The sequence below is a fragment of the Hemitrygon akajei genome, chromosome 6 (assembly GCF_048418815.1).
Source record: "Hemitrygon akajei chromosome 6, sHemAka1.3, whole genome shotgun sequence".
Lineage (NCBI taxonomy): Eukaryota > Metazoa > Chordata > Chondrichthyes > Myliobatiformes > Dasyatidae > Hemitrygon > Hemitrygon akajei.
Window position 1 is genome coordinate 38,526,699 of NC_133129.1, and position 72,089 is coordinate 38,598,787.

The 72,089-nt window shown below is 42.1% G+C and overlaps 1 pseudogene; it reads left to right on the forward strand.

Annotated features, from left to right (window-relative positions):
* Positions 1-9,183: 9,183 nt before the first annotated feature.
* On the forward strand, positions 9,184-49,414 carry LOC140728978 (neurolysin, mitochondrial-like; annotated as a pseudogene).
* The last annotated feature ends 22,675 nt before the right edge of the window (positions 49,415-72,089 follow it).

Genomic DNA, 72,089 nt, shown 5'->3' on the forward strand with positions numbered 1-72,089 from the left:
GAGATGGGAGGTGTGAGTTATATAAAAAAAAGCACAGTCAGGGTATTGATGGAGCTTGTTCTTCTCAAGAAAGATCTGTTTATGTGCACGATGCCTCAGTCAAAACAACGTTCAGAGGACCTTAAAAAAAATTGTAGAGATTCCTGAAGCTGGAAAAGGCTATAAAAGCATTTCTAAAGATCTGGGTGTTCATCAGTCCACAGTAAGTAAACATCCACAAATGGAGAAACTCAGTATTGTTGCTACTGACATTTGTAGTGAAACTTGTTGATTTGTGGTAGCAGTTACAGTGCAATACATAAAAAAAACTATAAATTACAATAAGAAATGTGTGGTTGTGTATTTAATATGTCAGTAATATTTGAGTAACATTGTAAATATATTGTTTGGTTAAGCATTCTTTGCTGCTTGCATAATACACTGCAAGTTACATGTGAAAGTACGTAAATGGCATACGTCATCATATCATACGTGCCTTGCCTGAATAAAAAAGTTAGTCTCGCATTCCCAGTCCCATGTCATTCTTTTAATTAGTTTTATGTTTGGAGTTACAAAACATAATAAATATAGACTGGAAGTATAAGTAGCATGCAAAGAGAGAGCAAAAATAGTGATGTAGTGTTCAACGTATGTTCAGAAAAATGGTCATGCTTAGAAACTCTGACCGTTTATTTTAGTACTATATTTTCTCAAAATCAATTTTCTCCCTTTTATGAGGCTTTCAATGCTGGATCCTCCTAATCTGGTCGACAAATCATTATCCTTCAGCTACTTAGTTAGCCATATATTATGATACTTTGTCGCAGAGATCTCTTTCTAGTTGAGATAAGTTCCTGTTGAGTGTCTTGGGTCAACCGTTTGAATATCTGCCTGTTCATGTACTGACCTGTCTTTTAGTTTATTCCCTGGCACATCTTGTAAACTCCACCTTCATCATATTATAATTGCCCTTATTTCAGTTGAAGACTGTGGTTTTGGTCCTGTGGCATTCACTCTCAACCTGTATCTGGAATTCTTTCACTTTGTGGTCACTCCCCTTCTCGGAGGATCTTTAACCATAACACTTACTAATCTTACCTCTATGTGCATGGCCAACTCTAAAATAATCTGTTTCATAACATCATGCTGTATGGAGCAATCCCTGACACGCTCCAAAAATTCTTTTATGACAACCTTGCTATTTTTGTTCATCAAATCAATTATATAGTTTCAGAGCAATACCACAAGATGCTGGAGGAGCTCAGCAGGTCAGGCATCTGTGGAAGGGAATAAACAGTCAACGTTTCAGGCCAAAACCTTTCATCAGGGCAGGAAAGAAAGGAAGAGGAAGCCAGAATAAGAAGGAGGAGGGAAGGGGAGGAAACCAGCAGGTGGTGGGTGAAGCCAGGTGAGGGGAAATGTGGGTAGGAGGGGGAAGGGGATGAAGTGAGAAGCTGGGAGGTGACTGGTGGAAGGGCTAAAGAAGGAGGAATCTAATAGGTGGGTAACAGTGGACCATGGGAGTAGGGGAAGAGGAAGGGCACTAGAGGGAGATAATGAGCAGGTGAGATTATATAGATTAAGGTATCTCTTGATATTTGCAGTTCCCTTCAAACCTACCCTAGCTCAGTGTTTCCCAAACTTTTTTAGCCCAACGCCCCGTCTAAAGCATCTTTATACCTGCCAACGCCCCTTTTAGGCACAATGTACTTTCCAGTGACCCCACAGTGTAAAAACATGTCTACCATATACTAACATGAGAAAAATGATTCTGCTTTAAACATTTTATTTGTCTTTAACCTAGCTTACACAGTATAATCAATGTGATCCTTGAGTTTGATGGTTTTAGCAAGAGTTGAAATATCCATTTCAAGTTGTGACAGCAAAAGCCTTAAGTCCACACGTGTAACAATGTCCATGCGGTTTCTATTTTTTTGGGTATGTGGTTCAGAGCACTGAAGCCTCTTTCAACAAGGTAGGAAGATGGAAATGCAATGAAGATCAGTTTGGCTCTTCCTCAAAGACCAGAAAACTTCATATGACAGTGTAGCCACATACCACAAAAGCCGACATTTTCGAAAAGCATTTTTGCTTCTTTGTCATTCTGAATTTTGATAATCACTTCTTGCAAGCTCTCTTCCTTTTCTTCCACCTTGCGAAGAAAAGGGTTAATTACCCAGTCCAGAATTTCCAGATCTTTCAAATCCTTGAATAAATTCTAAAAATCCTTTTTCAGTGACTGCAGGTGTAAGCAGTACTTTTGAAAATCACTGTCTTTGAAAGAGAATGCCATACTCCCATGCAGGGAAACTGTGAGGACATTTTGCTCCCAATGTTTTGCTTACATATTTCCAATTTTCTGATAAAAGTGGATATTGCACTTTCTCCCTGGATTAAATTCAAATTATCACCCTACAGTTTCATATTTAGAATGTTCATTTTGTAAAACAGATTGGCTTGGTATGCCCCATCTCCACATAGAAGTTCAATCTTGTTTCCCAAACTCTTGTCGACTTTGAACAAAAATTCAACCACAGTGTCAAAAAGATCAAAGAATGTTTTAAGCAGCAGCCTTTTGAGAGCCAACACATACTGTAAGTGAGAAGAAGCAGCTGTTTAAACTCTTCATCATTATCTTGGCATAACTGGCGAGATGTAGACCACAAGATATAGGAGCAGAAGTAGGCCATTCAGTCTATCGAGTCTGCTCCTCCATTCAGTCATGGGCTGATCCAATTCTTCCGGTTATCCCCTCTCCCCTGCCTTCTCCCCATACCCTTTGATGCCCTGGCTAATCAAGAACCTATCTATCTCTGCCTTAAATACACCCAATGACTTGGCCTCTACAGCCGTTTGTGGCAACAAGTTCCACAGATTTACCACCTTCTGACTAAAGTAATTTCTCTATATCTCTGTTCTAAATGGATGTCCTTCAATCCTGAAGTCATGCCCTCTTGTCCTAGACTACCCTACTATGGGAAATAACTTTGCTATATCTAATCTGTTCAGGCCTTTTAACATTCTCCTGAACTCCAGGGAATACAGTCCAAGAGCTGCCAGACGTTCCTCATACAGTAACCCTTTCATTCCTGGAATCATTCTCGTGAATCTTCTCTGAACCCTCTCCAATGTCAGTATACCCTTTCTAAAATAAGGAGCCCAAAACTGCACACAATATTCCAGGTGCTGTCTCACGAGTGCCTTATATCACACCCCTGCTCTTTTTTTCTATAACTCTAGAAATGAATGCCAACGTTGCAGTCGCCTTCTTCACCACTGACTCAACCTGGAGGTTAACCTTTATGGTGTCCTGCACAAGGACTCCAAGTCCCTTTGCATCTCTGCATTTTGAATTCTCTCCCCATCTAAATAATAGTCTGCCTGTTTATTTCTTCCACCAAGGTGCATGACCATACACTTTCCGACATTGTATTTCATTTGCCACTTCTTTGTCCATTCTCCTAAACTATCTAAGTCTCTCTGCAGGTTCTCTGCTTCCTCAACACCACCTGCTCCTCCACCTATCTTTGTATCATCGGCAAATTTAGCCACAAATCCATTAATCCCATAGTCCAAATCATTGACATACATCATAAAAAGCAGCGGTCCCAACACCGACCCCTGTGGAACTCCACTGGTAACCAGCAACCAGCCAGAATAGGATCCGTTTATTCTCACTCTCTGTTTTTTGCCAATCAGCCAATGCTCTATCCATGCTAGTAACTTACCTGTAATTCCATGGGCTTTTATCTTGCTAAGCAGCCTCCTGTGTAGCACCTTGTCAAAGGCCTTCTGAAAATCCAAGTACACCATGTCTACTGCATCTCCTTTCTCTACCCTGCTTGTAATTTCCTCAAAAAAATACAGAAGGTTTGTACCATGCTGGCTTTAGCCTATCTTGTCATGTGCCTCCAGATACTCCGTAACCTCATCCCTAACAATCGATTCCAACAACTTCCCAATCACTGATGTCAGGCTAACAGGTCTATAGTTTCCTTTCTGCTGCCTCCCACCCTTCTTAAATAGTAGAGTAACATTTGCAATTTTCCAGTCATCTGGTACAATGCCAGAATCTATTGTTTCCTGAAAGATCATTTTTAATGCCTCTGCAATCTCTCCAGCTACTTCCTTCAGAACCCGAGGGTGCATTCCATCAGGTCCAGGAGATTTATCCACCCTCAGACCATTAAAATTGGAACACCTTCTCAGTCATAATTTTCACTGCACAAATTTCACTTCCCTGATATTCTTGAATGTCTGGTACACTGCAGATGTATTCCACTGTGAAGACTGATGCAAAAGACGCATTCAGTTCCTCTGCCATCTCTGCGTCTTTCATTACAATATCTCCAGTGTCATTTTCTATTGGTCCTATATCTATCCTCAACTCTCTTTTACCCTTTATATACTTAAAGAAGCTTCTCGTATCTTCTTTGATATTAGTAATCAGCTTCCTTTCACAATTCATCTTTTTCTTCCGAATTACCTTCTTAGTTTCCTTCTGCAAGTTTTTAAAAGCTCCCCAATCCTCTATCTTCCCGGTAGCTTTGGCTTCCTTGTATGCCCTCTCTTTTGCTTTAACTTTTACTTTGCCTCTGACTTCACCTGTCAGCCACGGTAGTGTTCTTCTTCCATTTGAAAATTTCTTCTTATTTGGAATATGCCTGTCTTGCACTTCCCTCATTTTTCACAGAAACTCCAGCCATTGATGCTCTGTTGTCCTTCCTGCTCGTGTCCCTTTCCAGTCAACCTTGGCCAGTTCCCCTCTCATGCCATTGTAATTTCCTTTATTCCACTGAAATACTGACACATTGGATTTTAGTTTCTCCTTCTCAAATTTCAAAGTGAACTCTATCATATTGTGATCACTGTTCCCTAAGGGTTCCTTAACCTTAAGCTCTCTTATCACCTCCGGATCATTGCACAACACCCAATCCAGCACACCCAATCCCCTAGTGGAACAAGCTGTTCTGAAAAGCCAGCCCTCAATCATTCTACAAATTCTCTCTCTTGTGGTCCACTACTGGCCTGGTTTTCCCAATCCACTTTCATGTTAAAATCTCCAAAGATTATCATGACATTGCCCCTCTGATATGCCTTTTCTTCGCCTTCTGTAATCTGTAATCCACATCCCGGCTGCTGTTTGGAGGCCTGTATACAACTGCCATTAGGGTATTTTACACTTGCCATTTCTTAACTCAACCCAGAGAGACTCTACACCTTCCAATCCTATGTCTTCCTTGTCTAATGATTTATTATTATTTCTTGTACACAGAGCCACACCACCCCCTCTGCCTACTAACCTATCTTTCCAATACACCGTATATTCTTGAATGTTCAACGCCCAATGGCAGCCATCCTTTAGCCAAGTTTCAGAGATGGCCATCACATCATACTTGCCAATCTGTAGCTGAACTTCAAGATCGTCCATTTTATTTCCTATGCTGAGTGCATTCAAATGTAACACTTTCAGTCAAGTATTTGTTGTGTTCTGTTTTAAATGCACCATGCTATTTAATGGATGAGCTTCAGTTTTGTTGATAGCAGATATTATAAGATCCATGCTTGAAAAAAGTCGCTGGCTGAAGTTTTTGGCTGCAAGGTGTCAATGATGAATTACACAATAGATTGCAAACAGACTTGGAATTTCTTTTTTCATAAATGCCACTAAACCAGCATGGTGATCTGTCATATATGGTGCTCCATCTGTTGTACAAGAAATCATGTATACATTTTGAGCTCTTCATAGATTAATTCTCCATTCATGTTTGTTTTTAGCTTTTTACAAAGGAGAATCTCTTCATTATTTTTGCCATTTTTGATAAACCGTACATATGCCATTAGCAATGCCTCATTGTCTCACTCAATTGACTCATCCAGTTGTATCCCAAATTCTGATTTTTGTAGCTCTGTACATAGTTGACACTCAATATCTTCACTCATTTCATCAATACGATGAGCTACAGAGTTACTACTCAGAAATTGATTTTAAAATACTGGTATCCATCTTGAGAACAGTGGTGAGCACTTCTGGTGCAGCAGGCATTATTAATCTTTCACCAATTGTATGAGATTTTTTACACTTTGCTATCATTTTGAAAATGTTATAAGAAGCAATGAGACTGCTATCAAGGTCTTTTTCAGGGTTTTTTGGCAAATGACTTGAGTGTGCAACATTTTTTAAATGCTTCTTTCATCTTCTGGAACTGAGTAATACCATAAGTAGCCTTTTCAGGGTGTCATTTCTGGAAATGTTCCTGCAATGTTGATGGTTTCATGGCTTCATTAGACAGTACAGTATTACAAATAAGACACATGAGGTGTCGCTGATCTGACAGGAATGGATACTCAGGTATGTAACATTGTTTTGACGCACTTTCTGTAGGATTAGAATTCAAGGCTTCACTGCCTTCAGACTCAACGAGATCACACCAGGCATATCTATCCATCATTATTAAAATAAAAAATTAAGACAAACTGGGAATGTCTATCGGATGTTGACGACAGCAGTGAGTTGACATGGATGGAAGTGATGGTAGCAGCACACAAAGGAACGCCAAAGTGAAGATGAAGACAATCACAACAGTGAAAATTATGTTGACAGTCGGGGTAGACCAAAGAGTGTGGTCCCCTAGAAGTACTACCCTTAAAGGCTGATTTATACCTGTGTGAGTGTAGCCCTCATTTTCACTTCTGTGTAGCTCTACGCCATAGCGAGCATGTGTTGGTGTGCGCCAAGACGCTAGTTGGCGGTGGGGTTTCTATGCCACTGTGTTGAGTTTCCTCGTGAGAGACATGGACAAGGAAATGCATTTCAAACATTTTCGCGTGTTGGCAGGTAGATTTGACGATTTGGTTAATCTATTTCACATCAGTGTACAGGCATGGCAGAGAAGATGCTACCAGAAATGCGATGCACCAAGCGGACCAGTCACAGTTGTTGTGGTCTGCGTCGTCATGACGCGTGAGTTACTTTTTTGGGGAGGTGCATGTCACCCTACAGTGTAGGTACAGCGTAGGGTATGCGGTACCTATGGCGTAGATGCGACGCACAAGTATAAATCAGACTTTATGGCTACTGCATTTCTCTTTTCTTCTCCCACTTGAATGGCTTCCTGTGCTTTGTTGCCATAGATAGTTTGCACATCCTCCTTGCGGTTCCCATTCTCGTCCACTCTGGGAGCATATCGGACAAGGTAAAGGCTGAGGCTGCTCGAACTATCCTTCTTACTAGTCACAACATCCTGTCGCTGATCGTTCACTAATTTAGAGATACAGTACTGTGCAAAAGCCTTAGGCACATATGTATATATATTTAGGGTGCCGCAGCAGGGGTGTGGGACAGGTGGCAGAGAAGGAGCGCTGGGGTGGGGAAAGGGTGTGGTGGGGCAAGACACACCCAGCCCTGAGACACCAAGCAGGGTCATTTGATCCCAAACAGTTGGTTTATTGATGATTGCAGAATGACTCTCCGGTGCTTCCTGTTCCCTCCCCTCTTCCTTCCCCTTTTCCCATCATGATTCTCCTCTCAGTGCTCCCTTTCCACTCTCAGTCCACAATAAAACTACAAATCAAAATCAGGTTTTTCATCACTCACATGTCATGAAATGTGTTTTTTGTTTGCAGCAGTACAGTGCAATACAAAAATTTACTACAGTACTGTGCAAAAGTCTTAGATAGCCTAGCGCTATATAGTTATATTCATAGTTAAGCTGAGGGGTGTGACAGCCTCTTGGATTCCAATGTCCGGGCAAGTCTCCCCCATCTCTAATGTTACAGTTTTTGAAAATCAGATGCCATCTCATCAATGCTGAGTCAAAGTTCTTTGAGCGGCCAATACTTGATGCAGATACTGTCGCTGTTTGTCACAGTGAGGTCCATTAATTTCCATGTATTGCTGCTGCAACACATTACCTACCCAGTCACCCTTGAATGAATTAAATGTATTTATTAGTTTAGTAAGTTTTTATTAGATTTCAATACTTTAAATGTTCAAAACTTGTCCACACTTCTGTGTCCAAGTTTAAAACTCTTAACCAATCAGAAATGACAGAGAGAAAATAATAAAAGAAAATCTACTTATCTATTTACTTTCCTGTGACCTTAAGCGCTGGCACTCACAAGTCAGGAAGATACAGGGAGCAAGAAACGATCTGCTGGAGGAGCTCTGCCGTGTCTGGAAGGAAGAGAATCGTCGACGTTTCAAGTCGAAACTCTGCATCAGGACTGTGAGCACTTCTCGTTTAGGCTGAACTCTCGGTGCAGGTTAATGTATCTTTTAACTCTAAAGATCTCTACCACTCATCTTCTTAATATTATTTATTATTTGCACAGTTTGCCTTCTTTTGCTCATTGATTGTCTGTGTGTAGTTTCTCATTGATCCTGTTGTGTTTCTTTGTACCTACTGTGAATGCCCACAAGAAAATGAATCTCTGGGTAGTATATGGTGACTTGTATGTTCTTGAATAATAAATTTACTTTGTACTTGTAGTTTTTTTCCCTCTTATCTTATTTTTCAGTCTCTAAGTTCAGGAGTCAAGGCAATCCTAATTGATCTCTGCAGCAACGATACTGCAGTCTGGAGTTGGTTCGTTCGTTATGTGCCCGTTGAAATGACACAGGCAGTCGTGGTCTTTCCATGACCACGATTGCTCTTGGCAACTTTTTCTACGAAGGTGGTTTGCTATTGCCTTTTCTGAATAGTGTCTTTACAAGAGAGGTGACCCTAGCCACTGTCAGTACTTCAGAGATTGTCTGCCTGGCATCAGTGGCCACATAGCCAGAACTTGTGATCTGCACCAGCTGCTCATACGACCATCCACCACCTGCTCCCATGGCTTCACATGATGCTGATCGGTTGTGGGGAGGGGGTGCTAAGCCGATGCTACATCTTTGCCAAGGATGACCTGCAGGCTCGTGGAGGGAAAGGACACCTTACACCTCCTTTGTAGAGACATATCTCCACTCTGCCAACCAGTCTGGAGTAACTGCTATAATTGATGTTTTTTGAGCAGCCTGATTACAGTGGCCAATTGTCATGGTTCTTAATTTGGTATGGTTATCAAGATTGGCAGCAAGTTACATTTCAGCCTTAAAAGTTGAAAGAATCAACCTCATTGTGGAGTGCACTTGTTCACTGAACCCCTAGAGAAGTATAGCTTCATATAAAGCAATCTACTCTGGCTAAAATTAAAAAGTAACAGGATCCACTGCAATTAATTTTCTGTGTGTGAGCTATTATTACGGAATCTTTATCAGTGTGAAAAGTTTGTTGGTTTATTTTAAGTTTCTATTTTCAGACCTTTGTTACGCTAACTTCAGGAGTTGTTTTCAACTCCAAAACAATAAATGGACGTCAAGAAGTTGCAGCGGGATTTGACAGCAAATCAAGTCAGGACTCGGACAGCTCTCATTCACAGAACCTTGCAAGAGTACGACAGTGTTGGAACGTTAGATATTGGAGAAGTTACATATGAAAACACATTAAAGGTTTTAGCAAAGGTGGAGGATGAATATGTTGGTAAGTTGTCAGACTGTCTTGATTTGAGTTTCTTCACTCGAAGGATTGTGAGTCCCTGGCACACTTTAATGAAGAGGGCTGTGGGTGCACTGCTGCTGTATTCAAGTTAGCATTTGTCACTCATCAGTGCAAGGCCATCATAAAGTTGATCATCTTGACACATTCTGTCTCCAGGTGGGAACAAGCAGGAGTATCCTTCACTTGGTCCACTGCAGAGCAACTGAAAATCAGCTGGGATGGGACATGCCAGACCATTGCCCTGCTCCTCATGATGGGCTTCGTTGGAAGAAGAGGTAAAGGAGGTTTCTTGAAGGAGAGGTTAGAGGGATGGAGAGCGTGACTATGTTGAGAAAGAGATGCTGTCAGAGATGTACTCTACAACTCATATTCTTAGAATTATTTATTTATTCATTATTATTTACTGATTTTTTTTGTATTTACCCAGTTCATGTTTTGCACATTGGTTGTTTATCAGTCTTTGTTTGGTTTGTATGTAGTTTTTCCTTGACTCTGTTGTATTTTGTGCTATTGTGAATGCCTGCAAGAAAATGAATCTCAGAGTAGTATATGATGACTTGTACGTATTTTGATAATGGGGTTACTTTGAACTTTTGTAAGGGAGAGATCAATATGATTTGGTGAAGAGAGCCTTTGTGTTGGTTTGTTGTGGTAAGATGAAAACATAGCCATGGTATAAAGTGATTAAGAATAGTCTCCATGGCTCTTTTTAAATCTGATCCAAAATTCAATAAGATCACGACTAATCTTTAACTCCACCATCATTGGTTCCATGCCTAAATATTCATAGCCTTCTATCTCAAATATACCTCAACTCGGCATCCATAGTACTCCAAGAAAGAGAATTCCGAAAACACTCAACACTCTATGTGAAGAAATGTCTCCTCATTTGAGCTCTGATCAGCTGATCCCTCATTCTGTGTAACCAAAATCTAAAGTCCTTAGTGTGGGGTAACATCCATGTAGCAGCCAAGACTTTTATGTGAAACTATCTGTGTAAGTTTGAAGTACAAAATGGTCTCTGTAGAACAATTCCCACTTGCCCTAGAAATCAATCTAATGGGTCTGTGTTGCAATGCAGGCAGCAGTTGTGGAAAGAAGGAAATCAACGTTTCGTTCAATGAATATTTCCAACATTTTTTGTTCCGTTTTCATGTCAATCAGTGTTGACTATCATTGTATGATCTTTTAAATGCCTTTATCCAACTATCCAATTAATAACTTCTAGCTTTACTCCACTTCTATTGTCAGTCTAACTGACCTATAAATGGCTTAATTTAGTATGTCATTTTTTAATCCTTCTCTAAGAACTTCAAGAATAGCCTTCTGTATCAGTCCTTTTTAAAAACTTTTTGTCCAGCTATGGGCACTATTTGAACCCTGGAACCCTTTCATTCCAGAATTGGGGTTTGGAGGAATACCTTTGGTGAGATCTTACTGTTTTGTATGGTGTATTCTTGAAATATACAATTTTGTATATTGTATATTTGGGTGGTGATGATCCTTTGAGCACATTTTCAGAGATGGAATTTGTCTCAAACACAACTTGATCCCCAGAAATTCTTTTTCCCTTGCATGAAATGTGGATAAATTGAGTGAAAAGTTAGTTTATCCATGATTGTGCATATCCTTCTCACAATATTTAAGAACATTTGTCCCTCTCAATCCTTGGAAAACAAATATTAGAACATTTTACACCACCTAAGAATTATGTAAATTATTTATCATCACAACAAACTATCCCTGTGTAATATGCTCAAAAGTTTCCTTTTCAAGCCCGCCTACTCACGCTTTCTGAACATTCCTGGATTTACTTTCCTTCTTCCTTAGTTAAACTCCAGATTCCATAACTATAAATGCACATTTAAAATGGCGCCTCTCCAGAAAGCTCTGACAACTTTGTAAACTGCTTGTTCATTAAAGTGATTGCAGTTAGTGTACCTCCTTTGGCTAATTAGGATGATAACATAATGCAAAATACAGTTTCTTTTGGAGAATTTCTATTTAAATAAATTCAGCCAAAAATCAATTGGACATTTGCTAATGTTGTAGTTGAAAGATTATTTAGTTTATACAAATACGTTCAAAGTTAGAACATCTTATTTCCTTCTCATACTTCTTTGTTTCATACATCTGAGTTAATATTGCTTAACCTGAGCTCCAACTATTTCTTCTGTTGACTTAACTTGAAGAAAGGTTGTCAAGTATCTGATTTCACTTACATTATTAAATAAACACAACTGATTTCAAGCTTTGTAAAGTGATAGCTTTTCTAGCTCATTGGACAGTCAGTACACTTCGGGATATTGTATGAAGTGCTTTGAGACAATTTTGTGAAGTTATGAGGAAGCTCAGACATGGAAATCGTGGTTTACCTAATTCTCCAATCCCAGTTCAGAGCAAAATATTTTTTGTCAATTTGAATTTTCTTTAGCTACATTATTAAACTACTGTTTAAAATCATCTGTATCTTTCTTTTATCTTCAAGTGGAACAAAGAGATTAGACTTTTTTGAGGCACATCTCTCAAGATGAAGATGTGCATGCTGCCAGCACTGAGGCAGATAAGAAGCTTTCAGAGTTTGATGGGGGCATGGCCATGAGAAGTGATGTGTGGCTTGTGGCTCTTCAGGTGAATGCTTTGTAAAATGTTTAGGTAGCAGTCCCTTGACTTTGGTGAACAAATGCAGCATTACAATGATTTTTCTCCTGTTAACAAGGGGGAAATGGTTTAAATTTCTTACTCAAAGTAAAATTATGTTTGTGCATGGTAGAGGACACTGTAGCCCATTATGCCGGATAGGCAGAGGCTTGAAAAATCCAGTTAGAAATCCCTATCACATGTTGCTCTGGAATCAATGTTCAGCCTTAATCTATCCACCGTAAGTATAGTCAATTTGCATGTGAAGGTAAACAAAGAACAATACAGCACTAGGCAGACCATTTAGCCCACGATGTTGTGCCAATCTTGATGCTAATTTATACTAAATTCCTCCTCGTGTGTACATTTCATATCCTTGTATTGCCTTCAGAGTCATGTGTCCACCAAATTACCTGCTTCCACTCTCCCACTCCATTCCAGGTACCTACCACTCTGTAATACAAAAAAAATCTTGCCCTTCACATCACCTTTAAATACCACCCCCCCCCCCCCCACCCCCCAAACCGCTTAGCCTCTGATGTTCAAAGTTTTCACCCTGGAGAAAAGATTACGACTGCTTGCCCTATCTATGCCTCTCAAATGAGCTTATTCATTCAACTTTTAATAGTGGTGGCTGTGTTATTTATTAAAAGTATTGATGGATAAGTTTGGAAGGATGTTTTTTTACATTGATGTACATAATCTTCTTTTACTGAGTGACGTGGATGTAAAACTAGCAGTTGTTATTTATCTCCAATCATTTGTGAGAAGATATTTGATTCCTTTTTGAAACAGCATTTCTTCAGATCAGTCTTTTCCCAGGGCTCTGTTTGGGGAGAGCTCCAGTATTTTGGAACAGTGTTGATTTGTGTTTGATGATGAGATCCTGTTGCTAAGTGATGGCTTTCCAGTTTATAAATGGTGTACAAAGTGGCAGTGGTACAGGGAGCACAAGAAGGTAGGGGCATGAGTGTGCTACTTAGCCCTTCAATTCTGCCCCACCATTCCACATGATCATGGCAGATCTGTCTTTTTGTGTACCTGTTCCACAAAGCCTTCAGTTCCCTGATAGTTTGAAAAAAAATGGTTTACCTTCTCTTTAAATACCTCCAGTTATCTAGCCTCCACAACTTTCTAGGGTAGAGAATTCCAGCAACTCTACAATAAGAAATTCCTGCACACCCCAATTTTAAATGTTCTGTCCCTTAATTTGTAAGTCCCTCGTTTGAGACTGTCCTATTGATGGTAATCTATCAACTGTAATCCCCGCTTGTGGTTTTGTGTGTTTCAGTGAGACCACTTATCATTCTCCTAAACTCTAAACAGCACACGTCTGGATATCTTGAACCATTATTGGACAGCCATGTATTATGTTGGCCATGGGAGGCAAATCCCACTGATTGGACGGTGTCGAGCTTGAGCATTTTTGGAACTGTGCTCAACCAAGTGTTAGAATACTTCAGGGTAACAATGTGACTAAGGCAAATGTTTTAGTACATTTAATTAAGAAAAAAATCTTTTTCCATAACCTCAACAGGTGACATACTTGTCGTTCCTTGGGGTGCGACTCTGTAGCACTCCCAGCACTATCTTTTGAATGTGTCAAACAGAGGCTCTGTCTGCTCTACTGGATGGACCATAAGATCTGATACAATTTAAAGCAGAGGAGGGAGGTTATTTCCAGTGTCCTGCTTGATACTTGCCTCTCAGTCAACATTATTCCTGTTGACTGAGAAACTTCGGTTGCTGTATTTCTCATACCACAGCGGTGGCTTTAAAACTCCTAAGGTTGTGAACTGTTCAATACAAAGGGAAATCTTCTTTGTACTGATAATACACCTGTACTGTTTGGCTCTAATCCCAGAAGGTAAGTGGTGCAGAGTTACACCTTTTCGCACGTTCAAAGAGCTACAGAAGTTTTGCCCCCTGCTGGGCTTTTTTTGAAATTTAAAGAGCTGCTTTCCTAGTAAGTGCAAGATGCTTTATATCAAGCTGTTCTTTGATTACTCACATTTGAATTAACCCTGCTTTCAAAGTTGGAAATTAATTCCTGGTTCGGACATAATCGCAGGAAAGGATCAACCCTGACGCCTTGAAACCAGAAGCCAAGCGAAATATGGAGAGACTGCTGAAGCTAGGACAAAGAAATGGATTACACCTGCCAAATAAAATCGAGTCAGTAAGTTTAATAGACCTGATGATCATCATCTTCCACTTCATTGCTTACAGCAAGAAGAATTACAATTATTTAGGTAACATTGGATCAGTAGATTCATCTGGTTCAGATTTATATAGATGGGCAGCTTCAAAATTCAGAAAATATGTAATATCAGTTTAATTCAGCATCCATGTTGTTTTACTAAGTTCAAAAATTAAAAGTACGATTAACATATTATGTTTTATTGTGAAGGAACTCAAAGATACCAAATAGTAAATCAGTGAACTCTGTATTGAATTCAAGAAAAATCTCAACGAAGACACTACCGTTCTTCTGTTCACCGGGGGTGAGCTGGGTATGAGTCATGGTTGGGTAATTTTCTTGCGTGCATTTATTTTAGCGTGATGCGAAATCTTATTACATTTGATGCATCTACCTAATGCAGTGACTATATTGCCAAGGTTTGTAGCTTCTCTTTAGGATTTACATTCAAGGAGAGAAAGTAAGACTAAGAATGCAGCGTAAAGTTTGCTATTCACATAAGTTATGCTTGAAACTGCAGAGGGAATTAGATGTTAAGCAAAGAAAAAGACAATCCCAAATTGAAAAGTGGGAAAAATGTTATCCAGTTTTACTTCATGGTGTATAATTTAGTAATGTACAGCACAGAAACGTAATTTTGCTGAGATAACGTGAAGAAATTTCACACTTTTTTAATGATGAACTAATTAAATGGACAGGTGAACATTTAAGTATCCTTGTGATGGAGAGGAGAAAATTGTCATTTAGCATCAGAGTGCTACAACACAGAAAGGGGCCCCTCGATCTGTGCTTAACTGTTATCCTGCCTAGTCCCATTGACCTGGACCTGGACCATAGCTCTTCATACCTCTCCCATCCATGTGCCGACACAAACTTCTCTTAAATGTTACAATCAAACCTGCGTCCACCACTTCTGCTGGTAACTCACACCACCCTCTGAGTGAACATTTCACCTTTCACCTTAACCTGTTATGAGGTTAAGATTCCTGTATGTGCATTTGAACCCAACACAAGGTTTACATATCGAGGGCAGATAGGATCATGGATGGAGTCAGCCTCAGGATTGAGTAGCATGCTGTCATTCATTACAGCTTACACACTGTGGCTGACTCCGAGAGGTGTGATATTGTGAATGGTCTCATGGCAACCCAACAAGGAGGGGGAGAACTTAGCATGCAAAGCTCTTGTTGTTCTTATGATGCATGGAATGTTGATTTGTGTTTAGGGGATGTCAGAATCAATGTTTTTGAGTCTTAGAGCATGGAAGTTCCATCAACCCATCAAATCTGTGCCAACTATAAAGCAACCATTTGCACTAATCCTAAACTGGTATTTATTCTGCATCTTCATTTATGTTCCTCCACTCCCCTACAGCCCCGCCTGCAGAGACGAGAACCCCTGACAGATCAGAGGCGGTTTACAGTGGCCTACTAATCTGACAGTCGGCACATCAGTAGTGTGTGGAAGGAGACGGGAATGCCCAGAGAAAGCTCTTCCAGTCACAGGGAGACTGTGCAAATTCCATTCAGATAGCACCAGAGCTCAGGATTGAAACCTGTTCACTATTACAAAGTACTTCGGGTGGCACAGGGGATTAGCAGTCGGTGCAGTTGCTTTACAGCACCAGTGATCACCAATCGGTGTTCAATTCCCGCTGCTGTCTGTAAGGAGTTCATACATCTGCCCCAGTGATAGACAGCCGGGCACGAATGTATCCTCGGAAGAGGGGCAGGCAGTCAGCCCTGGCAACGCCCTCGACTTTCGACCGCCTTGACTCATGAACAACTATCAGGGCTGGGCCCAGGAGCAAGCCCACCCACAGATCCTCCTCACGACCCGCCCCCTTCTGCGTGGGGTGCCCGTATATGAGGAGTGCGGGGGCTGAAGAACAACCAGAACCTGAGCGGACACCCCTTCAGATACTCAAACAGGGGCTGCAACCTCTCACATTCCATATAAGCATGCTACACTGACTCCTCCTGGCCACAGAACGGACAGGTGGACGTGGTGTCAGTGAATCTATTGCACGGTACTGCCCTATGCAACACCTTCCATTCCAGGTGCCCAATAACAGGGGAAGGACCCCTGCATAAAGAGATTTCCACTGGGGTCCTCCACTGCTGCCAGATGGTAAAACAGATTGCCAAGGTGAGTCTGGGTGGCAGTTGCAAGGCAAGGAAGTGAAAGGTGTGCAAGAGCAGCCCGTACAAGAAATGCTTTGGAGCTTCACGGAAGGGCAACGGTGGGGATTCCCGTGAGACGGCTCATGTCATGTAGGACCCTCTCCCGCGTGGTATCCCAAGGTCTGGGTTTGACAAGCACTTCCTGACCATCACGTGGGCTCCTGTACGACAGGGCTATCCTGCAGCTCTGAGAGGACATACTCCGTGCATACGGCCTTTACCGGGAGTACGTTCTCCTCTTGTGGCCCCTGATCTCCAGCCACAGATATGGTAATCCACGCTGTCCTCCATTTCACAGGCATCCTGCCTCTGGCACCGCTTCCCCTCCCCTGACTTCCCCAGGCTCTTTCTGGATCTCAGGAGCTGCAGGACCCTCTGAGCTCAGATGTACAAAAACCACTCACTCCTTCCCCGGGGGGGGGGTGAAGAAGCCTTCAGATGCTTTTTCTTCTTTTTCACCTTCCTGCCCACCACCTGAGCCCTCCCCTCACTGTGACACTGGTGCTGGGAGTAGCCCACATCTCAGGCAGCGTTGAGGTCATTGATACAAACAACATATTTCGCAGTATGTTTTGATGACAAATAGAACCACACTTTCAGGCTGCCTTCAGCACAATCCTTGCTGATTTGTTCTGACACAAATGACACATTTCACTGTATTCAATGTACATGTGACGAATAAAGCTAATATTTAATCTTTTGAAAAAAAAGTTTAACTATCTGTGCCAGAATGGTATCCTTTGATATAAAGTGTCATATCAAATGTACATTATTATGTTCTAATTTTAGCTGCTACTTACTCAGTGACATTAATATGTTTATTTCTTATTGTTACTGGTTATTACAAACAGTGGTAAAATTGCCTCAAATTCTACTTTAGGTGGCCTCCCTGAGGACTTTCTTGGTGATTTGGAGAAGACAGATGATGATAAATACAAGTTGACGTTGAAGTACCTCCATTACATGCCGACAGTTAAAGAATGCTATATCCCAGAAACCAGAAGAAAATGGAAACAGCTTTTCATTCCAGATGTAAAGTAAGAAAAATTCCCAGCTAAACTCGTTTGCAGAAATTAGTTTTATTCCTGTCAGATTGCATCCATGGGGATTTAAAGTAAACAAAAACTTCTATGTTACAGATACTTCAAATGCTTAAAGAGGATTGTTTTGGTTATAGAAAGCTTGAATTTATAAAGAATTTCAGATTTTCTTCACCCAGAAGTTGAAGGTCCTTTAGAACATTTTAAGATTTCAGAGGGATGTGAGTTGGTGCTGTTTGTAACCAACAGAGCCAGTTATTTTTTGAAATGTCTCTCAGTACACCATGCAAATGTCACACATCTTCCAGGTCATCATGTGAAATTTTATCCGACAGATTTCATGTGTAGCTGGAATCTATTTATGACTATTAGCAGCTGGAAAGTAAGATCAATTTAATGTGCAGTAATTTTACTTGACCTAATGGCCTGTAGGAGAAATTTATAACTCATTAAAAAAAAGGCTATTAATTATTTTAAGTTACTGGGCCAGATCAACTGGAGCAGTGGATAAATTGCACAGCTGAAACTGTGCCTTAGACCAAGGATAGGGTTGCAGACACCTGCTATCTGCTCAACTATTGAAACCCCATTTATTATCTGCATTAATTGAATTAATAATGCATTTCTTACCCCACTCCTTTGTAACTCTCCTCTGCCAATCCCCCCACCACACTCCTCTACACCCCCTCTACCATCCCCTCTCTATCCCCCTACCCTCCCACCCCCTTCTCTATCCCCCTATCCTCCCACCCCCTTCTCTATCCCCCCACCCTCCCACCCCCTTCTTCTCCATACTCCCAGAACCTCTCCTGATATTTGGTGTGCTCCCAATATCACTTGCAGCTTGGTGCAGTTGCCAAGTATCTGGAATTCCCTATCCAAGACTCTCCTTTAACCCTCTCTGCTCCTTAAAAACAAATTCCTTGACTGAGATAAACCTCTGCTGACCTTCCCTTGGGTGGCTCAGTAGCAAATTTGTTTTGCTGGTGCTCCATGGTTTGGCTTTGTTAAAGGCATTATATAGTTGGGTTACAATGTTTTATAGGGCCAAGAAACCATTCTTTTAAAGAAAATAACCTATAGAAACTTCAGCAGACCTTGTTTTGCTGTTCTCTATATTTGTATTAAAACTTGCTTTTGAAATATGTGAAGTTAGATCACTGGATTAATTCTCTACTTTAATCTCTTTTACTGGCAGGCAAACACAAAAATTCTTGAAAAGCTGATCCTACTTCGAGCAAAAGCAGCAGGGCTACTGGGCTTTCGCTCCCATACTGACTTTGTACTTGAGATAAACATGGCCAAAAAAAGGGAAAATGTTGCTAAGTTTTTAGGTCTGTTCTTTCCTTTAAACTTTATTAAAATGTATACTTTATACTGTTGCTATTGCCCACCATCTTGTTGATAAAGGACCATCATCATGGTCCTTCTCTTTCCCATCATTGCGTACACTGGTGTGACAAGACATTGTCCTGTGGTTCAGAGTTGATGGTCAGCGATAAACAAAATGTGTTGTTGCCTTGCAGAGCCGGCGGATTAGAGTACAGTTCTTGCGATGTGATTCTGAATATGTCCAAGTGCTCATCTGGCTTCATCTTAGAACATGAAAAAGGAGGAGCAAGAGGAGGTCCCTTGAACCTTCAAATCTGCCCTGCATTGAGGTGTGATCACAGCTGATCAGTCTCCAGGTCTCTTCTCCAGTTCAGCTTCCCCAAAGACATCAATTCCCCGATCTTACAACAATTTATTTCCATTTAAATTGGGTAAACCTCTTTTTAAAAACTTTGCTATCCCATTGTTCAGAAGTCACAATAGTTTGGCATTTAACTCACCAGGATCCAATTTCCAAAGAAGTTGTCTTCCTCCTGCAGGTAACAGGGCTTCCCTCCCATGGTACTGCATTTCCAGCACATCTGCTCCCACTCACACCCCAGGCTGAACAGAAATAGAGTTCTCTTGATCCTCACCAAGCAGATCATTCTTTGCAACTTCTGCCAGTTGTAAAATAATCTCACCACCAACCACCTCTTCCCCTCTCCTCTACATCAGGTACAAACTAGACAACCGCTTCGCTGAGCCCCTCTGCTCCATCGCCCAGGGTTCTCTGGATTTTCTGGTGTCAGCCATTTTAATTCTCCACCCTATTTCCATACGGAGATGTCTGTCTAGGGTGAAGCTAAACACAAGCTAGGGGAACAGCTCCTTATATTCTACCTTGGTAGTCTGCAACCTAGTGGCATCAACACGAGTTCTCCGATTTCCAACAAACTGCTTCTCTCTGTCCCTTTTCTCCCTCCTCCTGACCTACCTACCCTTTTCCTCCACCTGCTCCATGTCCATCATCTACATTGATCCCATTGGTTGCCTTCTCCACTGCTTCCCTCTATTTGTCCAACCTCACTTCCTTTACTCCAAGATCAACCTTCCTCTCCAATCAGATTTCATCATCCTCAGCCCTTGGTCACTTCCAGCTTCTGGTGCTATTCCCACTCTCCCCTCATCTGGCTATCAGCCATCCCCCACCATCTGGATTGACTGATCACCAACCAGCTCTAGAACCTTTTCATACTGACTATTTCTGCTCTATGTTTCAGCCCAGATGAAGGACCTCAACCCAAAATGTTGAATGTTCATTTCCTTTCACAAATGCTGCCTGACCCACTGAGTTCCTTCAGCTTTTTGTGTGTTGCTTCGGGTTCCATATCTTCTCATGTATCTCCAGCTTCCATGCACCCTCAAATCACTCCATTTTTTCTTTATTTGTTAGGTCCTGGTTCCTGCACTTCCATTAAAATCACTGGGTCCCAATTCCCATGCTTCTATTAAATCCACTACGCCCATTTCCCATGCTCTCCTTAAACCCACTGGGTCCCAATTCCCGTGCTCCCTTTAAACTCAATGGGTCCCAACTCCCAGGTTCCCTTTAAATTCAATGGGTCCGGATTTCCATGCTCCCTTTAAATTCAGTGGATCCCAATTCACACACTGCCTGTAAACCCAATGGGTCCCAATTCCCAAATCCTTTTTATTACTTTGTAACCGCTCCTAAAATGTGAATCAAAAATGTGTCAGGCTTTTAATGGAAATGATATACGATAGCCTGGCATCACCAGTATGCTGAGGATGTGGGATTTCTGAGTTTTAACTGGTCTGACTTCCACAGCCCTCCAGGGGAAGTGTGCTAAGCAGCAATGACTTTAATTTTCTCACAAGTAAGAAATGGTTCACCAACAATTACCACATTTAGTGATTATTTAAGAATTCCAAAAATGCACTACTGTAGGAAATGCTGCATGATTCATTTAGAAGGCATGGTCTCTGAGAAAGAGATAATTGGAAATGCCATCAAAATGTTGGTCACAAAGAATATTATAAAGAGAGTGTTGCACCAAGAGAATGAGAAGGCATGAACTCAAAAGATTCTGCAGATGCTGGAAATCCAGAATAACGCACAGAAAATGCTGGAGGAACTCAGCAGGTCAGGTAGCATCTATGAAGGGGAATAAACGGTTGACATTTTGGGTCATGACCTGATGAAGAGTTTTGACATGAAACGTTGGCCATTGATTTTCCTCCATAGCTGCTGCCTGACCTGCTGAGTTCCACCAGCATTCTGTGTGTGTAATTCAAGAACAGGAAAGCAGAGGGGTCAGGAATTTATGGAAGAATCTCATGGTGGCTCAGACAGAATTTGCGGAACAAAGTGTGTGCAAATTCCAGTAAAAAGTGTCTGAAAGGGAGAGAGCCTGAACGCACAGTCAGGGTGATGAAACTGCGAAGGGAACTGAACATGATTGAAATTTGAGGCATTGGGTGAACTGTCAGTATGCATACCATAGTTAAAAATGTGAAAAAGACATATTGTCAGGTTTAAGGAAAAGGAGATTTAACTATGCATTCTGTGAATTTACTGAATGTAGGAGATGGGTGAGCACCTGAAGGGGGTGGGGGAGTTCATGAGGTATGAGGGGTTTTGCAGGGTATAATATTTCCTAAATGCTGGGACCACATTGGGCTATTTTTGTACATTCCTCTGTGTTTCAGGAAAAGGAATGTGCAGTATTTGTCTTGCCCTGAAGAATTTTTACACAACAGGAACATGCATTGGCAAATCTGATAGAGCAATGCACACATCTGTTTTGCAGTGTGTGTGTGACGTCTCTATTGATTTTAATAGGGAGCAAATGGCATCAATCATGAATTTATCCTGCTGATCTTCGCAGAATTTGTGATAAATTTCCCCCATTACACAATGTTTCAGTCTCAGAATGTCAAACTGCAGAATTTATTTTTGGTGAGAACTGGTTAAAGTGCAACATAAATTGTTGACTGAAATCAAACCTATTTCATTGCCTTCCTTTTGTTCTTCAGATCAATTACAGTATACCAGAAATTGAAACCTTTAGCCGAAGAGGAAAGAAGCTTCATTTTAGACTTATAGAGGAAAGAATGTGCTGAGCGAGGATTCAAGTACAATAAAATGATAAATGCTTGGGGTATGTATTATTATATGACACAGACTGAGAAAATCAAATATTCTGTTAATCACAATTACTTGAAGGAGTTCTTCCCCGTGGAAGTGGTGACCACAATATTAATGGACATCTATCAGGACATGTTGGGACTGTCCTTCACCCAATTAAAACATGCTCAAACCTGGCATAATGGTGTGACTGTGCACTCTGTTCAGGATAGCGTCACAGGGAATGACTTAGGGCAGTTTTATCTTGACCTCTATCCAAGGTATGCTAATAACAGTTTTTGGACATATTGAAATCTTAACCACTGCCACAGGAAGAAAGAAATTAGGAAACAGGACCTCAGATGTGATACAGCAGATGTATGCCCTGCAGATTGCTCCGTCTACGCTAAATATCAAAAATAAAAGAGCAGAGGGGTCATGGCACAACTTGGCCAATTATTGGCTGGGCCGCACTTGTGGTATTAGGAAGAATGTGATCATAGTGGTGAGTTTGCAGAAGAGATTCACTAGGGTGATGTAGAGTAGTACAGCATGAAAATAGACCCCTTGGCTCAACTGGTCCATTGTGACCACAGCATTCTCCCTTCTAATTCCAGTTACCCACGTCTGACCCAATACCCTCCAAGCCCCTCCCCACCGTGTACCTGTAAATGAGGAGAGACGGGACAGGCTGGTGGAAATAACTTGGAAAGTGTGTTACTCGGGTGGGTGATGGTTGGGTTGAGTTGTTCTCCGATCTTGGCAATCCATTTGCAAACGTTTCGTCATCCTACGAGGAGACATCAACAGTGTGCTGTTTGCCTGGTAAGGCTGGGTTTGTTTTCTTTGGACCAGAGGAGGCTGACGCAGTTCCTAATAGAGTACAGCATAATTGTACAACAAACAGATAGGCACATGGATGAATGAAAAATGGAGGGCTATCTGGGAGGGATAGGCAAGATAAGCTTGGAGTAAGTTTAAAAAAAAGTCAGCACAACATCATGGGCCGAAGGGCCTGTGCTGCGCAGTACTATTCTATGCTCTAAAATTGAGTGATGCAAATAGGAAACTTTACCCTGTAACAGATATTTAAATCCAGAAGGCAAGGGACATAAGGTTTAGATTAGAGGGTATCTGAGAAAAAAATGTTTTCACTCAGATCGTGTGAGGGAGAATAAGTTATAGGGATACAGGGAAATAGGAGAGTTGGCGTAGATTTGGTGGGCCAAATGGCCTTCTCTGTGTCATTATAAATTTACAATAACAAATCTAATTCACAAAATTGGCATCAACAATACCCACATGATCAGAATGATCTATATGCTTAATGCAGACATAAAAATGCTTCCTTTGCTCCTGAGGTAATCAATTCAATATTTTGTTTTCAGTCAAATGATGTTTATTATCACATTTTGGATTAATGCTGCTTGATGTAATCAGAGGGGTACAATTAGGAAAATGCTAATTATGTAATTTATAAATGTTTGTCACAGTAAATCCAATCATCAGTGTGTCAAGTGCAGTTAAAATGCATGAGTTTTGCCAGACCTGACACTTGATTGCAATATCATTTATTCTACTTTAAATACAATGAAGACAGTTACACACCTGTGGAATAACATAGATTGTATATGTAACATAAGTGTGGTATGATGTTAAGTAAGCAAGTTTTTTGAAATCCATTTCACAGTAATAATATAGAATATTAATTATTTTGTGCTTACTGGATACCTCTGTTCTGATTTGATCTTGTTGCTGTTTGATTCAAATGGAGAAGTTACTTGTTGTTTTGGCTTTCTCCTGCAGAGATGGAAAGTTTGGACGTGCAGCTTGTTTCGATCTCCAGCCCAGATGTCTACTATCCGATGGAAAAGGACAACGCCCCTGTGGGGGCGTTGAGGAGGTCACTGAATGCACAACGGACTATATTAACTTTTGTGTGGATGCAGTTGTTCCTGTTAGAACTGTTCGCTGCTATCCCAATAATAAGCCCTGGATCACTAGTCACATCAAAGGCCTCCTAAACCAGAAGAAGAGGGCCTTTAAAGATGGTGATCGGTTGGAGCTTAAAAGAGTTCAGAAGGAACTCAGAGTACAGATAAGGGGGGCAAAGGAGCAGTATAGGAGGAAGCTAGAACAAAAGCTGCAGAAAAAAAGCATGAAGGAGGTGTGGGATGGGATGAAGATCATCACCGGATGCGGTGCAAAGCGGGGGGCGAACATAAGTGGAGATGTGGAGAAAGCGAACCAGCTGAACAACTTCTTCAACAGGTTCGACAGCTCAATCTCATCCTCACCGCAGAAATCCACACCAGGCTTACTTCCCTCACAGGAAAATAGCCACTCACAGGAGACCCACGCCTGGCCCACGCCCAGGATTACGGCTGCACAGGTGGAAGGTCAACTGAGGAAGATCTGTACCAGCAAGGCGGCTGGACCGGATGGAGTTTCCCCACGATTACTGAGGGCCTGTGCGACTGAGCTGGGAGAACCACTACAGCGCATCTTCAACATGAGCCTGGAGCAGAGAAGAGTACCAAGACAGTGGAAAACATCCTGTATTATCCCGGTACCGAAGAAACCACAACCAAAGGAGTTGAATGACTTCAGACCTGTTGCCTTGACGTCGCACGTGATGAAGACCATGGAGCGGCTGATAATACAGAATCTGAGGCCACAAACCAGGCACGCCCAGGATCCTCTTCAGTTTGCATATAAGGAGAAGGTGGGAGTGGAGGATGCTATCACGTATTTGCTGCACAAATCACTCTCTCACCTAGAGGGGGTCAGTTGTGCTGTGAGGATTACATTCCTTGACTTCTCTAGTGCCTTTAACACCATCCAGCCCAAGATCTTAAGGCACAAACTAACGGAGATGGGAGTAGACTCTCACATGGTGGATTGGATAGTGGACTACTTGACAGATAGACCTCAGTATGTGCGGTTGGGAGACTGTAGGTCTGACACGGTGGTCAGCAGCACAGGGGCGCCGCAGGGAACCGTACTCTCTCCGGTCCTGTTCACCCTGTACACATCAGACTTTCAATATAACTCGGAGTCCTGCCATGTGCAGAAGTTCGCTGATGACACGGCCATAGTGGGGTGTGTCAGGAATGGACAGGAGGAGGAGTATAGGAAACTGATACAGGACTTTGTGATATGGTGCAACTCAAACTACCTGCGTCTCAATATCACCAAGACCAAGGAGATGGTGGTGGACTTTAGGAGATCTAGGCCTCATATGGAGCCAGTGATCATTAATGGAGAATGTGTGGAGCAGGTTAAGACCTACAAGTATCTGGGAGTACAGTTAGACGAGAAGCTAGACTGGACTGCCAACACAGATGCCTTGTGCAGGAAGGCACAGAGTCGACTGTACTTCCTAAGAAGGTTGGCGTCATTCAATGTCTGTAGTGAGATGCTGAACATGTTCTATAGGTCAGTTGTGAAGAGCGCCCTCTTCTTTGTGGTGGCGTGTTGGGGAGGAAGCATTAAGAAGAGAGACGCCTCACGTCTTAATAAGCTGGTAAGGAAGGCGGGCTCTGTCGTGGGCAAAGTACTCGAGAGTTTAACATCGGTAGCTGAGCGAAGGGCACTGAGTAGGCTACGGTCAATTATGGATAACTCTGAACATCCTCTACATAGCACCATCCAGAGACAGAGAAGCAGTTTCAGCGACAGGTTACTATCGATGCAATGCTCCTCAGACAGGATGAAGAGGTCAATACTCCCCAATGCCATTAGGCTTTACAATTCTACCGCCAGGACTTAAGAACTTTTTAAAAGCTATTATTAATGCTTTTTGAGATAGTGATTTAGATGAACATCATATTTTTTACTGAGTTAAGTATTGTATGTAATTAGTTTTGCTACAACAAGTGTATGGGACATTGGAAAAAATGTTGAATTTCCCCATGGGGATGAATAAAGTATCTATCTATCTATCTATCTAAATAGTAGCTTAAGCATTGGTAATAAATTTTACCAAACCAACCAAAAACATTCCCTCACTCCTCCAACACGTGGAAGTTGAGATCTTCTTCCACGGATTTGGTCATATAATACATCAGATCTGTACCCAGGTACACACTTCACACCTTTTATTCAGCCCGTCCTGCATGTGACATCAGGCTCACTAATGTGGTCAACTCATAACCAACCTCTGAAATAGCAATTAGGAATGAGGTGTGTTTGTAGTGTGTAGGCCTCCGTTAGTCTCGATTGACCATGGATTTGCACCTTGGAAAGTTTCCAGGGCGCAAGCCTGGGCAAGGTTTTTTTTTATGGAAGGCCGGCAGTTGCCCAAGCTGCAAGTCTCCCCTCTCCATGCCACCGATGTTGTCCAAGGGAAGGGCATTAGGACCCATACGGCTTGGCACCGGTGTCAATGTAGAGCAATGTGTGGTTAAGTGCCTTGCAGCACATGCAGCCTCGAACTAGCGACCTTCAGATCACTGGACGAACGCCTTAACCACTTGGCCATGCGCCAACACAGAATGAGATGTAACCATGGCCTGACAGGCAATAGTCCACATCCTGTGATTAAAGACATGTTTTTGTTTTAATCTTTGCAGTATTTCAACCCTATGGGAGTAGTAATATTCCCACAAATTAAGAACAAAATATAAAATGTGGGCACTGGATTAACAAAATGCAAAACTATGAGTTTTACCTAACACAACTAAACAAACTGAACAATAAAGTCATCTTTGTGTAATGGAGAAGTTTGGCTTATGTATAAACTACAGAATTATCTGTTGGGTTTCTGGTTTCATTGTTCCAAACTTGCGTGGTGGCTTTGTTTTTAAAATAGTGTCTTTTTAGATCAATCAAAACGCCACACATATCAATGCTAAACATCTGAAATAAAACAGGAAATGCTGAAAATATTCAATAGTTCTGGCATGATCTGTGGAGAGAGAAATTAGGTGAGTATTTGGGGCCAATGACCTTTCAAAGGTTCATTTTATCTATGTAGGGGGTGATTGATAAGTTTGTGGCCTAAGGTAGAAGGAGACGAGTTATTAACTTCAAACTTTCTGCATAATCACCCAAAGAGTTGAACTGCATGTGCATGTAATGAGAGTGGTATAACCCATCTCCCTCTACCTTAGGCCACAAACTTATCAATCACCCATGCTGTGTACACTTTCTGGAGGTTCAAGATCCGTGCGCTCCACAACTGCTGGACTAAGTGTGTAAATGTAGGAGGGGACTATGTTGTAAAATAAATGTGCTAGGTTTTCTAAAATTGACTCCTTCTACCTTAGGCCACAAACTTATCAATCACCCCTGGTATGTATGCAGAATACAACTGAGATCTGTCTTCTCCAGATAGCCACAAAATACAGAAAACCATAGAAGTAGTTAAGAAAGACATCAACCCCCCCACCCCACTCCCGCATGAAAGGAAAAAGAAACAAAATGTTGCAAATTCCAAATCCACACACCACCCCCCCTAACCCTTCCTTCACACAAAAACTAAGAGATCACCCACAGGGAGAAAGAATGACAAGAACATAAAACTGCAAACCTCCCAGCCTGCAATCAGCAAAAAGAATGGGCGAGAACACGACAGAAACAGACCTAAAAGGGGCCGATGTGAAATACAGGTAGTTCAAACTACAGTTTGATCCATGGATCTTAGAATGTCGATAACGTCTCTGAGAGCATCGGGAACTGGTGGCCCCTCTGAGGACAGCGACTCGAACCAACAGCCTCTCCAAGGCAAGCAACCTTTCAACCCTATCTATAGGTGCTGCCTCACCTGCTAAATAGTTTCCAAATTTTGCATTTTTTTTACTTCAGATTTAGTTTTGCTTTATAAACGGTAAATACAGTTAACATTTTATTTAGAGTGATGTTTTATTTTGCAGGTTGATTTTGTCATGTTCAGTGGAGGTAACGTGAAGGCAGATTTTGTGGAGGCCCCTTCCCAGATGTTGGAGAACTGGGTTTGGGAAGAGGAACCCCTGACGAGAATATCACGCCATTATAAAAATGGGAGTTCTGTTCCAGATGATTTACTTGAGAAACTTGTTCAGTCAAGACAGGATAATACTGGTAAGAAGTAAATTGTGCAAAGTTCAAATATGTTTTTCAAGAGTTAAAATACTTTTCAAAACATTTACTGTGTTTCATTCCAATGTGATAAAGGAGCGCTTTCAAAAAAAAAATTCTCAGGTGTTGGATCGGGAGAATGCTTTCGTGATCCAAAGGTTCTTTGGAAGTTAAGAATGACGCATAAGATATGTTGCTTATCGATCGTTTTATTAGTTTTACAGAAGATGAAGGGAAAAGAAGCGTGATGAGAGACTGAAAGCAGAAAAGCAAAGGCCAGAGTAGGGAAAGGGAAGATACATGGGGAAGAAAGAAAAACTCAAAGCAGTGTGGTCTTCTAATACCAGATTACTGACAACAGAAATCCCATTGATAACATTAACCAATCAGGTAGCCAGATTCAAGTAATATGATCCCCGCCACTGAAAGCAAGAAGTTTTCAGAAAAATACAGAGGCCTCTCTAACCACTAGAAAACTTACTGAACATTTACATGTATATAGGTGATTATATAAAATACAATCAAGCATAAAGAAGTTAAACTACAAGAAAAATAACAATTCTAGAGCCCAACCCAACACCGTCTATAGAAATAGGTAAATTAATTTTCTAAAATGTGCTGATCTATAGCTTTGAACATGTGAAACAAAGTGGCCCAGCAGCCCATGGGAGTGGATGAAAATTGTTAGAGTGTTTGTGAAACTGCTGTGAAATATAACAACTTTTACAAGCTATTTTATAGTTTGCACCAATGCCTTTTATGATGTGTGAATTATAATCCGGGTTAATAGTTGTGTACCCTAGGTACTGCGTTACAACAGTGTAAGATCAGTAACAGTGAAATTGTACAGTGGGGAACTATGTCCTTAATAGCCGGTCAAATCTTTATCTTTGGGTGTTAGGATGGGTGTATTTCATTCCCTGCAACATTCTGTCTTAATGGGTTTTTGTATCTGGTGTTGTGGATCCAAGCATTGTAGAGTTTAGAGTTCCAAGTTCAACCTTCGGCTGGAGTTACGTAATTGTAGCCATGGGTAAGGACAGATACTAGAATTAGCCCCTGTGCCCCTGGGCTGGGGTGATAAAGATGACCAGGATTGTTTCAAGCGACCTTTTGATCAAAAAGAGCAAATTTGTCTACGTTGAACAGTGGCAAGGTTGGATTTGGTTCATCCACTAATTAGATGGACAAGATTAGGTGTTTATGGAAGAGGCCAGGAGAAGGGGAGACTAGCATTGAAGGGGGAAGGAGGGAAATAAACTACTGAAATATCAATTTCTTCACTCCGGAGGGAAGTGGTTGTGAGAAAAAACCATGAACCCTGAAACTTTGTTTATCTGTTATCAAAAGATGTGAGGCATATGAGTCAGAATTTTTCTGTCAGAATGGAAATGTCAAATGATAGAGAGAATAGCTTTAAGGTGAGAGGGGGGAAGTTTAAAGGAAATTTTCATGGCAATTTTTTGTTTTGTATAGAGTGGTAGGTACTTGGAAGGTGCTGCCATGGGTAGTGGTGGAGGCAGTACCAGAAGCAATATCTGAAAGGCCTTTAGACAGGCACGTGAACAGGCAGGGAACTGGGGATACAGGCAGGTGTTCAGCTTAAATCAGTGTCATGGGCAATACTGACATTTTGAGCTGAAGAGGCTGTTCCTGTGCTATAGTGTTCTGTTTTCTGTGATCCATTGTCGAATTGCTGAGGGATCCTGATGGGCCCTGAGGTTATTTATTGAGCGTTACAAATAAGGAAAATCTAGGATTTGATTTAGAATGGTGTTGAATCAGCTGGTGCATAGAATGCAGTAGCAATGACATAACAAATGAATTTAACATGAATCCTCCAGCATTTTCGTTTTCTTTCCAGCATCTGCAGAATCTCTTGTGTTTTGTGTTTGTGAATTTGCCACTGGTCAGTTCATCAAGTTATAATTCCTGCCAAGTTGTTGACCACTGGATGTCAACTTCTGGGAAATGCTGACCAGTTAGTTTCAGGGCAAGATCACGAGTGAATTATGAAAACCTGGGCAGGTAATTGGGTAGGGGGAGGAAGCAGTGAATGTCTGCACTGACGAATCACTCCAGTCAGGAAAGCATGGTAGGGAAGATAATGGGCAAGAAAAAGCAGGTGAGGAATGCTCTTGCATTCAGACTTCTGGATAGCAAGTGTTTTGTTCAGCAATTAATTTGGAAATTCATTATGTTGTAATCTATTTTATTGACAGAGTGACAAATTAGTTTGTGTGTAGTTTATAAACAGCAAGGACAATAAAAGTGCAAATGTATCAGCTAATCTGCACCCACAAAGCCCGCAAGTAATTATTCAGTGAATGCATAATCAATTTTTGACTGTTGTTGGAAGGGAAGTTTTTTCCAAGTCAAGTCAAGTCACTTTTTATTGTCATTTCAAGCATAACTGCTGGTACAGTACATAGCAAAAACGAGGCAACATTTTTCAGGACCATGGTGCTACATGAAGGAGTACAAAGACTACACTGAACTACATATAAACAACACATAAAAAAACGACACTAGACTACAGACCTACCCAGGACTGCAAAAAGTGCACAAAACAGTGCAGGCATTACAATAAATAATAAACAAGACAATAGGCACAGTAGAGGGCAGTAAGTTGGTGTCAGTCCAGGCTTTGGTATTGAGGAGTCTGATGGCTTGGGGGAAGAAACTGTTACATACCGTAGATTCCGTACTACAGAGCGCACCTGATTAAAAGCCGCAGGCTCTAATTTTAGAAAGAAAATCAATTTTGTACTTGTACAAGCCGCACCGGATTTTAAGCCGCAGATGTCCCACGTTGTAATATGAGATATTTACACAAAAAGATATTACACGTGAGGATTTTTTAACTTTTAATTAAATCCGTATGGTAACATAAACAAATACATATTGCAAATGCTTTTTTTCGAACCGTGCCTGTAACACGGCTACTGTTAAATATACATACGTATCGGTAACACACAAATTACGTTGCGTATACTTTTTTACTGAACAGTGCATGAACAACATTCCAATATCTCCTAACGACTGGTAAAAAAATATATACTGCAGCCTACCAGGAAAAGTTATTGATCGCCTTTAACTTAAAAGCTGCATCATCGCGCGGGTCTAATGCGCTCGCCCCCTCCTTTCCGTTTATCGCAAACCGGTATTTTCCCACAAGACGCGGCGAAACCGGATGTGACATCATAGCATCCCGGGATGTAGTACAGAAAACAAAATACTTAAAACACTTCTAACTTTAACTAGAAAATACTAACAAATGAATTACTAAGCGAAAATATTATAAACTAAATAACTGCCATAAAGGCAGCACAATGCTTTTCTTCGAGTGTTTTCCATGTTGATGAGGGTGAGTACAAATGACTGATTTACAATAATTTAATTGTGAAAGTGCGCTTGATTTATCGTACAATTTCATTGGACCTCTGTGAACTACTCATCAATTTTATTGGTCTACTGTTACGAGGCAAAATGTTTTTGGCGGCATGAAAAAAAACCATGCATTAGCCGCACCGTAGTAAAGGCCGCAGTGTTCAAAGCTGTTCAAAGCGTGGGAAAAAAGTAGCGGCTTATAATCCGGAATCTACGGTAGTCTGGTCGTGAGAGCCCGAATGCTTTGGTGCCTTTTCCCAGATGGTAGGAGGGAGAAGACTTTGTATGAGGGGTACGTGGTGTCCTTCATAATGCTGTTTGTTTTGTGGATGCAGCGTGTAGTGTAAATGCCTATAGTGGTGGGAAGAGAGACCCCAATTTTTATACCAGATATTCCCTGCTTTTTCAAATAATAACACAGGCAGTATCTATTAAATATTAAATTTAAGCAAATGACTTCACTTCACCAGGAGGGGGTGTTTGCTGACTTGAGGAAAATTAGGCTGGATAGATAGCCAGGCCTGGCAAGATGTTCTCTCAGACCACGTAGGAGGTTAGTGTATGTAAAACATCCTTAGCATTGGGTGAGGTGCCAGTTGATTGAAAGATAGCTAATGTTGTTCTACTGTTTAAGAAAGGCTCTGTAATTAAGCCAGAAAATTGTAGGTCAGTGAGCCTGACATCAGAAGTTGGTGAGTCATTGGAAGGTATTCTGAGGGATAGGATATATAAGTATTTGGATAGATAGGGACCAATTAGGGACATTCAATATGGCTTCCTGCATGGTAGATCATGTCTACAGACAGACAGGCAGACATACTTTATTGATCCCGAGGGAAATTGGGTTTCGTTACAGCCGCACCAACCAAGAATAGTGAAGAAATATAGCAATATAGAACCATAAATAATTAAATAATAATAAGTTAATCATGCCAAGTGGAATTAAGTCCAGGACCAGCCTATTGGCTCAGGGTGTCTGACACTCCGAGGGAGGAGTTGTAAAGTTTGATGGCCACAGGTAGGAATGACTTCCTATGACGCTCAGTGTTACATCTCGGTGGAATGAGTCTCTGGCTGAATGTACTCCTGTGCCTAACCAGTACATTATGGAGTGGATGGGAGACATTGTCCAAGATGGCATGCAACTCGGACAGCATCCTCCTTTCAGACACCACCGTCAGAGAGTCCAGTTCCACCCCCACAACTAATCAATCTTATCAAGTTTTTCAAGGAAAGTTGATGAAGGCAAGGCAATGGATGTTGTCTACATAGACTTTCGCAAGGCTTGTGACAAGGTCCCACATGAGAGGTTGGTCAAGAAGGTTTAGTCGCTTGACACTCAGGATGGAGGAGTATACTTGATTAGACATTGGCTTTCGGGAGAAGCCAGAGAGTTTGAATAGATGGTTGCCTCTCTGCCTGGAGGCCTGTGACTACTGGTGTGCTGCATGGATTGGTGCTGGGTCTGTTGTTGTTTGCCATCTGTAACAATGATCTGGATGCATTAGAAAGTGTAGTAGACAGCGAGGAAGGCTATCAAAACATACAGAGAGATATAGACCAGCTGGAAAAATGGTCTGAAAAATGACAGATAGAACTTAGTGCAGACAAGTTTGAAATGGTGCACTTTGGGAGGACTAAAGTGAAGGATTTGCAAGGTGAGGGTAGGGTACTGAGGAATGCGGTAGAACAGAGGGATCTGGGAAAACAGATTCATAATTCCTTGAAAGTGGCATCACAATTAAAGAGCTTTTGGCACATTGGCCTTCCTAAATCAAAGTACTGAGTACAGGATTTGGGATGTTATGTTAAAGTTGTATGAGACTTTTGAGAAATCGATGTTCATGCCTTCTGATTGGAGGACCTCAACTACACGTCTACTGTCACCCCATCCTCCTGCCAGCCTACTAGGGATTGGGTTCCTCATATCCTCACTTACCTCTATGCCCAGCACATAATTCTCTGCAATTTCCACCATCTCCAGTGGGATCCCACCACCAAGCACATCTTTTCCTCTCCCTCACCCCCACTTCTGATTTCTACAACTCCCTTGGCCATCCATCCCTCCCCACTGATCTCCCTCCTAGCACTTGCCCTTGAAAGCGGAACAAGTGCTACCCCTGCCCCTACACACTCCCTCACTCACTACCACTCAAGGCCCTAAACAGTCCTTCCAGGCGAGGCAACTCTTCACCCGTGAGTCTGTCGTGGTCGTATACTGTGTCTGGTGCTCCCGGTGTGGCCCCCTGTATATCGATGAGTTTCTCCGTAGATTGGGAGACCACTTTGCTGAGCAACTTTTTCCATCCGCCAGAAAAAGTGGGATCTCCCAGTGGCTGCGCATTTTAATTCCACGTCCCATTCCCATTCCAACATGTCAGTTCATGATCTCCTCCATTGTCATGGTGAGGCCACACTCAGCTTAGAGGAACAACACCTTGTATTCCGTTTGGGTAGCCTCCAACCTGATGACATGAACATCAATTTCTCAAACTTCTGGTAATGCCCACCCCCCCACCTTCCCCATTCCGCATCCCCTTTTCCCTCTCTCACCTTATCTCCTTGCCCGCCTATCGGCTCCCTCTGGTGCTCCTCCCCCTTTTCTTTCTTCCATGGACTTCTGTCCTCTCCTATCAGATTCCCCTTTCTCCAGCCCTGTATCTCTTTCACCAATCAGCTTCCCAGCTCTTTACTTCACCCCTCCCCTCCCCCTCCTGATTTCACCTATTGCTTTATGTTTCTCTCTCCCCTCCCCCCACCTTTTAACTCTATCCCTCAGCTTTTTCTGTCCAGTCCTGCTGAAGGTCTCGGCCTGAAACATCAACTGTTTACTCTTTTCCATAGACGTTGCCTGGCCAGCTGCGTTCCTCTAGTATTTTGTGTGTGTTGCTTGGATTTCCAGCATTTGCAGATATTCTCTTGTTTATAAGTGTTTATCATATTGATTCATGGAAATAAATAATGCATTCATAGCATTACACTTTTAAAAAATCGTATTAATAATTTTATATGGCAAGCTATAAATTAGTGCCTCATTGTGTGCTGTAGTTTTAAAAGACTTCTCCTTACCAGTATTATTTTGAGATTATGTCCTGCTGTTCTCCTTTCACCTACCTGAAAGTAAAGATTGTTGTGCCATGTTTTTGCTTGCTTGGAGAGGAATCTTACTAACTCGAACAGTTTGCTGTTTATTTACTGCAATGGAAAAGGGTGTTTAATAGCTAACTTGAGTTAAAGCTCCTTTTGCTCTTCCTGTTGGATCACGTTGAACAGAATCATTAACTGTTCCAAGTCATTCAGATACATCAGGGACATCTGCGAAACTCCTTGACATGTGGATGACAGAAGAATGGAGGGCTATGTAGGAGGGAAGGGTTAGATTGATCTTAAAGTAGGTTATAAGGTTGGCACAACATCACGGTCCAAAGGCTCTAGTGTTCTATGTTCTAAGTCTCGTGTGATTCCATCCCAATCTGTCATCATTCTTCAATGTTATTCATTATCGATTAACCATCTGCTTCAACAGCACTGTGAGAGGCGATCCCATGTTCCTTTTAACAACATTATTCTAATTTCCTGTTTCATTTATTTTTATGATTATCTTAAATTTAATTCATCACATCTCACAAAAACGTGGCCATGTTCTACCACCATCGCAAACTACGAGCTCTGCTCTTGTAACGGCTTCAGTTTCCCAGATTGTGCTGCAAAAAGTCCGTAACTTCACATTTTGTGCTGTAGGAAGGTTGAATTCTGTTTTGCCCTGCTCTCCACTTCAGTGGTTAATGTTAAACTTGAAAATGTTGTTGACAGGAGGTGTTAAGGGAAATGGGGAATAGGTGTTAGTTCTCTAGTCAGGAATGATATTCTTGAGAGGTGTATTGGTGTCAAAGGATATTGTTCCCACATTCAGCAGTGCCGAGGAGGATGAGCAGAAAATTCTACTGTTCCAGCAGGAAGGAAGAATCACTGGACATAGCTGGACAAATCTAGACATCAGATATAATCAGTCAATAATGATATTTTTCAAGTTGCACCTTTTTCTGCCATGAGTCTTTTCATTGACAAGCATTTAAACCCTGGTGTTCTGTTTCTCAGAGTTAATTCAGATATCCCAGCAAAATTGCTTTAGAATTAATGACTCTTTGAAATAGTGGTATTCAAATTACTTTCACTAGTGAATGCATCTTTCCATATTGATTGTCTGGTTGAACTGAATGTCGCACATTTTAATTTCCATGCAGGTATAGATCAGGGTGCCTTTGATAATTCCAGTATGTATTATTACAGTTGAATAATGAACTCATTAAACAACAGTTTTGTATGAGTGGTCACAATGGTTATTCATTTATTATAAATTCTATTCCGGCTATTAGGTTTTAACATGCAAAATATAATTCTTAAAGTATAAAGACTATGGTTCTAGTTTAGAACAAAAATGAATAAATGAATCACCCAGTCAAAAAAAGGGCTTCATTAAAGAGGACTGTTGTGCTGTTTTTACCAATTCCAAGAATATTTTTGACAAAGGAGCAGTTAAAATAAAAATGAAGTTTGCATTATAAAATATTAGACCTGTTCCTACCACGGTAGAAATTTGAATTTGCTACTTGAAGAATAGGCAGCTGGTGGCGCAGTGGACTACAAGGCGAGTGGTCCCTGGTTTCAATCTGGCCAGCTCCTTGCACGCTTTCCATCCCTACTGGATTGTGTGTTGAGCTAACAACTTGGCCTCATGAAAAAACAGAGAAATGATAACGAAGCAGCAAGGCGCAGAGAAACAACGGCTTGAAGAAGATGGTGATAAAATGTTCCTAAAACATTTGTTCGGCAACATCTCAAGTATTGCTTTCATTTCTGGCCACCTCATTGGAGGAAGGAAGTGGAGGCTTTGGAAAGGGTACAAGAAGAGTTTAACCAGGATGCAGCCTGGATTAAGGGGCACGTGCTCAGGGAGAGTTTGGACAAACCTGGGTTGGTTTCTGTGGTGCAGCAGAGGCTGAGGGGAGACCTGATGAAAGCATTTAAGAATGAAAGGTATAGATAGGCTAGACAGCCAGTATCCTTTTCATAGGGTCAAAATATCTAATATTTTGTGCATAATAGGTGTGCATTTAAGTTGGAGAGAGGGGAGTGTGCAAAGCAAGATATTTTATACAGTGAGTGGTGGATTCCTGGAATGCGCTGCAGGAGTGGTTGTAGATGGAGACACGTGAATGTGCAGAGAATGGAGGGATATGGACACGGTGCAGGCAAAAGGGATTCATTTACGGTAGTTAGGCTTTTAATTAGTTCAGCACAACACTGTGGGCCAAAGGATGTGTTGCTGTGCTCTACCATTCTATGTTCTAAGAGTACAAGATGAATAATAGTTTTCAGCTGTGTTTAGCTCAGCTTAGCTTCACCCCTCCCCCTCCTGTCTTCTCCTATCATTTCAGAATTCCCCCTCCCCCTCCCACTTTCAAATCTCTTACTATCTTTTCTTTCAGCTAGTCCTGACAAAGGGTCTCGGCCCGAAACGTCGACTGTACTTCTTCCTATAGACACTCAACACATACAAACAAGCTGGATGAACTCAGCAGGTCAGGCAGCATCCGCGGAAACGAGCAGTCAACGTTTCGGGCCGACACCCTTCGTCAGGACTGAAGAAGGAGGGGGCAGGGGCCCCATAAAGAAGGTGGGGGGAGGGTGGAAAACCAATCAGAGGAAAGATCAAGGGGTGGGGGAGGGGAAGCAGAGAGGGGATAGGCAGGAGAGGTGAAGAAAGAATGTAAGGGGAAAGCACTACGGGCAGTAGAAGAAGGCAGAATCATGAGAGAGGTGATAGGCAGCTAGAAGAGGAGACAGGGTGACAGTGGGATGGGGGAAGGGAGAGGGAGGGAATTACCGGAAGTTGGAGAATTCGATGTTCATACCAAGGGGCTGGAGACCACCCAGACAGTATATGAGGTGTTGCTCCTCCAAGCTGAGTTTGGCCTCATCATGGCAGTAGAGGAGGCCATGTATGCCATTCCTATTTGGATATATCCATACATGGCCTCCTCTACTGCCATGATGAGGCCAAACTCAGGTTAGAGGAGCAACACTTCATATACTGTCTGGGTGGTCTCCAGCCCCTTGGTATGAACATCGAATTCTCCAACTTCTGGTAATTCCCTCCCTCTCCCTTCCCCAATCCCACTTTCACCCTGTCTCCTCTTCCAGCTGCCTATCACCTCTCTCATGATTCTGCCTTCTTCTACTGCCCGTAGTGCTTTCCGCTTAGATTCCTTCTTCACCTCTCCTGCCTATCCCCTCCCTGCTTCCCCTCCCCCACCCCTTGATCTTTCCTCTGATTGGTTTTTCACCTGGCACCTTCCACCCTCCCCCCACCTTCTATATGGGGCCCCTGCCCCTCCTTCTTCAGTCCTGACGAAGGGTCTCGGCCCGAAACGTTGACTGCTCGTTTCCACGGATGCTGCCCGACCTGCTGAGTTCATCCAGCTTGTTTGTACGGGTTGATTTGACCACAGCATCTGCAGTGTACTTTGTGTCCCTATAGACGCTGCCTGGCCTGCTGCGTTCCACCAGCATTTTGTGTGTGTGGATTGATCTGTGCAGTCAGCGGTTGTGGAAAGGCTGAAATAAGGGATGCGATTCCACGAGGTTGGCTTTGTTTTAATCTCAGCGATAGTAAGTAGCATAAGTGCATAATTGGATAAACATTACATGTGATTCAGCAGAGGGCTTAAAATTATGAAGGATGAAAGGGAAAAGTAGATTTACTTGGGCTGAAGAGTGTTGAGAGGTTGTAACTTCGAATCTGATGATGAGAAGAGCACAGATGCAATGTGTTTCTGCAATGAGATGTTGCAGCATGGAATATTATCATTGCAACAAGCTGAGGCAGAGATAATCCTGCAGGGGAAGCATAAATAGATTAAAAATAAAAGGAAAACAGCGAGATACGGTGTCCGGGGAAGAAAGTAGGGCAGCGGAGTGCTCCAGGATTGCTGCAGTGCAGACTCTGCAGTTTGTCTGGGTGATTCTGAGCTTTAATTGCTTTTTCTCCACCTATAATTTCAGAACTGGAGGGAAGTAAGATCCATTGATCACAGCAAGGATAATTATTCTTGGGGTTTTTCATTTGTGGATATGTTAACTGACAGCATTTGCCTTGCTAAAATATTCCTCAGGCTAATTTTTATCATTGATAAGGTTTGCACAATCACTCTTAATTCATCCTCATCACATATTTTCATGCTATGGTTACGCCCAAAAACTTTGTTTTTCTTTTCAGCGCCTGACAGTGCTGAAAAGTGAGGTATACAGAAACTACCAGTTTGGTTTCCAGCTCCTTGTTTAGTCTTTCCCCCTTTACCTCTCTTTTTCCATTTCTGCATTTAGCGCACTGTCCCAATTTTCATCCAACATCTATCGACTGGCTTTACAACTTACAACATTGCAGGTGCCTCTGAGGTAATAGCCTGGTCAAGTTTTGTCTGGATAGGTGCCTCAGCTACCCGAGAGATAGGACTTTATCACCATAGGTTATTGCTGGATATCATCGTCTAGGAAAATACCAGAGCATGCTAACTCAGGCAGTTGATAGTGATGTGGAATTGATTTGGGTTGAAATCATAAACAACAGGGAAAGGAGGATATGGGTGGGAGCAGTCTTTTGGCCCCCAAAATGTGACTTCTCAATAAGTCAGAGCATAAATGGGGAATTATCTGGGGCATGCTTGAAGGGAACTGCAACTGTCATGGGAGTTGTTAACCTACATATTGATTGGATGAACCAAACTGGATAGGGTATGGTAAATGAAGAGTTTATTCTACGTCAGGATTTACTTTTCAGATCAGTACGTTGTGGGATTTACTGGGAATGGGCTATTTTTAATTTGCTGTTATTCAATGAGGAAGGGCTAAAAGGTAATCTCTTGGATGAAGATCCTTTGGGGGAAGTGACCACAATATGATAAATTCCATGTGCAGTTTGAGGATAAACACCATAGCTAGTATCTTCACTTTAAATATTATAATTATAATGATATGAGAGTAAAAGTGTCTAAGGTAGTCTGGGTAAAAAATGTGTTACGCCTGTGCCCCAACTCTGAGGGGCCGAAGGGTACAAAGTAGCCCCCTCCTTTTTGAGAATCGCAAGATCGCTATTAATTCAGGTCAGGAGACCCAGGAAATGAGAGAGAGACGCAGAATCCACAAGGGGTTTGGAATGTCCTGGCCCCTCAGCGATACAAAGCCACGGGAAACGGCCATTGTCTCTTGGAGACGGAATTGTGTATTGAGCACTGTGCTATTCATCGAAGCCCTCAAGGAATGAGCAACGTGGGCTGGTTGGGGGATGGCATCATCCCAACCTGATTGACATCTGAGACCCCGTGAGTAAGGATAAAAGAGGGTCTGGGGAACAACCCCTTTAGACGCACCAGGAGAAACACTAGAAATCCCGTGACAGCGTTTAATAGCGACAGCCGGTGGAAGGCCCACGTGTGTCCTTTCCCATTGCCCGGGATTGAGGCCTTACCACGGAAGACCGCGTAGCTAAAGAAGAGATCACCACCGACAACATTTTGAAGGATCGACATCATAAAAAGGAAAACGGGCAAGTTCTAAAAACATTGTCTCTCTCTCCAACCAAAAGCTGCAGCCTGAATGAACTTGAGTGACTTTTATATTTCCATCGGACAATACATTATCCCCTAGACAACGATAGAGCTATTTCTTATTGATTATTATTATACCCGCACTTTTAGATTTAGTATTGACGACGTATATTATCTGTATGTTTGCATTGATATTATTTTTGTGTATTTTTATCAATAAATACTGTTAAAAATAGTACCATCAGACTTCAACGGACCTCTCTATCTTTGCTGGTAAGTGACCCAGTTATGGGGTACGTAACAACTTGGGGTTCTCGTCTCGAGACTTGACACCAAATTGGGAGGCCAGTGAATCGGGCTTGTAAGTCCAAACTTGGATCTGGTACGCGGGTAGCCAGACGGGAAACCAGCAAAGATGGACGTGGATGAATTTATAGAAAACCCGACTCTGGAAGCGCTAGAGGCGGCCACCAAATCGGACTTGATAAATATGGCAAAGGGACTAAACCTCGCAGAGGTGAGGTTGTCAATGAAAAAGCAGGAGGTGCGAAGGGCCATAACTCAGTATTATATTGAGAAGAATGTGTTTGCAGCTGAGGTATTGGAAAATATCCCTGAAAAGGTACCAGCTAGTGGGACGGCTCAGTCAGAGTTGGAGAAATTAAGGTTGGAACATGAAATTAAATTAAAGCAGCTGGAAGCAGCTGAGAAAGCAAAAGACAGGGCCGAAAAAGAAAAAGAGCAGGACAGAGCTGAGAAACAAAGGGAGCATGAAGTGCAGTTAAAACAGCTGGAAGCAGCTGAAAAGGAGAAAGAAAGGGCCGACAAGCAAAGGGAGCATGCGCTCCAGCTAAAGGAGTTAGAGGTGAAAAGGGAGCAGGAAAGAGCTGAGAAACAAAGAGAGCATGAAATTCAGCTAATACAGCTGGAAGCAGCTGAAAAAGAGAGGGAAAGAGCCGAGAAGGAAAGGGAAGGCACAACAGGCATATGCGGCGTTGTCCATGGAGGGGGAAGAGGCGGAGAATTATGCCAAAGTAAAGGAGGCCATTCTCCGGACTTACGAATTGGTACCTGAAGTGTATAGACAAAAGTTCAGAAATTTAAAGAAAGGGTGGAATCAGACGTATACCGAGTTTGCCTATGAGAAGGGTGTGCTCTTGGATCGTTGGTGTACAGCAGAAACAGTGGAAGAGGATTTTTGGCGTCTCAGGGAGTTAATTCTGATTGAGGAATTTAAAGGTTGTGTTTCAGAGGATATCCGGAGGTATTTGAATGAGAAGTCGAATAAGTCCATCTCCGAATTTGCTAGGTTCGCAGATGAATATGCCCTAACCCACAAGACAAAGTTTTCCTCGAATAAAAGTTACCCGAGAGACCGTGGGAACGATTGAGAAAGCCCGCCGGCTGAGGCAGAGGTCCCGTCGGGAGCTAGTGGTAAGATTGGGGAGGAGAGGCAAGACGGCCAGAGATTTCTGGGCTTGACCTGTTTTAATTGTGGAAAGGGGAGGCATATTGCATCTAGGTGCTTGGCTCCAAGGAAAGAGACAGGAAAAGGGAAAGCAGCAGTCCCTATCAGATGTGCCGTGGTAATCAGTAAATCGACAAAAGATCCCCGGGTAGACAGAGTACGAGAAGGGTCTGAGACTTGTATGTCAAACGGAACCGTGTCTGTGAGGGAGGGAGACCCACCAGTTCCCGTGCGGATCTGGAGAGACATGGGCGCTGAATTGTCATTGATTAGCAGTAAGGTACTAGATTTTGGTCGCAAGACGGGAATGGTAGCTGTGAAAGGAATAGGAAAAGGGACGGAAACGGTGCCCTTCCATAGGATCATTATGAATTGTGAGCTGGTATCTGGGCCAGTTGAAATTGGGGTGCGATCAGAATTGCCGAGAACTGACGCGGACGTCCTTCTGGGTAATGATTTAGCTGGTGGTAAGGTTTGGTCAGCAATGAAGCTGACGAGACAGCCGGTGGAGGTCCCGCCCCTAGATTCCAAGATCTATCCCACATGCGCGATCACTCGCAGCATGTCGAGAAAGGCAGCTGAGAACAAGAGCAGTTTAAATCTGGCCAGTATCTGTTTGGCCGATGCGTTTTTACCGACCCTGTACCACGAGGGTTTAGAGGGGGGTAAAACGGAGAGTAGTAAAGTGAAAGAGAGTAAGGGCGAGGAGGTAGTCCTGCCCTTAGCCAGGAGAAAATTTATAGAGGCACGAAGTAAAGATGAGAAACAGGAAAAGCTGTTAAAGGGTCCAGAGTTGGACATGGATGATCTGTCTGGTTTGGCAGAACTATTTGAAGAAGTTGAAAATTCTAAAGGTGTTCCCGATAATGAAATGAGGGCAGTCCTAGATGAAAAGGATGCCATTACCTTGAAGAAGTCTGCTGGGTTGGCAGATGAGGTTGTTTCAGCCCGCAGGGTTGAGTTTACTCCAGAAGGGAGTTGCCCAGAGTGTAGCTGGGAGGATCAGGGGAATTTAGAATTTGAACAAGGTACGGGTGTTGAAAGCCTGGAAGAGGCAAATGTCCTGTTTGAGTGTGTCCAAGATGTGGATGCACGTGGTACTGAACCTAGTAATGGAGCTCAGAAAAAGTCTGAGGTATTTGATTCAGTTGAAAAGGAGTGCAGTCCTTGTGGGTCAGATGGACTTGGTTCAGTGAAGAAAGGGTTAACCTTGGTAATAGTGGGAAGTGAGAGTTCCCAGGTGTTTGGGCTCGAAGGTGTGTTAAAAGTTAGTGAGGAGATAACAGGTGGTGAGGTGAATATTATTATTGAAGGAAAAGGGAAAAGTGTAGTTTCCAAATCGAATGAAGAAAATTTAAAGTCCGAATTGATGTCAAACGCAGCAACCAGGCTACCGAGACAATGGCTTGGTACCGCGGTGCCTGTGAATCAATTACAGATTGAGTTGGAAGGTAAAGGGGCCCCACACGCTATTGTTATTCCAGAGTGTGGTGTGAAACCGCAGAATTCAAAATGCTGTTTGAACAAAGAGGGATCGCTGGCATTGAGACCTAATCGCCTGAAGGGTCCTGAAGAGAAAACTAGCAACTTGCGTAAAATTAAAGAATTGTGTGGAAATTCAGGAAATGGTCTAAGTTTGGAACACATTGTTGATAAAATAACTCCTATGAAAGGAGCGGGCGAAAGTCTATTTCGCCAGGGTGCACAAGCTCACCACGTGGGAATTAACCGGAAAAGAGGCGAGGGTTAATGGGACGCCATTTTTAAATAGCCAGTTTTACGGGATTTCGACAAAGCATGTGAATAATAAAGACAACCCCCATGGAAGATTGTTAAGTTTGAAAGTAACATAAAGATTAGTATTTGCATGAACTTTTGTAGTATACCCGTAAGCTAAGATCACAACTCTTTAGTTTTTGTTTGCTAAAGAAAATAAGAAATAAAAATAGGTGGTTATTAAATTGGAGTCTGATGCTACAAGACTTTAGTAAGGTACAAGATGTTAAGATATTAAAAGAAGTGACAATGTAATCGGTAACCATCTAGATACTGAATTGAATGTATAACTGTATTACTCTGTAGAAAAAAAAACTTTTGTATTGTGTTAGATTCTAAAATCCTGTAAGACTCTGTATTACTTCGTTTTTACCGATGGTAAAAACGTGTTGAAGAAAGGGGGTGTTACGCCTGTGCCCCAACCCTGAGGGGCCAAAGGGTACAAAGTAGCCCCCTCCTTTTTGAGAATCGCAAGATCGCTATTAATTCAGGTCAGGAGACCCAGGAAATGAGAGAGAGACGCAGAATCCACAAGGGGTTTGGAATGTCCTGGCCCCTCAGTGATACAAAGCCACGGGAAACGGCCATTGTCTCTTGGAGACGGAATTGTGTATTGAGCACTGTGCTATTCATCGAAGCCCTCAAGGAATGAGCAATGTGGGCTGGTTGGGGGATGGCATCATCCCAACCTGATTGACATCTGAGACCCCGTGTGTAAGGATAAAAGAGGGTCTGGGGAACAACCCCTTTAGACGCACCAGGAGAAATGCTAGAAATCCTGTGACAGCGTTTAATAGCGACAGCCGGTGGAAGGTCCACGTGTGTCCTTTCCCAGTGCCCGGGATTGAGGCCTTACCACGGAAGATGGCTTAGCTAAAGAAGAGATCACCACCGACGACATTTCGAAGGATCGACATCATAAAAAGGAAAACGGGCAAGTTCTAAAAACATTGTCTCTCTCTCCAACCAAAAGCTGCAGCCTGAATGAACTTGAGTGACTTTTATATTTCCATCGGACAATACATTATCCCCTAGACAACGATAGAGCTATTTCTTATTGATTATTATTATACCCGCACTTTTAGATTTAGTATTGACGACGTATATTATCTGTATGTTTGCATTGATATTATTTTGTGTATTTTTATCAATAAATACTGTTAAAAATAGTACCATCAGACTTCAGCGGACCTCTCTATCTTTGCTGGTAAGTGACCTAGTTATGGGGTACGTAACACAAGTAAGAGATAGGTCAGTAGAAGGACATTTGGCAGACATTGAAACAGCTGGTGTATAATGCAGAGGTAACAAAGGAGGTAACTGGTTGGTGTTCCACAATTCATGGCCCACAGTGTTCATTATAAATGACACAGATTTTTAAAAAAAAATTATGCAAGGTTTCCAAATGTCCTGATGATACAAAAGTAGGTAGAAGGGCACACTGTGATAAGGATACAGTGATCCCACACTAAGAAATAGATTGAATGATTGAATGAGCAAAGAGAACAGCAATTGGAGTTTAATGTGAGGATATGTGAGGTCACATACTTCAGTAAGAGAAATGAACAGGCAGAATAATATCTAAGTGGGGGAAGACTAAAGGTGATTGAAACACAATGGGATCAGGTGTTTTAGTGCTAACAGGCAGGTCCATCGAGTATTTTAAGAAGGAAATGTCATTTAGGCCTTTATTGTAACGGGATTGGCGGGCCTCATGTGAAACATTATGAACAGTTTTGGCCCCGTTGACGAAAAGAGGTACCCCAAATTAGATTCACCAGGTTAATCCTTGGAATGAGAGTGTTGTCCTATCAAGAGAAGCTAGTCAATTTAAAAGAATGAGTGATAACCTTAGTCAAACATATAAGATGCTAAAGGGGATTGACATTGTAGACTTTAGGATATTTTCACTAGTGGGAGAGTCTTGAACAAGAGGGTATAGCTGCAGGAAAACAGGTTGTTCATTTATAACAAAGGTCAATGAAATTCCTTCTCTAAGAGTTTGGTAAATCTCTGGAATTCTCTGATCTGGTGGGTGGTGGAATGTGGATTATTAGATTATGCAGAAATGGCACAGAAGTGGGGAGGGGGGTCGCTGCTGAGGCCAGCATAGACCAGCCACAATCAGATTGAATGCTGGGTAAGCTTGAAGAGTCTGATAGCCTGTTCTTGCTGCTTTTTCTTGTGTGAAAGTTAAATATTTACAATGAATATTCATCAAAGTGCCATACTAATAATTAATGAATAAAGCATGTCATTTGTACCATTCTCTCCCCAATTGCCTTTTCATCTAAGTTTAAAAAATAACTTGTTTTTATCCCCAGACAGGTCTTATAAACTTGCGTCAGGTTGATTTTAGTAAGGTTGGCCAGTCATTTCATACGAAATCATTTGCTAACACAGCTGAAGAGTAAACCCAACTGTGTGAAGATATTCTCAGAATACCTGCATCACCAGGTACAAGATGCATACAGACAGAAAATTCAAATGTTTATGTTATCCTAAACTTGCGATAGACCAGCGTCCTATCCAGGGGGGAGTCTCATACTCTCAGTCACTTCACGCCACGGAAACCAGCATAAGCACCAGTCTGATGAGCCTATAAGGCTCCGGACAGACTTTAACTTTATGTAATCCTGGATTAAGAATAAAATCAGGTCCATACAAGGCCATTCCATGTATAGATCATTTTTTTGCCAACATGGAAGAAGTCAAATAATTCTCTTTTGTATCTTTCATCACATTATCACCACCATGATGAAAGACAAAAGCAGCAGATACATGCAAGCACCACCGCACGATGTTCCTCTCCACCATCCTGACCTGGAAACGTATTGCTTTTCTTTCAGAGTGACTGGTCTAAATTCTGCAGCTCCTTGCCCAACTGCACAATGGGAGTATCTTCAATAACGGTTCAAGAATATTGCTCACTAGCACCTGCTCAATGTCCATTATTGAAGGGGAAAAGTGGTCTTGCCTGTGACATCCAAATCTGGGGAAAAGAGTCAGAAAAACAGACTTCATTGTTTCTATCAGAATTCAATTTTGATGTAATGTTATCGACCTTCTTTATTAACAGTTTTAAACTCACCACAGATGCTGCCTGATTGAAGTACACATTTCCATCATCTTCCATTTTATTTCCGATCTCAAGTGTTTGTTCTGTTCTTGTTCCAGTGGGTTTTTGCTCTTCTCAATGTTCTCGCTCATCGTCTTGCATCTGTATTTCCATTAGACAGATTGATTACAATTATCAGGACTTTAATATCCTCCCTGAGTCAACAACACCACCACTTGTGTGATTCAGTCTCTCTTGGTCTCCCCACAACAGACATTACTTTGTTTTCCTTAACCCCTCCCTTCTCTTGTTTAGATTTTAACTTTCCCAGTTGTGATGAGCACTCCACATTACCAGAATCTTAACCATAGCTTACAACCATCAGGCTCCCAAACCAGCATGGATAACTTCAGTCACTTCAATGCCGAGGTGTCTTCACAAAGACTCACTCAAGTTCTCAGTATTATATTATTGATTTAATATTTGCACCATTTGTCTTTGCCCACGTTGGTTATTTCTCAGTCTTTGTTTATGTATAGCTTTTCATAAATTCTATTGTATTTCTTTATTTTCCTATAGATGCTTTCAAGAAAATTAATCTTAAGGTAGTATGTGGTGGCGTACACTCAGAGGCCACTTTATTAGGTACACCTGCTCATTAATGCAAATATCTAATCAGCCAATCATGTGACAGCAACTCAATGCATAAAAGCATGCAGACATGGTCAAGAGGTTCAGTTGTTGTTCAGACCAAACATCAGAATAGGGACAAAATGTGATGAAGGTGACTGTGGAATGATTGTTGGTGCCAGATGGGGTGATTTGAGTATCTCAGAAACTGCTGATCTCCTGGGATTTTCACACACAACAGTCTCTAGAGTTTACAGAGAATGGTACAAAAAACAAAAGGCCTCCAGTGCGTGGCAGTTCTGCGGACAAAACTGGCTTGTTAATGAGAGAGGTCGGAGAACAGACAACAGTCAAAATACCCTCCAATTTTATTTTTTTTTTACAGCTTCACGGAGCGATCATTGCTCAGAACAGGAATTTGATACACAGCCTGAAAACAGCGCAGCACTATAATAAAACATCACGTCAAAGAAAACTCCAGCTGCGCGACAATAAAGGCTATGTGCGTGGGAGCGTTTCAGCCGTTGCACGGCCATGTACACACGCAGCTTAGAGGAAACAGTGGTGACAGTAACTCAAACAGCAGCACGTTACAACACGGCTGTGCAGAAGAGCGTCTCTGTATGCACGGCACGTCGAACCCTGAAGTACTAACAGAAGATCAGACTGAGTTCCAAGGTGTGCCTAATAAAGTGGCCACTGATACTCTTATCCAGCACATTTCACATTTTCATCCCCCATTGTAACTTTGCATTTCAGTTGTAACTGAGTTCATTCACCTTACCTGCCATTTCAATGTGACAATGTCAAAGGTCAGCTCTCTATGACTTTCCTAATAGTCAGAATGGCTAAGCCGTTAACTCACGATAATACATTTTAAGGACAGAATTTTCTCCACAGTGAGTCACCTAGCAAGTACTATTGGCAATGACTTCCTGAGTTTAGGTTTCAAGAAAAAGTCTGCAAAGTATCTCAGCTGACCTCATCTGCATTAATAAAATCTAACCATGATGTTGCAATACACCATATTTACATTTTACACCAATACACCATTCATTTCTCACCTTAATGTTTTAACCCAGAATAACTATTGATTGGCCCACACAACATCTCTTCATTCGTAGCGCTAGTTTTGTTAAATAAACATGTGGACAAACCCAAGCATTTACATTTACAAACCTGACAGAGATAAGACATTTTCTAAAGTTGTTTATTTCTTTTCCCCAGGGTCAAATATGCCTGCAACTTTTGAGCATCTGGTCGATGACTATGATGGTCAATACAATGGCTAACTCTGCAGTGAAGTTTTCTCCAAGGATATGTTCCACAGTCTCTTCAAAAATAATCATTTAATGGATCCTGAGGTAAATTTGTGCAAAGGTTTCTTTTCATGATGTTACTCTCCAGAAACCAATAAACTGTATGTCATTTAGAAACAATTTACCATCACTGAACTTCCAAATACAATACTTTGACCACAAGATGTCAATTGTTTTAAGAATCACATATTTAAAAATTTTAAACATTTAAACATTGTAAACATTTTTGTTTTTGTGCTGTATATCCTGGGAGACTTTTATTAGTCAATGATTCTTGCTTCCTGTGAATTGGTTAGACTTGAGGCAATTAGGAATTAGTCATTCTCAGAATAAAAACTGAGGGTTCTTGCAATCTATTTATGTCCAACAGTTCTGGTCAATGTCTTGTAAAATTATCCATATGTATGTATAAAAAGACGGAAAGCTAGAAACAGAAGAAATGAAAAGTAGCAATTGTTTTGCTGTAAATCACCCTTTTATCAATATAAAGATACACCAGTAGTTCAGATCTAGAATTACGTTGTACATGATTTCACCATAAACTGTAGAAGTTCATTTCACATTGCATGCAGCCCTTCTTCCAAAGCAACATATTCTTTGGTGCAGAGCTACACCAAGGCATATCTACTTCTTGAAAAATGATGGTGAAATTCAACCCTGTCTGTAAGGAGAGTTAATGAATTACATTTCATTTGAAACTATTTTTTAGTTTGTCACTATAATGAATGATGTTCTTCTGCAATCATCTCTGTCTGGCCGCCATCATAATGCTTGGTTCAAAAATAACAATTCAGCTACACGGATGTAAAAGAATTGCTGCTCGTGACACACTGTTTGCACCAGAAATTTTATATTATCCAGCTAATTATTTACCCTTCATCAGCATAGAAACATCGAAAACCTACAGCACAATACAGGCCCTTTGGCCCACAAAGTTGTCCCTACCTTAGAAATTACTAGGCTTACCCACACCCCTCTATTTTTCTAAGCTCCATGTACCTATCCAAAAGTCTCTTAAAAGACCCTATTGTATCCGCCTCCACCATCATTGCCGGCAGCCCATTCCACACACTCACCACTCTCTGAGTAAAAAACTTACCCCTGACATCTCCTCTGTACCTACTCCCCAGCACCTTAAACCTGTGTCCTCTTGTGGCAACCATTTCAGCCCTGGGAAAAAGCCTCTGACTATCCACACAATCAGTGCCTCTCATCATTTTATACACCTCTATCAGGTCACCTCTCATCCTCCGTTGCTCTAAGGAGAAAAGGCCAAGTTCACTCAGCCTGTTTTCATAAGGCATGCTCCCCAATCCAGACAACATCCTTGAAAATCTCCTCTGCACCCTTTTTATGGCTTCCACATCCTTCCTGTAGTGAGGCGACCAGAACTGAGCACAATACTCCAAGTGAGGTCATAAGCATGAGCCTACTATCTTGGTTTTATTAATAACTGCCAGTGGATAGGAAGAGAGCTCTTTCCTTCACCAACAATAAAGCAGCATACATTTCCTTGCCAACATCGTGGCTTGCTAAAACCAGGTACTCTTTTGCCAGTATAAGTTATAAGCAGGTTGTTCTTCTATTATGTGAGTGTACATCGTATAATCCTGGGTGCATTTATTTTGAAAGATATTCCCCACATAAATCTGCCTCTGTTGAAAAGAGTTAATAAGAGTAGCCCAAGGTGTACTTGTCAATATTAAATAACTCCTCTGAAAAGGTCACTAAGAGATTAATGAGGCTTTCCATTTCCCCTCAATAGTCTGGTATAAAGTATAGAAACAGTATTCTCAAACCTGGTGCAACACTATTGGCTTGGCCATGCTTAAAAACTTGCTTGGACGCGAACCCAACCAAAATGAGCAAAGTCTTTTGAGCAAAGGACTGGTTGGTGAGCAGGAAGAGGGCTTTCCTGCAGAAAAGACTAAATTTTAGAACCAGGATTAAGGTAAATAGACAGTGGAGTCACAATGTACTGATAATGTTTATCTGTGAATTAACTTCTAAATGTAACTGTTCACTGCAGTGTATGTAATTGCGTTGCTGATATCTTGCATCTGCTGCAGTTTGCAGTTGAAAGAAGGTGTGGAATAAACTGTTACACCTTGTTTAAACTTGTGAGTTCTTGACTATGTTCCAAAAATGCACTTTACAATGATTTCACGGGAATCAAGGACCAACTATATTCACCAAATATTGCTGTGGTGTGTTGACGTGTCATGCAGCAAAGAAACGACATTGAACATCTATAAAGAATCATATATTTAAAAAAATGAAGTTAGAGGTTAAGTCACAGATGTGGAATAAAATGTGCATAAATACATAAATACCAGCATGAATGTGAACACCATTCACTGATGGGGAGTCTAACTGAAATGGTTGATCAGATATCTGCCTTGGGACGGGGGGGAGGGGGAGGAAAATTTAACCAGATTTGTCACATACAGTCCTGGCCTTGCGTGTTGTTCTCTGAATTTTGGAGACTCCTCTCGAGACTGCGTGGTTTTATTCTGGGTGCTCGGGTTTTCCCCCAGCTCCCACAGTTGTGCAGGTTCTTAGGTTACTAGATCTCTGCAAATTGCAGTAGAATCATTTGGGAGTTGTTGAGAATGTGGAGAGAATAAAAGAAGTGAAATTAATATAGAATTAGTGTAAATGGGTGGGCTGATGGTTGCATAAACTCATTGGGCTGAGGAGCCTGTTCCCATGTTGTGAGACTTTAAGTATATCTGTTCACACTGGGAGAGAAAAAAATAAAGTGATAAGTAACTTTTGGATTTTGGATAAAGATGGGGTGGCGCGGTAGTGTAGTGATTAGCGTAATGCTGTAAGATTGGGATTCAGTTCCCTTCACTGTCTGTAAGGAGTTTGTACATTCTCCTCATGTCTCGTGGGTTTCCTCCGAATGATCTGGTTTCCTCCCATGTTCCAAAGACAAACAGGTCAGGGTTAGTAAATTGTGGGTGTGTTATGTTGCTGCCAGAAGTATGGGGGCACTTGCAGAGTGCCCGCAGCACGTCACAGGCTGTGTTGGACTTTGACACAAACAACGCATTTCACTGTGTGTTTTGAGGTTTCAATGTCCACTCGACAGAAAAAGCTCATCTCTAACCTTTTAAGAGATAACAAAAGACTCTGTTGGAGTCATCTACTGTATCCAGTGCTCCAGGTGTGACCTCCTGTATTTTGGTGAGACCCAATATAGATTGGGAGACCACTTCACTGAGCACCTACGCTCCATCCAGGATCTCCCGGTAGCCACCTATTTAAATTTTTTGTCCTATTTTCATTCTGACATGCCAATCAATGGCCTCCTCTATGGCCACCTTGAGGCCACACTCATGTGGCAGGAGCAACACCTTATATTCTGTCAGGGTAGCCTTCAAACTGATGGCATGAACATTGATTTCTCCAACTTCCGATAATGGTCCCATCCTGCTCTTCTTCACCATTCCCCATTCCCATTTCCCTCTCTCACCTTATCACCTTACCTGCCCATCACCTCCCTCTGGTGCTCCTCCCCTCCCCTTTCTTCCATGGTCTTCTAATCTCTCCTTTCAGACTCACTCTTCTCCGTCTCTTTCACCAATCAACCTCCCAGCTCTACCTCACCCTCTCCCCCTCTCCCAGTTTCACATATCACCTACCACCTTGTACTCCATCCTCCCCTTCTCCCACCTTCTTACTCGGGCTTCTCATTTTTCTTTCCAGTTCTGATGAAGGGTCTCGGCCCAAAACTTCAACTGTTTGCTCTTTTCCACAGGTGCTGCCTGCCCTGCTGAGTTCTGCCAGCATTTTGTGCGTGTTGCTTTGGATTTCAAGCATCTGCAGATTTTCTCCTGTTTATCTATGATGTTAGTGCTTTATCCTGTCCTTGATCAGAAACAAGTGTGTTTCAAAGGTTCAAAAGTCAAATTTAATGTCAGAGAAATGAATACAACATACATCCTGAAATGCTTTTTCTTTGTAAACATCCACAAAAACAGAGAGGTGCACCAAAGAATGAACAACAGTTAAATATAAGACCCCTGAAGTACCCCCTCAGCTCCCCCCTCCCGCACGTAAGCAGCGGTGAGCAACAACTCCCCCCCCAGCAAAAACAAACGCGCATCAATACCATCACTGAGCCCAAGCATGTGCCAACCAATAGCAAAGACACAGACCAAAGTTACCCTAAAGTTACCCTACATTACATCCGAAATTTGACAACCCACAGGTTCACTCTCTCCCTGGCAAGGGAGAGTGATGTATCCCCCATTTTCACAGCGAGCCGGAGACATAACAACAACCCGCTGGTTTACGATGTTAAAAGTCTATATCGTGTCTTTTTTCGAGCTCTATCCGAAGATCGCAAAGACCTTGCGCCTTCGGGCCCACAGCAAAAGACTTTCCGGCCTCCCCGACGACACACGAGTCTCCGGCCTTAACAACGACCTTTGATCCGCCCGTCTCCAGAGCCCTGAGATCTTAGGCTTCCAAACACGATCAAGATTCTCAGGCCAAACCCTTGGCATGTCGAATAGTGGCCAGTCGTGGAACCCCAAGGACAGTTCCCATTCCCGCAAAGAACCGAAGCCAGCATGTAACTCCAGGTCAGGGTCTTCAAAAGAACCCTGAAAGGGAAAAATAAAGATATTAAAGGTAGAAATAGAGGTATTTCCGAAGAAGCAAGCGAAGGAGTCGCCGTTAGGTGCCATTAATCCTCCTAAGCTCCACTACATATATAAGAGTAGTAAATAATCTATCATGAGAAATTCCACATGGACAAATTCATAACTGTGGCCTCATGAATATACATTTATTATGCAATTAATAATTGATTACAAGTCCGGTTAATATATTCTACAAGGATTTCATAAATTCACAATGGATAAATATTTTATTTTATGATAATGATATTAAGAAAGACAGAGTTCAAAAGTGCTGTCTTTACAAATATTCCTACTTCATTAGCAGAAATACAGGTATGATAAATACTCTTCTATCTGGAAGTTTATGGTTTTAAACCTTTCATAAATATTATTCACAAATTGCTTGGACAAGGCAGTGATGGGTTTTGATCTTTACCTTCTCAGCAGGTGTAAGTAATGTGGCACATAAAAGAAAATATGTTATATGGGATACCCAGGGCAGTGATGCCAATTGCTTGGAAATGTCGTTTTCTGGATTATCAAGTTCTGACATCTTTTTGCATGCTTTGATTGCTTTGAGATAAAAATATAGGTAATTAAAATCCAAAATATCTAATGATTTTCTTAAAGGTTATTCCAGAATTCCTTGTTGAAGTTTTGCCTATACCTGCCTACATTCAGGCATATTTGCCACAAAGAAAGAGTCAAACCTCCCGCCTTCTCATTCAGTTGTAGTATCGTCTGATATTTACTAACATGGGCGTCGCTATCGACCAGAAATTAAACTGAACCAGCTAAGTAGGTCAGAGGCCCAGCATCCTCTTGCAAGTGACTCACCTCCTCATCTCCCCATCCTTTCTGTCAATGATAAAACACAAGAAAGGATTGTGATTGTGGTGAACTACATATACCTGCTGGACACGCCCCTCTGCTGACTGCTCCTGTGGCTCCTCCCACAGACCCCTGTATAGAGGCGATTGGAGGCAGTCACTGCTCCTCCCTCAGTCTCCAGGATGCTGTGTGGTGATCTCTTGCTGCTGACGGTGCTTTCTTCCAGCCAATAAAAGCCTACCTTAACTCACGCCTCCGAGAGTTATTGATGGTGCATCAGTGATATAACAGTCTGTCTGATCAGTGCTGTTTCAACCGTGTAGGATGCTCAGTATCATCTAGTACGATGTAGCCACTATCGTAAATATTCATTCCCTTCACCACCAACACCATTGGCTGCAAAGTGTACCATTATCAAAATGTACTGACCTTAATTGCCCACCTAAAACATATCCATCTTGGTTGAGTTACGAGGGCAGCACTACCATTGTCAGGGAAACCCCACCCCATCACCACACTCCAACCCATCTGCACGTTGCCCTGACTTGGATGTGCACCACCGGGCCTCCACCATCTCTGGGTCCAAATTCTGGAAATCTCTGCCCAGCTGGGAGCACCTTCACCAGGACTCCAGTGGTTCAAAGAGGCACCTCACCACCTGCCTGCTCAAGGGCATTTAGTGCTGGACAATAAACACTGGCCAGCGCTACACAGATCCCAAAAGGGACGTTGAAATAAACCCCCCCAGGTAGTTTTGCACAGGAAGAAGTGGTCGCTTTCTGCAAGTTCCCCTAAGGCACTGTTGCTTTTCAGGAAGAGGCTGCAATTCTTCCCCAAGTAATACTTCCCAATGGTCTCCATGTCAGCAGAAAGTGGACGTAAAAGTAAAGCTATCTTGCGCAAATATTTCTCCTTATTTTACATATTAGATTACAAGTAGGAAGGGTAAAAGACAAACCCTTCAAGGTTCAGAATAATGCACTTTGGTAAAATACAATGTTTAGTTGTGAATGTTACATTTCGTTTAATATCTGCAAAGTAGGATTGTGTTAATTGTAACAACATTTGTACATTGGCAAGCAAGTTTCCTACCATGAACTGTTTTAAATCATCACATCTAGCAAAGTGAGAAACTTGCCTTCAAGACACAGCATTTAAAGAAAATGCCATGCTTTCTATTTCCTTAATTCAGAATTATTGTCAATTTGACTGTATTTCTATGCCTGTAGAAGGACTTTTCCATATTATTTTGCAGTTATTTTCAGGTTCAATGTCGAGCATTGTTCATATTGATCTGTGGAACACGAGTTCTTGTCATGGTTTTGTACTCATAGGTAATTTATGTAATTTAAATTAATTGGTATTGTCATGTGAAATAATTGGTTGGGAATTGTGAATGATTTATTAAATTCCATTAAAGAAGACCTGTATTGGAAATTCATCATATTTGCTCCACTTTACAGTACAGGGGTTTCCTAGATTACAAATGACCTGATTTCTGAAAATCCAGCTTTATGCAAATTCTGCCATACATTTTTTGAAGCATTTCTCAAGCTAGTAGTAATAAAATATTCATGAACACATGTGAGATAACTTGAAAGTATTTCATAGCATTTCATAGCACTCAACACTGTAATTGTCTAAGTGAGTAGCATTAGTGAGTAGCATTCAATAACATGAAAGAATTTTAAGGTATCATTTTCATGTATGTAGAGCAAAACATTGTAGGTCCAGTAGATTTGGAAAATGGATGTTGCTGACTCATTGTGAAATCAGCTTATGTACAGTTCTCAAGAATAGCCCTCTTAAATAAACTGGGAGCTGCTTGTAAAAGAAGCTTATACAGTTTAGAGCTATGGAGTGTCTTTACAGACGCTAACTATTTATCAGCCATGGTTTTCTGGGAAACATTGACAGTTCTTTAAAACTGAACTTGCTCACTACTGTGATCTGGTGATTTCCGATTTATTGTTGTAGCACACCAACCCAGGGGGCAGTAGAGCTATTGATGTGCAGGAATGTAATAGAACAATATAGAAAGCATTGACTGTTTATGTAAAGTATGAAAAGGCATAGCACGATTTATTCTTGTAAATATTTTTTTAATATGAATGAAGTTGGCAGCGGAATAGGAACCGGAGTGATAGGGCTGAGGATAGGGAGCTGGTATAAGTCGATGCAGTGCGTAGTGAGACTGGCTGAGGAAGGACAGGCAGATGATAGGGTAAAATTGTAGGCAGTAAGATTAGGTGAAATGTATCATGCACCCAGGGCATGCCCTTTTTGCAGTGTTTCCATCAGATAGGAGATACAGAAGCCTGAAGGCACACACTCAGTGACTCAGGAACAGCTTCTTCCCCTCTGCCATCCGATTCCAAAATGGACATTGAACCCTTGAACACTACCTCACTTTTTTAATATATGTTATTCCTCTTTTTTTGCACAATTTTTAATCTATTCAATATACATATGCTGTGATTGGTTTATTTATTTATTTATTATTATTATTTTCTTCCTTCTATATCATGTATTGCATTGAACTGCTGCTACTAAGCTAACAAATTTCATGACACATTCCAGTGATAATAAATCTGATTCTGATTCTGAAAAATCAGAAAGGGTGATGAATACAGAAATGAAGGTGTTGTATTTAAATGTACGCAGTGTACGGAGTAAGGTAGATGATCGTGTAGCGCAGTCTGGAAGGTATGACGTCGTAGGCGTCAGTGAAATGTGGCAAAAAGAAAATCTTAGTTGGGACCTTGACGTCCAACAGTACACTTTGTATCAAAGGGACAGACAGGTAGGCAGAGGGGGCGGAGTAAAAAATGCAATCAAATCCTTAGAAAGAGGTGACATAGGATCAAAACATGTAGAATCCTTTTAGGTAAAGTTAAGAAACTATGGGGGTAAAAAGACCCTGATGGAAGTTACATAGGCCCCCAAACAGTAGCCAGGATGTGGACTTTAAAGACCAATGGAAAACAGAAAAGGCATGTAAAAAGGGCAATCTTATGATAGTCATGTGGTATTTCAATATGCAGGTTGATTGGGAAATCAGGTTGATGCTGGATCCCAAAAGAGAGGGAATTTGTAGAATGCCTATGAGATGGCTTTTTATAGCACCTTGTGGCTGAGCCCACTCGTGGATCAGCTACTCTAGACTGAGTGTTGTGTAATCAACCAGATTTGATTAGGGAGCTTAAGGTAAAGGAATCCTTGGAAGGTAGTGATTAAGATGGCGCTGGTGAACCACAGTAACGTTCCACAGACTACGTACAATACTTCTAAATATACCACTTTTAAATTACTCCCTCTGCAATCTGCAGTGTGTAATTTCCCTTTAAACAATGTACTTCTAAATTAATGATCTACAGATTTCATGATCTCATGAAGGACTCCTTGGACTCAACTCTCAAGCAAGCAGGTATGGCACCTTTAAGCGGACAATAGTTCATTGCCATGGCCAGAAGCGAGGCATGGGGGTGGGGGGAGCAAGACAACAAGCCGGGCTGAAATGCAGAGCAATGAGGCCCCCTCTTACCCAGTATCTTGTCAGCAAATGTCCAGTCACTGGAGAACAAAACTGAGGACCTGACAGCAAGCTTGCTGTATCAGAGGGAAATGAGAGATTGTTGTGTTCTATGTGCAAATGAGACATGGCTTACTCCCAGCATGCCAAATATGATGATCAGACCCAAAGACTTCTCAGTTCACAGAATGGACCGAATTACTGAGTCAGAAAAGGCAAAAGGTGAAGGTGTGTGTTTCATGATAAACTCTCAGCAGTGCGCTGATGTGGCAGTTTTGTCAAACTCAAGTTCTCCAGACTTTGAACACCTAACAGTCAAATGGCATCTGTTTGTTACAAGGACACGGCAGTGGAAATGAACCCAAGTGCAGAACACGGGCGTGGAGGCAGAGTTGGGAGGCGTTATTAACGTAGCGAGCGTGGGGTCCGTATCTAGGAGCAATGCTTGACCTAGAACTGGTAGTCCTGAGAACCATGAAACAAGGTTACTCACACCAGAGTCGGCCAACAAACTGGCAGCTCCTTGTTGTGCTCACAGGATCTTTATACTGCATTTGCTGATGGAAAGCAGGTGTGTGTAGTTAATGGAACCTGGGAATGAGTGGAAACTAAACGAGGTGATTGAGGCCCAATTCCTGAGGTAAATAGCCAGGTGGGCGATAGCCAGAAGGGACCATGACACTGTTCTATTCACCTAGAGAATTCTCCTCCATAATCCTGGCTGCGGTTTACGTACTGTCAGCAGCTGACTGTAAGCAAGTGCTTGAGAAACTGCATAATGCCATCTCCAAACAAGAAAACAGTCTATCCTGATGCATTTCAAATCATAGTTGAGGTAATCAGCCAGCTTGCTTGAAGAAAATCCTGCTCAATGCCATCAACATATTACCTGTAGCACCAGAGGTCCCAACACACTAGATCACTGTTATACTAAGATAAGGAATGCCTACTGTTCCGTGCTCAGACCACATTTGGGTAAATCTAATCACTTGGCTGGCCTTCTACAGGCATACAGGCAGAGGCCAAAGAGCAAAACTCCAGAGATTAGAACAACAAAGAGGTGGCTGTGGGAGGCTGAGGAGTGGCTCTGGGATTGCTTCAAGTCGGTGAACTGGGCTGTGTTCTAGGACTCTTCTGTGGATCTGAATGAATAAACCATGGTCGTGGACTTAATTAAAACAGATGCAGATGAGCATGTCTGTACAAAATCATACAGTGTTCCCCAACCAGAAGCCGTGGATTAAACCATGAGATCTGCGATCTGATGAGGGCCTGATCAGAGGCATTCAAGTCCAGTGACCATAAAAGTTACAAGAGGTCCAGGTATAATCTCTGGAAAGCGAGGTGGCAATTCCAGACTAAACGTGAATCAACGAAGGACACTCGCCAGTTGCGGCAGGGCTCAAGTACTATCAGCTTTTATACAGTTAAATAAAGCGACATAGACAATGACACAGCTTTACTTCCAGATGAGCTCAAAGACTATGCTCACTTTGATAGTCAAAGCATAGAGGAAACAGCACACTCCCACAGCCGCCGATAATCCTGTGATTTCAGTCTCTGAGGCCGACGTGCAAGCGGCCTTCAGAAAGGTGAACCCACAAGAAATATCCAGACAGGGTACTTGGCCAAGTACGAGAGACCTGTGCTGATCAACTGGCTGGAGTGTTCACTAAGATCTTTAACCTCTTGCTTTGGCAGTCTGATGTACCCAGGCTGCTTCAAAGGGGCTTCAATTATACCCGTGCCTAAGAAGAATGTGGTAACCTGCCTCAATGGCTATTGTCCAGGAGCACTTACATCCAGAGTGATGAAGAACTTATAGAGGCTGGTGACGAAACATTTCAACTCCTGCCTAAGAAGCAACTTGGATTCACTCCAATTTACCTACCAGAGCAACAGCTCCACAGCAGATGCCATCTCATTGGCTCAACCCTGGATCATCAGGACAGAAAGATGCATATATCAAGATGCTCTTTATCCACTACACCTTGACATTCAATACCATAACCTCCTCAAAGCTAAACAATAAGTTTCTATTCCTTGACCTCCATACCAATACTTCCTTGTGCAACTGGATCTTCGATTTCCCCCCTTGCAGACCTGTGAGTCTGGATTGACAACAACATCTCCTCCATGATCACCATCAGCACCGGTGCACCCAAGGCTGTGTGCTTAGCCCCCGCTCTACTTGCCTTACGCTTAAGACTGCGTGGCTTAGCACACCTCTAATGCCAGATTCAAGTTCGCTGACAGCACCACTATTGTAGGCCACATCAAAGCTGGTGATGATTCAGCACATAGGAGCGAGACTTAAAATCTGGCTGAGTGATGCCATAACAACAACCTCATATTCAATGTCAGCAAAACCAAGGAGCTGATTATTGACTTTAGGAAGAGGAAACCAGAGGTCCATTAGCCAGTCCTCATCAGAGGATCAGAGTTGGAGAGGGGTAGCAATTTTAAATTCCTGAGTGTTAATATTTCAGAGGATCTGACCTGGGCCCAGCACATAAGTGTAATTATGAAGAAAGCAAAACAGCACTTCTACTTCCTTAGAAGTTGCAAAGATTTGGCATGGCATCCTAAACTTTAACAACTACAGAAGTTTGTATCTATAGTTGTGTAGTGGAGGGTATATTGACTGGCTGTCTGGTATGGAAACACCAATGCACCAATGCCCTTGAATGGAAAATCCTACAAAAAGGATAAAGCACTCCCCACCACTGAGAAGTGTTGTTGCAGGAAATCTGCATCCACCACCCAGGACATGCTCTCTTCTCTTTTCTGCCAACAGGAGGAAGGTTTAGGAGCCTTAGGACTCACACTACCAAGTTCAGGAGCAGTTATTACCCCTCAACCATCAGACTTTTCAATGAAAGGAGATAACTACACTCAATTTTACTTGCCCCCTCATTGAAATGTTCCCACAACCTATGGACTCACTTTCAAGCACACTTCTTCTCATGTTCTCGATATTTATTGCTTATTTATTTATTTATCACTGTTATTTCTTTCTTTTTTTATGTTTACAGTTTGTTGTCATTTGCACACAGGTTGATTGCCCAGTTGGTGTGGCCTTTCATTGATTCTATTACAGTTATTAGACTATTATGGATTTATTGAGTATGTCCAAAAATGAATCTTGGGGTTGTATATGGTAAAATATATATACTTTGAAAATAAACTTACTTTGAAATTTGAACTTTCTAAAGCACCCCTTAGGAGGCAGTGATTCCAGGAATGAAATAGTTAATGTGTGAGAAGCGATTGTTGTCTCTGGGTCTGTACTGACTGGAGTTCAGAAGAATGAAGGGGGATCTCATTGAAACTTTTCAAGTATTGAAAGGCCGAGACAGAGGTGGAGAGAATGTTTCCTATAGTGGGGGAGTCTAGGACCAGGGGGCACAGCCTCAGATCAAAGGGACATCCATTTAGAACAGAGATGAAAAGGAATTTCATTAGCCAGGAGGCAGTGAATCTGTAGAATTTATTGTCATGGATGGCTGTGCAGGCCAAGTCACTGAGTATATTTAAAGCAGGGTTGGATAATTTCTTGGTTAGTCAGGGCATCAAAGGTACGGGGAGAAGGCAGTGAGAATGGGGTTGAGAGGGATAATAAATCAGCCATAATGGAACGGCAGAGCAGATTTGATGGGCTGAATGGCCTAATTCTGCTCCTTTGTCTTATGGTTTTAGCTTAGTTTGATTTAAAAACAAACTATACTCTGACTTTGATTTCTTGATGGAGACTGACATACAAAAGCAGGCCTGTGACAATTCCCCCTAGTTACACTGAACCTACATACAGGGAGGTATTCATTTAAATTACTTCAATGGATTTAAGGTAATTGTTGGGTCAATTTCCATGGTTTTGAATTAATAAAATTCCAGAATATATTTTAATTGTTTTAAATGTTCATTTTTGAATTATTAATTTAAAATTTGCTATATTTCTGTATGTTTCTAAATGTCAGGAATAGTGTTATGACAGACAGACAGACATACTTTATTGATCCCGAGGGAAATTGGGTAAAGTCAGGTAGCTTCTCACCAATAAGTTGCTGCAGATAAAACACCAAGCAGTACGTTTGTATTTCTTATGGGAACCACCAGTAGTTCTGAGTGTCTTGCCATCAAGATCAGATCTATTATTTCTGACATCAGATGTGAAATTCTGTTGTCTTGCAGCAGTAGTACAGCGCAAAGAAATAAAAGACTAGAAATGACAAATGTAATCAAAGTGTAAAAAAATGAATCATGAAGTACTGTGGCAGAGGAGAAAATGCCATTTTCGTATCATGGAGTGTGGGTCTCTCGTCTATGATGGTAGTAACGAGAAGAGGGCATGTCCTTGGTGATGGGGGCCCTTAATAATGGGGCTGCCTTCCTGAAGCACCACTTCTGGACGGCCTCAGTGGAGGGTAGCGTTGTGCCCCGGATGGAGCTGTGCAGCCCCCTGCAATCCAGTGCATTGGAGGCTTCCACTCCAGGCTCTGATGCAACCATTCAGAATGCTCTTCACTATATATTTATAGGAATCTGCAAGAATCTTTGATGACATACAAATCCTCTCAAACTCACAGAGTAGTAGAGCTGCTGGTATGCTTTCTTCATGATTGCATCAATACGTTGGGCTGAAGGTAGATGACCGCTGACCCCTCAGTGAGGATTGGTATGTTCGTCTGACTTCCCCTTCCCGAAGTCCACAAGTAACAGGCATAGGGTTCAGACCCTGTGTGTTTCCCCGCTGGTTTATCTTCTTATGACTTAAAGGACTGAAGAAAGTAAGCAGTGAACAAAATTTATGTTTAAGCATGTTTAACACACTATAATGATGATAAAGGAAAGGCTGCTATAAAGAAGCAGAACATAGTTTTGAATAATGCAAAGCTCTATACATTACTCTGAACATTTTATGAAGGAATAAATGTAGTTCTCACCATCTCAGTACAGATATGAAAATACATTCAACATTTTTAGATGTATAATCCCGATTTTTTTTCTTTATTAATCTTTAGTAACCCTTATCTTATTATCTGTTAGCTTTCCACTCTTGCGCAATTACTGGTTACAGAGAAGTGCACAATTTCTACAACTTGGAAGCAATCATCGAGTCATTCAGAACAGAAACAGGCCCTTTAGCCCATCTGGTCTGGGCCAACCAAGATTCCAATCTAATCTCATCCCATTTACCTGCATTTGGCAATATCGGTCAAAAACTTCAAGGAGCAACGCTTCACCCATCACCCAGGTCATTCTTGTTCTCATTTCTACCATCAGGAAGGAGGTACAGAAGCCTGAAGGCACATATTCACCGATTCAGGAACAGCTTCTTCCACTCTGCATGAACATTGAACCCATGAACACCACACTATTTTTTGTTTCTATTTTTACACTACTTATTTAATATATGTAGATACTAACTGTGATTGTTTTTTTCTATTATTACATATTACATTGATCTGCTACTGCAAAGTGAACAAATTTCACGACATATGCTGGTGATATTAAATCTGATTCTGATCCTGCAATTTTCCTATCCCTGTAACTGTCTGAGTACCTTTTAAATACCTCAGCCACTACCTCTGGCAGCTTATTCCCTATACTGACCACTCTCTAGGCAAAAAAGCTGCCCCTCAAGTTTCGATTAAATTTTTCCCTCTTACCATCTAGTTCTTGATACCCCAACCCAGGGAAACAAAATGTGTGCAACCACCATATCTGTGCCTTTTATAATATTATACACCTGTGTCACATCACCCTTCATACTCTTATGCACGACCTCGCTCTGTAACTCAGTCGTGGAGTCCCAAAAGTATCCTTGTAAATTTCCTCTGCACTCTTTCCAGCTTACTGGTATATTCCCTACAGCAGGATGACCAAAACCAAACACAAATTTCCCATTGTCACCCATTTATCCCATCATGTCTCCACCCAGTTCTCGATAACAGCAATCCAACTCACCTGCCTTCTCATCGTGACTCTGCTAATATCAGATATTTATCTCAATTCCTCTTGAACACGACAATTACATCTTCCTCTAGTCCTATCACCGGAGTCATATTACAGACTTTAATTACTCGCCGCACAGCAAGCTCTTTCCTTCTGTTTTCATTTGGTTCCTTGGCGGTTCCCCCCCCCCCCCCTTTTTCTCTCTCTGCCCCTCTCACGATCACTCCTTGCCTGTTCTCCATCTCCCTCTGGTGCTCCTCTCCCCCTTTCTTTCTCCCTAGGCCTCCTGTCCCATGATCCTTTCCCTTCTCCAGCTCTGTATCCCTTTTGCCAATCAACTTTCCAGCTCTTAGCTTTATCCCTCCCCCTCCTGTCTTCTCCTATCATTTCAGATTCCCCCCCCCAATTTCATATCTCTTACTATCTTTTCTTTCAGTTAGTCCTAACAAAGGGCCTCAGCCCGAAACGTCAACTGTACTTCTTCCTATAGATGCTGCCTGGTCTGCTGTGTCCCACCAGCATTTTGTGTGTGGTGCTGGAGAGAGAACTTCTGGGGTTTTTTTTCCGATCCCGATCCTCAGTTGGTTGAATCCGCGGATACGGAGAGCCGGCTGTAGTTGCTTTGAAGCTGAAGCATTAATTCTCCTTCTCTCTTCTCCTGCCTTGCCTGCTGAGCATTTTCAGCCTCTTCTGTTATAGTTTCATATTTTCAGCATCTGCAGTATTTTTACAATGTGGATCTTGAAATGGTTTTCAAAGCTAAACTTACTACTTTTCAAACTCTGAAGTTTTTGGCCACAAGTCTTGAATATGTTACATGCTTAACAGATGTTTCCAAACCTGTCGCACTGAAAAACAGCAGCCAAGGATCATTCTGATTGCCAAATGTGGGAAAGCCATTTACTGCCGTCTGAAGTATTGCAGACTTCACCAATTTAGATAAACATAGGGTCCACAGACAAACACAGTGAGATTTCATCAACGAATCTGTTCTTTTGTGATGTAATGTTTGAATATACACTCATTGGCCACCTTATTAGATATCCCCTGTACCTAGTAAAGTGGTCACTGAGTCTGTGCCCGTGATCGTCTGCTGCGGTAGCCCATCCACCTCGAAGTTCAGCATGTTGTGCATTCAGAGATGCTCCTCTGCACACCTCTTTTGTAATAAGTGGTTACTTGACTTGCTGTTGCCTTTCTGTCAGCTTGAACCAGTCTGACCAATCACCTCTGACCTCTCTCATTAACAAGGTGTTTTCACCCACGGAGCTGCTGCTCACTGGATGGTTTTTTGCACTGTTCTCCATAGGCTCTGGAGACTGTTGTGCATGACAGTCCCAGGACATCAACAGTTTCTGTGATACTCAAGCCAACCTGTCTGGCACCAATAATCATGGTCAAAGTCACTCAGATCACATTTTTCCCCCATTCTGATATTTGGTCTGAACATCAACAGAATCTCTTGACCATGTCTGTATTGAATGCTGCCACATGATTGGCTAATTAGATATTTGCATTATCAAGCAGCTGTACTGGTGCCCTAATAAAGTGGCCACTGAGTGTTTGTGATACCGGTAATCTAAACACAAGCAATGGAAGCTTTCTTTCTCTACAGGACCTTATAAAAGAGTGTCTGAAGGTTTTACAGCACAGTATCATGTGAGAAATTACATCATCTAGCTTGAAGATGGCCAAGTGGCGAATCATGAACACGCACTCATGTTAATTAATCATTGCTACAGCTACATCATTATAAATCCTGAGAGAAAAAGCATATGAGAATGCGTCAGCCCATACCTATGCCCTGTTCTTGGCCCAGCTGACCAATGGAATAAGCAGAGCGCTATCTGATCACCTGGATGTCGTTGCTGAGCAGGTTAAAAATAGGTAACTGATGTTTAGCCAGCAAAAGAAAATACTAAACTGTTTTTTAATCTTAAAAGCTGGATATGTTTCATAATCCATCTTCCATGGCAGGCCTTGATGTTTCGTCCAAAGTGAAATTGCAATGACAATTTAATTAGTAGAGAAGAATGCACAGATACAGCAGTTGTAATCTTTCCAAAATGATTTACGCAAAAAGGATTAAAGGTAACTCTAATTATTTTGTAATTCTTCATTTTAACTGAAAGCCTAAAGGCAAGGCTGCACAAAATTTTGGACTCTTTCCTTGGAGTTTCATTCAGGTAAGATTAGACATATTGTATTGAAAACCAGTGATTTATGCTTACAAATGCAAACTAAAATTTGATAATAAGACCAGTAATCATTATGATCACCAGTTCATAATGGTCAAAAACCAAGCAGACACAAGGGAGGAATTGTTCTTCCCACTTGTTTAATGCCTATTAAAATAAAAGACAAGTCAAAGATAAAACCAAAAGAGATGGCAGATACTGGAATCTAGAACAAAAATAATGAATTCACTGAGTCAAGCATCATCTGTCGAGGCAAAAGATGGATTTCAGGTTGAGACCCTACGTCAGGACTGAGAGGTAAGAAGAAATATTGTGTGGGGCTGGGGGGTGGGGGTAGAGGCTTGAGACACAGGCTGGTAGTCAATAGATGGAATCAGAAAGGGAAAGGATGATGGTGTGAGGGTGAGGAAGGTGAACAAAGTGAGAAAAAGATCTCATGGAACCGCTGAGTGTCTCGGAGAAAAGCAATGGAGGTGCGGGTTTCCTGGAGTTGAACATTCTGTGTTCATCCTACAGGGTTGTAAGCTACCAATATGAGAAATTGTTCTCATGCCTTTCCGTTCCAATGGAGAAGACTGAGGTCAGAGTGATCAGTCGGGAACAGGAAGGAACATTGAAATGATATGCAGCAGGAAGCTCAACATAGCTGTTGTTAACAGAGTGCAGATGCTCCACAAAATGATAACTTAATCTGTGATTGATGTCTCCAATTTTCAATAAGCCAAAGACAATACAATATTTAGCAGAGTTTAAAAGGATGAGTTAGGACTCTCAAATAATCTGAGGTCTAATACAGGCAGCAGTAATCAGCGGTGCCAATCCTGGTTAACATAAATATGACTGGTATATATTTATTAGGAGTGTGGCTCAGTAAGAGGTGTATCAAACAGAATTGATCAAGGGGACTGATCTGGATATTATATTCTGCTGGAAACACCCTATTAATTACTTCGGACATCACAGCTACAGAATGATCTGAAGATATTGGGAGCTATGATCAAATGAAAATTGAGGGGAAATTATTCTCAGCGGGGTTTGGGGAGTGAGAATGCACAAATATGTGGTCCTATAGCCTTGCGCTTCCAAATATTAATTCATTGATTTTCAGCAGGGACTGGAGACAAGTATAAACATTCTACATACGTTCAGTGGCCACTTTATTTGGACACCAGTACACCTGCTTGATAACGCAATTATCCAATCAGCCAATCATGGCAGCATGTGGTGAAGAAGTTTGGTTGTCGTTCAGACCAAACATCAAAATGGGGAAGTGACTTTGACTGTGAAATGATTAGTGCCAGATGGTGTAGTTTGAGTAATTCAGCAATGTCCGATCTCCTAGGACTTTTACCCATAACAGTCTCTAGAGTTTACAGAGAATGGAGTGAAAAACAAAAAAAATCCAGTGAGCAGCAGTTCTGTGGGTGAAAACACCTTGTTAATGAGAGAGGTCACAGGGGAATGGCCGGACTGGTTCAAACTGACAGGAAAATGGCAGTAAATCAAATAACAAAAGTGTGCAGAAGAGTATCACTGAATGCACAACATGTCGAATCTTGAAGTAGATGGGTACAGCAGCAGCAGACCACAATTGGTTTGGGTACCTAATAAAGTGGCTATTGAGTGGAAATCTCATAATAGCTTTCAGATTAAAAATAGTTTTCTTTATATAATGTTTCCTTTGGGAATTAAATTAATAAGACAATATTTGAATTTTCCATTAAATAATGGACACTTTGAACATTAATCAAACAGTATTCCAGAAGAAGGGAAATTTTAAGAAGTGAAGGGCAGAAGTTGGACCATATGGTTATAACAGAAAATGAGAAGACAGTGCAGTCATCTGGGTCTTCAACTGCTGTGAAATAAAATTCCCATTTCATCTGAAAGTTCAGTAGTTTGGAAGACGTAAACATCAAACTTCTGAATCAGTGAAATTTTTAATCTTTAAATGAAATGTAGTTGAAGAGAAGATATTGAGTCATGAACACAGAGTCAGTCTTGTCACCGAGTTAGCACTGGCTATCAAATAGCTCTCTACATCAATCTCATTTTTTCCTTCCTTACCAACAATTCACTTATCCACCAGCAACGGTTTACAGTGACCAGTTAACCTACCAACCTTCTACATACCTGGAAAGTGGAAGGGAACCAGAGGATTCATTGATTTAAGGGGGAAAAGAGGCCATCTTTCCATTCACTGGGTGGTTTTAACAGGGAGCAGAGAAAAGTATGAGCTTTCTACATATATCTCACTATAGTTTTCATCTTAAGGGTTTTCTTAATATATTTCTGTTGAGATTTAAATGGATCAGAGAATATCTAAACTTTCCTTTACGCAAAGGATTCACGCTAACACTGTACAGACTGCAACAAAGATGAGGATTGAACCCTATTTACTAGAGCTATCAGGCTGCTGCATCACTGTTCTGCCCTAAGAGAAGAAGTTTATTAATTATGTTTGAAGAATTAATATCAGTTAATACAATAATATGGCTGGTATATATTTTTGTCTTCACAGAAGTTATTGATAAGATCCATCAGCAGACTGTTCACATTAAAGTGGGTTTCCATAATGTAGTTTGTAATCATTCTACTTGTGGTAAATTGCTGATTTACTAGTAAGTTGATAGCAGATCGTTTAACATTGAAAATAATTGCAAGACTGTTTTTCAAACTTTAAAAGGAAATATACTTGTATTTTAAAATGGTTTGTCCCTTTTTGCGCCATGTGGTGCATTGGGTGGTATTTTTACCTTTCCTGTAGCATTTGACCTTTATTTATGACACCAAGTTGCTAGCTCAACATTCAACACAGCACCGGTGCAAGGAGCTGGTGCAATTGCCACTACACCACCGACTGGCCATTTAAAAAGGGGTGAATTTGGGTAAATATTATAGTGTGAAAATCAGCCTACTGCAGATGCAGAAAATCTTAATAAAAGCAGAAAATACTGGAAACACTCAGCAGGACAAGCAGCATCTGTGGAAAGAGAAACTGAGGTAATGCTTCAAGCTGAAGAACTTTCATATGATCTAGGAAAGTGGTTAAAAAAAACCAAATTAACCTTTAGAGCAACACACATACAATGGTAGAGAAACTCAGCAGGTCAGGCAGTATCTATGGAAATAAGTAAATAGTTGACATTCAGGCCAAGACCCTTCTTCAGGACTGGAAAGGAAGGGAGATACCAGAAGAGAAAGGTGGGGGGTGGAGGGTGGGAAGGAGGATAGCTAAAATGTGATAGGTGAAGACAGGTGGGCGGGAAAGAAAACAGGATGGAGAAGAAGGAATCTGATAGGAGGGGAGAATGAACCATGGGAGAAAGGGAAGGAGGAGGAGCGCTGGGGGAGGTGATCAGCAGGTGAGGAGAAGAGGTAGCAGAGTGGGCAATAGAAGAGGGAAGGTGGAAGGAAAAAGTTACCGGAAGGGGAAATCGATACTCATGCCCTAAGGTTGGAAGCTACCTTGATAGATTACGAGGTGTAGCTCCTCCAACCTGTGAGTGGCATCACTGTGGCAAAAGAGGAGACCATGAATCAACATATTCGAACAGGAATGGGGACAGGAATTAAAATGGTTGGCCACCGGGAAAATCCATTTCTGGCGGATGGAGTGGAGGTGCTCAGCCAAGAGGTCCTCCAATTTGCATTGGGGTCTCACCAATGTAGAGGAGGTCACATCGGGAGCAGCGGATACAATAGGCAATGCCAAGTTCACTGGTGAATTATTGCCTTGCTTGGAAGGACTGTTTGGGGCTCTAAAGGGAGGTAAGAGAGCAGGTGAATGGATAGGTATAGCATTTCTGTCGCATGCAGGGATATGTGCCAGGAGGGCATTTAGTGCGAAAGGACAAATGGACGAGGGGGAAGTGGAGAGTTGGTGGTGGGGCGGGGGGTAGAAGGTAAAGATCTGTTTGGTGGTATCCTGTTGAATACCATCTTCTGCCATCCTGTTGAAGATGGCAGAAGTTGCGGAGTGTGATATGTCGGATGTAGAGGCTCATGGGGTGGTAGGTGAGAACCAAAGGATCTCTATCCCTGTTAAGCCAGCATGAAGATGGAGTGAGCACAGATGTCTAGGAAATGGGGGAAGTGAGGGTGAGAGCAGCATCAACAGAGGGGGGAAAGGAACCCCCATTCTTTGAAGGAGGAGGACATCTCTGATGTCCTGGAATGGAAAGCCTCATCCTGGGAACAGATGCGGGGGAGATGAAGAAACTGAGAAAAATGAATTGCGTTTTTATATGTGGAAAGAGGTATAGTTGAGATAGCGGTGGGAATTGGTAGGCGTCTTCTATAAGCAACATGCACAAACTGCTGGAGGAACTCAGCAGGCCAGGCAGCATCTATGGAAAAGACTATAATCCTGTTTGAGCATAACGGTATGGGCCACTCTGTGACTGCCTGAACATGGGTCTATTGGTACACTGGCAAGGATGAGGATTTAGCCTAAGAATGACACCTGCTCTGTGTAGAGCTCGCATTTCTCTGGCTTGGTGTAAAGGTTGTCCTCGAGGACCATCTAAGAACATTCCTGGTGTTCCTGGTGATAGCAGGATAACAATGTCATCCAAATACAGGAAGACAAATTGATGCAACATGTCCCAGAGCACATCATTGACCAGGGCCTGAAAACAGCGTGGATTTTGGTCAGACCAAATGGCATCATGAGATACTCATGGTGGCCAGTGGGGGTGTTGAATGCATCTTGGATGTGAACCACTTTGTTAGATTGCTCAGAGAATGTGGTTGCTCCCTGGAGATGTTGAAGTGCAGAGGCAAGCTGGGGAAGAAGATAACAGTTCTTCACTGTGATTTTGATGAGGAGTCGATATCAACGCAGGGATGGAGTGGGCCATCCTTGCCCACAAAAAAATAGCCCACCCCTGCTGGAGAGGTAAGTGGACAGATAGATTCTAAGGCCAATGCCTCCTTGATGTATTCTTCTATGGCCACCATTTCAGGACAAGAGAGCTGGCCCCAAGGAGGACTGGAACCAGGTCAGAGGTCAAAGGCACAGTCATATGGGTGGTGTGGAGGCATGGAGGTGGCCTTTTCCTTTCTGAAGGTCTCAAGAAGATCAACATACTCAGCTGGAACACCAAACTAGTCCATACTAGCAGTTGGCTCAGAAGGAGGTGTGCTGACAGGGGCTTGAGCTGGACACAGACAGGTAGATGGGCATGGTAGTCCCCACTCTTGGAGTGCCTTTAGGCACCAATCAATCTGTGGGTTGTGTCCAGATTGCCAGAAAAGGCCAAATACCAGCAGCAGTTCAGGTGAATCAACAAGATAGAAAGAGAGCTGTTCCCTATGGTTAGTCTCTAGCACAAGCTGGAGGGATTCTGTGGAAAGGCTGGTCCTGCTGGTACCCAGAATCCAACCATCCAGAGCTTTGATATCAATATTCTCTCTCCATTGTTGAGTGAGAACTCCTCATCTTTGAGCCTAAGCGATATCCATGAGATTCCCGATTGCCCCAGAATCAGGAAGTGTCTGGGACCCTCATAATAGGGAAGCTGGAAGCATTTCTCGATTAGGGGAAGATGCTTGCAGGGAGAATTAACTCGTCAGAATTCCCCTTCTTCCTGATAGGTCTTCTGGGTGCTTGGAAGATAATGCATGGATGTGTCCTGGAGAGAGACAGCAACCTGCTCTTCTGTGCTGATCCAGTTCTTCTTGAGATAGGTGCAGGTTCACCCCCACCATCACAGGCTCCTCCACAGACTGTGTACTGGGCAATGAGAGGGTGAAGACAGGCAGTGATCTAATGAAGAGGAGATCTGGGGTTTTCTCTCTCTGCACCACTCAATCTGCCCAGTTGTCTATTTGAATTTCCATATTTATTCGGTCATCTTGGCTGTCCTGTTAATCACCCACTGCAATCTCATGCTACACCTCTGTACTCAGCCCATGCTGGAAAAAGAGTGATGTAGTCTCTCTCATTTCCCACCCCCCAACAACAAGAGTCCAGGGCTTTAGGAGTCAGTTGGCAGCCATACTGGAAGGTCAAACACTCTCTTGAACTCAACTACAATCTGTTGGAAAGACTGGCCTGCAGGAGAACAGTTGAACAGTCTGAGTGGGGTCCATTTAAGAGATTCGCCATGTATGCCAGTTTACGTGCATCACTGCTGAGCCTGGCTGGCTGGGCTTGGGGGTTCAGCTTACATTGGGTAATAAAGTTTCTGCAGCTGTCGGGGTCACTGTAGTGCCTGCCTGGTGGAGGAATGCTCGGTTCAGGTCTGGAAGCTGCCGAGGGAATCGGCACCGGTAGCTGAGGCTGATAACTGCAATAGAGGAGGACGGGGAGGTTCCGGTGCTGGAAGTGAGCTGCTGAATTGTGGCATTGCGAGCAATAGTGGCTGCCACTCGATTCTGGCTGTCCGTTGTGAGTTGCCGAACCATTGTTGTGACTGCTGACACCTGTTGCTCCAGACTTGCGGCTGAGAGTAGTTATCGCACTGTGAGAGCCACTTCTGCCAACCCCGCCTCCTCTTACTTTGACCTTCACTGGGTCCGATTTGATGGACAAGCCTTGCTGACAGGAGTTCAGTAATGGCCCAAGTGCAGAGGGAGAGATACT